The sequence below is a fragment of the Panicum virgatum genome, chromosome 1N (assembly GCF_016808335.1).
Source record: "Panicum virgatum strain AP13 chromosome 1N, P.virgatum_v5, whole genome shotgun sequence".
NCBI lineage: Eukaryota > Viridiplantae > Streptophyta > Magnoliopsida > Poales > Poaceae > Panicum > Panicum virgatum.
Window position 1 is genome coordinate 38469990 of NC_053145.1, and position 71898 is coordinate 38541887.

The 71898-nt window shown below is 46.2% G+C and overlaps 2 protein-coding genes, 2 long non-coding RNA genes and 1 pseudogene across 5 annotated transcripts; 4 read left to right on the forward strand and 1 right to left on the reverse strand.

Annotated features, from left to right (window-relative positions):
• Window positions 1-9622: 9622 nt before the first annotated feature.
• Window positions 9623-13208, forward strand: LOC120655776. The gene is made up of 3 exons (XR_005667727.1): window positions 9623-10194; window positions 10275-10467; window positions 12777-13208. It is a non-coding gene; the product is annotated as an uncharacterized LOC120655776 (long non-coding RNA).
• Window positions 13209-13932: 724 nt separating this feature from the next.
• Window positions 13933-41190, forward strand: LOC120655777 (annotated as a pseudogene). Its single transcript, XR_005667728.1, has 18 exons — window positions 13933-14145; window positions 14496-15527; window positions 16277-16367; window positions 16485-16989; window positions 17034-17090; window positions 21522-21604; window positions 27827-27911; window positions 27979-28067; window positions 28142-28210; window positions 28312-28333; window positions 28431-28512; window positions 38711-39175; window positions 39252-39288; window positions 39392-39481; window positions 40079-40144; window positions 40233-40347; window positions 40431-40469; window positions 40704-41190. The product of XR_005667728.1 is annotated as a protein ROS1A-like (transcript).
• Window positions 41191-42946: 1756 nt separating this feature from the next.
• Window positions 42947-43739, forward strand: LOC120654077. Its single transcript, XM_039931664.1, has one exon. The coding sequence runs from the start codon at window positions 43047-43049 to the stop codon at window positions 43503-43505; it is 459 nt and encodes a 152-aa protein (XP_039787598.1). The 5' UTR covers window positions 42947-43046; the 3' UTR covers window positions 43506-43739.
• Window positions 43740-55344: 11605 nt separating this feature from the next.
• Window positions 55345-57512, forward strand: LOC120654078. The gene is made up of 5 exons (XR_005666975.1): window positions 55345-55487; window positions 55912-56025; window positions 56170-56239; window positions 56328-56420; window positions 57121-57512. It is a non-coding gene; the product is annotated as an uncharacterized LOC120654078 (long non-coding RNA).
• A 382-nt stretch (window positions 57513-57894) lies between these two features.
• LOC120653505 (L-type lectin-domain containing receptor kinase SIT2-like) lies at window positions 57895-59064 on the reverse strand (the record flags this gene model as incomplete). Its single annotated transcript, XM_039931233.1, has 1 exon — window positions 57895-59064. A coding segment is annotated over one exon (1170 nt), but the record flags the coding sequence as incomplete, so codon positions are not given.
• Window positions 59065-71898: the final 12834 nt, after the last annotated feature.

The following is a 71898-nucleotide window of genomic DNA, read 5'->3' on the forward strand; positions in this document are numbered from 1 at the left end:
ACGTTCAGCACTTGGCTGGAACCTCGAGGGACAATGTGCACATTTAATCATGCCATTTCCTCTCGTAAATGGTCATTCTTGGGCCTGTAGGATTTCCGACTTAGGGCATCGGCTACCACATTGGCTTTACCTGGGTGATAATGAATTTCCAAATTATAATCTTTGACTAATTCCAGCCATCTTCTCTGCCTCAGGTTTAGGTCTGGTTGGGTGAAGATATACTTCAGACTTTTATGATCGGTAAAGATTTCGCACTTATTTCCAATCAAATAGTGCCTCCAGATCTTAAGTGCGTGCACTACGGCTGCAAGCTCCAAATCATGAGTCGGGTAATTTTGCTCATGAGTCCTGAGCTGACGGGAAGCATATGCAACGACTTTCCCATCTTGCATCAGCACACAACCCAATCCTTGTCGGGACGCATCACAATAGATGACAAAATCCCGATGAATATCCGGCAGGGTTAGCACTGGGGCTGTCGTCAATCTTCGCTTCAACTCCTGGAAACTTCTTTCACACGACTCCGTCCAGGTGAATTTCTTCTCTTTCTTGAGCAGCTCTGTCATGGGCCGGGCTATCTTAGAGAATCCCTCAATAAATCTCCGATAGTACCCAGCTAATCCGAGGAAACTCCTGATCTCACTGACATTGGTTGGTTGCTGCCAGTTGGATACTGCTTCGACCTTCTCGGGGTCTACTGCCACTCCTTCTGCGGTCAAAATATGACCAAGGAAGGCTACTTTCTCCAGCCAGAACTCGCACTTGCTGAATTTGGCGTATAACCTATGCATTCTCAGCTTCTCTAGAACTACCCTCAGGTGTTGCTCGTGCTCCTGAATACTCTTTGAGTAGATAAGTATGTCGTCAATGAAGACTACGACAAACTTATCTAGCTCGTCCATAAACACTTTGTTCATGAGGTTCATGAAATAGGCCGGTGCATTTGTCAGTCCGAAAGACATCACTGTGAACTCAAACTGTCCGTATCGGGTGACAAAGGCTGTCTTCGGGATGTCGCTTTCCCTAATCTTGAGCTGAAAATATCCGGACCTTAGGTCAATCTTGGAAAAGTACTTGGCTCCTTTTAACTGATCAAAGAGATCATCGATCCTGGGAAGGGGGTACTTATTTTTGATAGTGACTTCGTTTAGTGCCCGGTAGTCTACACACAACCTCATACTTCCGTCCTTCTTCTTGACGAATAGAACCGGGGCTCCCCAAGGAGACGAACTTGGCCTGATGAAGCCAATCCGTTGTAACTCCTCTAGTTGTTTCTTTAACTCTGCCAACTCAGAGGCTGCCATCCTATAGGGTCTTTTGGCTATGGGGGCGGTTCCAGGAACAAGATCAATGATAAATTCTATGTCCCTATCTGGTGGCATACCGGGAAGTTCTTCGGGAAAGACATCGGGGTACTCATTCACTACTGGGACTTCTTCCAAGGACTTGGCTTCCATGCTAAACACCATCGGGTTTGCTCCACTTTCCCGGGTATGGCAGGTCACTCGGACTCCCTCTGAGTTTGTTAAATGTACTACCTTATCCGTACAACCTATGAGGCCATTGTGTTTGCTCAGCCAATCCATTCCAAGGATCACATCTATCCCTTCTGACTTAAGTACTACTAGATCTGCTAGAAACTCTACCCCACTTAAATTGATCCTTACCCGTAGACAACCCAGTTGACACCTGATGTCTCCTCCGGGCGTCCGGGTTAATAGGGGTGTTTTTAGTAGTACCGTAGGTATTTTATGTTTCCCCACAAAGCTCGAGGATATGAATGAGTGTGATGCTCCAGAATCAAACAGTACTGTTGCAAGAGTTGAGCTGACTAGGTACTCACCGAGTACTATGCCCTGGGCTCCTTGAGCTTCCTGTGCGTCGATATGGTTGACACGGGCTCGTCCAAAAGACTGCTGGGATTGCCTCTGCTGGTTGTTGTTGTTGTTGCTGTTGCCACGGAGGGGCACTCGGTTGGCACCGGTCAGCACTGGCTTGGGTCCATTCAATGTGATGGAAAAGGCTGAAGTAGCCGGCTTGTTCTTGGCATAGGGGCAGTCGGCAATGAAGTGACCCGTCTCACGGCAGTTGAAGCAGGCTCTCACGTTGCTGTTGTTGTTGGTGACCTGACTCGCATTATTCTGTGAGGCCCTCATGGTGTTCTGGCTTCTGGGCTGTGTGTTAGGGGCCCGTGGTCCTGTCACTTGAGACTGAGTTTTGTACTGCATTGGGGCTTGGGACCTTGGTGCGTTGTAGCTGAGACTTTTGGTCTTCTGAAAACGATCCTGCTGGCGAGACTTACTCTCCAGAAACTTGCGTTTGTTCTCTTTCCTTTCATCAATCTTAGCCTTCTCGGTGAGGATTGCCTTGTTCATCAAGGTGTTGAAATCAGGATAGATCTGAGGAGTGAGCAGGGTCCTGAGTTCTGGGTTTAGTCCCTTCTTGAACATGTCCTGCTTCTTCTCGTCGTCGTTCACTTCATCTGGCGCATATCGAGACAGCTCCATAAACTGGTGAGTATATTCTTCCACCGTCATACTCCCCTGCTGAAGTGCGCGGAACTCATCTGCCTTGCGCTTCATGGTGGCCGAGGGGATGTGATAACGGCGGAACTCCCTCACGAATTCATTCCAGGTGATGGTGGAGGCATCTCTGGCAGCAGCGCAGTAATTCTCCCACCAGGCTAAGGCAGTCCCGGTGAGTTGATGTGCAGCCAGAAGAACTTTATCTCGATCCTGGCACCCAAATGGCTCGAGCTTCCTCTGGATCACGCGGAGCCAGTCATCTGCATCCAATGGGTTGCTGGATCCGGCAAAAGTGGGTGGCTTGGTCCTCAGAAAAGCTGTCAGCTTGTCATTAAAGGTCTGCTCTCGTGGCTGCCTGTTCACTAGAGCATTGGCCAGCGTCTCCAGTATGAGAGTCTGGTTATGGATTACTTGTGCCAGGTCCACGAAAGGTGGTGGTGGTGGTGGTGGCAGCTGTGCACCATGATTTTCTCCTCTGCCCTGACTCACTTCTTGTTCTTCCTGAGGATGGTTTTGCCCGTCAGGGTGTACTCCTGCATCAGCAGCTGCAGGGTCCCTGACGCGGGAGGCCCTTGTGAAGCTCCGGGAAACCATCTGCAGAACGAGTGGATTGGGACTAAGATTAGGTGATGTTTAAGTTGTTTAGGTCGCATCTTTGAAAAGGCAGTAACTAGTTGCTGCCGGCAAGCACACAATCGACAAGCAATCATCACAAACAACAAGCACAAGCAACTTTATTACAGCCAGGGTGGTACAACATGGGGCAAGGTCAAACGCGTACTACACGACCGGGTACACAACTACAAAAGAAAAGGGGCACTGATCTTCTTCGGACCACACGGCTTCATCCCTTGACGGTCGCTAGCACTTTAGGCTGACTCATCGGCTTGAGTGGGTTCCTCCCTCGGAAAGGAACTCACAACCTCCGGGGAAATGAGTGGTCCCGGTTCACCATCCTCTAGTCCTCCGTTTTCCCGGGGTTGCGTTGTGGCTTCTCTTGCGGCGGCGGCCGTAGACCTTCCAGGATTCTCGGGTGGGGCTAGTGGGTTTCCAACGAGTGGTCCCCATCCAAAGACGGGCGTCCCGAGTAGAACATGGTCTTCTCCTATTGCCGGGACTGGGGTTCCACTACTAGCCCATTCTTGCATACGCCGGTCTCGGGCTTGCCTGAGGCTCTCCTGAGCAACTGCTTCACTGCTGACCACTGCTGCGGCTCTTGCCTCAGCTTGGACTGCTCGGATCTGTTGCAGTCTTAGTGCGAGCTCTGCTTGCTCGGCTCGATGGGTCTGTTCCCTCAGCAAGTTGGCTTGCTCGTCAAAGAGCTGATCCAAGGAGGCTAGGTAGGTAGCTACTTGGTACAGGAGGACTTCTTCATGGCGGCGTCGTTCCAGGCTCCTCATTCGAGCTTCCCAAACTGGAGTCCTGATGGCTGGTGGGAAGAACCTCATTGGTGTGGGGGTGAGGTGTCCTTCGAAAATCCGGCACAGATAACGAAGTGCTTTCCTGACAGCTAGGGGATAGGTGTCATGGTGCCTAAACCCTGTAGCAGTCACTCGCCATGACAGGATGTCGGGGTAACGGTCGCTTCTGGCGACGACTAGGATCACCCTGCAGCGGAGAGTGCCATGATGCTCGTACTCTCTGCTGTAGTGCCTTGGGCGTTCCGTGACGCCAAGGCTCTCCAGGGCGTTGATCAAGAGGCTGGGGAAGCCAGGTGCAGCTTGGCAGTCGCCCTGGGTCCATCCTTCCTCAGCCATCTGAAAACAAGGATATGGTGAAAAACTTGCACAATTATTTAAGGTACACAAAGGGTAGATGATTTTTATTTATGGCGTCATGGGGGGGGGTACAACTCCATGGGTACACGATTATTATTAGTGCAAAGGTTCTAGCTTGGAGACAACTCCTATCATGGAGACTCTTCCTCGATCCTAAGAGGGCGCTTCTTCAGTGGGAGATACTGATCCATCATGTCATCCTCGGTCTGAGTTCCTTTATCCCAGTGGGTCTCTTCAGGTTCTTCTTCTTCAGTTTGAGTTCCAACATCCCAATGGGTCTCCATGGGCTCTTCCTCTTCGTCTTCTTCTATCCATCCGCCTATTCCCCAGCGAGCCTCGTACCTCCGCATACGAGCTTGGAGAGCGGCTAGCGAGTCCTCGGCGCGTGTGGCTCTTGCCCGCTGTTCTTCCAGTTCTTCCTCTTTTTCATCCATTTGGACTTGGAGGGCGGCTAGGGAATACTCGGCATGGAAAGTCCTCGACCGTTGTTCCTCCATCTCCTGGGTTGCTTTTTCTGCTCTGTGGACCTGCTGTTTCAGTTGTGCTGCTTGCTCGCGATAGAGCTCATCCAGGCCGGTGAGATAGATGGATAGGTGAGAGACCGTGTCTTCTAGGTCTTCTTCTTCTCTTCCAAGTCCTCTCATCCTGGCAATCCATGTGCGTCCTCTTCCTTCAGTCGGCGGGAAAAATCCCATAGGAGTCCGCTGGAGGTGATGCCTGTAGATCACACGTAGACGTCGTAGGGCTTTGCGGGCGGCTTTCCGATAGGTATCCGGGAAACGGAATCCAGTGGTGGAGATGAACCAAGGGTCCACATCAGGATAGCGGGTGCTCCTTGCTATGAAGATCATCAGGTCGCACCGAAGAGTGCCCTTGGAGTCATACTCTCGGTAAAGAAACTCTGGCGGATCCACAACTCCAATGCGTTTCAGGCTGAGTATCAACAACTTAGGAAGGCCGGGCTCTGCGAAACAGATTCCGCCGATCCATCCATTGTCAGCCATCTGGAACAGGGCAAGAACCAAGGGTAAGTATTTGTGTGAGGAAAGGATTAAGGATAGAAAAGCCCTAAGGTGAAAGGTCCTGAAAACGGGTTTCGCTCATAGGGTCACGTCCTACGGCCAACCTACGGCTCTGATACCACCTGAAGCGTCCCCTCATAAGAGAGGACTTAAATGTGATACAAAGCACCAGTCCCAGGAGGCTGATGCCACATTTATTACATCAGATGGTTCAAAACCGTACAAACCTTGGAGGACACTCGATACAGATGATGATAATAATTAACCAGGCTACGACATAACACCAGACCGCGAACCACATAGGGTCTACTACGGGCTCAGAGTACTGCGACAGCGGAGGCATCTCGACAGGGCCGGTTCCACAGGCAAGGTTGGGTGTAGAATGATAACCCTACTCGGCGTCGTCTGGTACGAAGTCCGGGTCTTCTTCTGTAAAAAGTAAGAGTGGGGTGAGTACAAACGTACTCAGCAAGTCCAACCACACCCACGGAGGGGGTTATAATAGAATAATATGCATAGGTAAATCAAGGAATAGGTTACGGTTTCATTTTGCAGAAAAACGATATTTTATGCAGGGGTTCATTTAATAGAAAACCTTTTTTTTTTGCATTAACACGGAGTTCAGGTTTTAAAACTGCTACCGGACTCCCCGTCTGTCGTAGCACACGGCACAACTGCCGGACATAATTCCAAAACAACTCACACCAGCCCATCCCAAGGAAACACTAGTTATGTGACCACACCGTAACTCGCCCAATACCGTGGGCACGGACTATTCGAATAGATTCTTAACTCTGCAGAGGTGTGCAACTTTACCCACAAGTAGGATACCACAACTCGAACACCGTCGTGTCGGTGTAGATCCCAACATAGCCATTACCCACCATAGCTAAGCCTGACTAGCCATCACGGGATGCACCAAGGGGTCATTGACCGTTCACTTAGGTATAACCGGGTATAAGTCACTCGGGGCTTATCCCTTTTCCTTAGTTACCCGTTGCTCTCAGCTCTCCTGATGGCTACCACACCAACTAGTGGGATTTATGCTACGCCGTTGCCCATTCAACGGTCGAGTGGTTTGCACGATAATGGAGTTAGGTGAGATGACACACCAACTCGGTCCTTAGACACGACAAGATGGATATCTCCCTTCTTTGCCTTGCCACACAGGCACAAGCACACCAATCGGCAAATCACACAGAAATGCCGTCCATCCCGTCCATACTCATCTTTCGAAAATCCACATTTTATCCCTTCCCACACACACACATTTTCTTATTCAAATAAATCATATTATGAGTAAAGTCCTAAGCGTTCTAATATCGATTAACGTCCAAGCAAAATCAGACATTAATCTAGGCGGTCAAGGAATGGTCATCACAAATCAAGGGGTGGCTATCCAACCGTGTTTTCATGCAAGTAAAACATATGCGACTTTATAAAACAGGCCATTGGCTGTGTTTATAAAAACTAGGACAGAAACATGCATCAAAGGATGGGATTGAACTTGCCGTCTTCAAAGCCTTCGGGGAAGTCCTGTCCTTCGGGCTCGGGGTCGCGGAACGGGTCCTCGTTCACCTGCTCACATCACTGCTCGTCAACGGGTTCTCCTTCGTTCCCTCCGTGGTCTACAGCGCACACAAACAAGCACACAATCAAAACAAAGATTTGTCGTCGAGCTCGAAACGGGAACACATGAAATATAGAGCATAGATTGTTATTTTTGAATGGTTCCTGGATAGTATGGCCACCACTGAGCTAGGAGAGGCGGGGAAAAATTTTAGGTTAAACCGGGGTCGTTAGGCACATAAAATGATAGGTCAGGGGAGCGTTTAGGCCCTAAACAGGGGTCCAGGGACCTAATTGTAATTAAGTTTAAGAAGGCAGGGGCTTGGTTTGTATTTTAGAAGATTCTTGGGTTAATCTAAAAGAGTCAGGGTTTTATTTGTAATTAAGTTTATATGGTGGGGGTTTGTTTTGGAAATATAACAAAAAGGGGGGGGGTTTAATTGTAAAAGGGCTTAAAGGGATTGGGTTTCTTTAATGAATAGAGGAAAGGGGAGGGGGCTCAAGGCAAAACTGCCTTTCCCCTTCCTCCCGCTACTGGAAATAGGGGAGAGGTGGGCGGCGCACGGCGGCGTCCGTCGCCGGCGAGCCAGGGCCCGGGAACGGCCGGGAAGGAGGGGAAAAGGAGGAGGAGGGTGAAGGGGTTCGATTCCCCACCTCGGCTCGAACTGGGGTGGAGCGAGAGGGCGGCTCCGCGGGGATCGATGGCGGCGGCGGGGGTGAGTGTGCGGCGGCGGCGCTGCAGGGCTGGGGAGGGAGTTGGGGGTGGCGGAGGAGGTCGCCTGGGTGACTGGGGTGCTCGGAGGGTGCCCCGCGGCCTCTTTTATAGACGGCCAAGGCGGTGGCGGTGGAAGTGGGGCGATGGCCGGCGGGGGCAAGCTTGCAGGCGGCTTAATGGCGTGGGGCGGCGAGGCGAGATGGGACTCGACGGGCGGGTCGCCGGTGGCGCTGTGCGGGTGTCAACGATGGCAGTGGGCGGGGCGAGTGCTGGTGACGCGACGCCTCGGCGCAGGCGGCACAGTGCGTGCGTCAACGGCGAGCAGGGGGGGGTGGCGTGCGCGTGCGCGCGCGCGCGGGTGAGCCCGGGGCGCCGGGGCGTGCGGAGCAGGGCTGGCCGGGGTGAGCGCGCGCGCGGGGAGGATGGGCGGTGTGGCGTGTGGGCGAGGCGGCGCACGGGCGGTCGTGGCACGGCGTCGCGGAGCGGGGCGCGGTGCGCGGCCGCGTTCGTGCGAGCGGCGATGCGCAGCAGCGGCTCGCGTGGTGAGCGGCGCGGCACGCGAGCGAGGGAGGGCGCGGTCGGGGGCGAGCCTGGTGCGTGAGCGGCGAGCGGCGCGCGGGGCGTGCTCGGGAACGGCCCGCGCAGAGAGGGGGGGCCAGTGCTCTGCCGCGTTCGGGAAGGAGGGAGGAGAGGGGAGGAAGGAGAGGGGAGAAGAAAATAAAGAAAAGGAGGAAAAGAAAAGAAAAGAGAAAGAAATTGGGAAAAGAAAAAGAAAAAGAAAAAGGAGGGGAAAGAGAAGGGAAAAAGAGAGGGGGAGAGAGGTCCGCGCCGGGATCACGGCGCTGATCGCGGAGCCGGTCGGCCACGCTTGGCGTCCGGGCGCGCGAGAGCGCGACGCGCAGGTCGAGGGGAAACAGGGTGCTAGATACGGGTGTCGGGTCTTTGGGGAATCGGGAGTCCCGGCGGAACAGGGAGGATTCCGAAAAACTGGGGTTAGGGTTTCAAGGAGGGATCTTGAGCTTAACGACGAAGCAAAATTTTAGCGCACGATTTATTTTTACGTAATTTTCGGGATGTTACATGCGACAACCCGAAGTAGGGGCGGAGCCGCGGCGCAGCGGGACGAGGAGGCCCATGCGGCATCCGGCGCGCCTGGCGGCGGGAGCGGCGGCCATCCTCTTCCTCCCCGACCACGCCTCCTCTCTCCTGTCGCACTCTGCTGCCGAGCTCGCCGGCCTCCGCGGCCGGGCGCGAGCACGGGAGGGCGCGCGAGCGGCCGGCGAGCTGTGGCGTGAACGACGGCCTGCACGCGCGCCGGCGAGCGGTGGTGTGAATGACGGCCTGCGCGCGGCGGCGGGAGCGGCGGTCGGGTGGCGAGCAGGGAATGGCTCGAGATCCCTCCTCCCTCGCCGGCTCATGCGGCGGCGGCAGCTTCGGCGCGGGGCCATGGCGCCGGGAGCAGGGGGCCGGTGGGGAGCCAGCGGCGGCGCCACCCTCTCCTCCCTCCCCGCGGGGAGCTTGTGCGGCGGCCTTCCTCCGGCTCCCTGCAGCGGCGGCAAGCACCAGCACAGGAGGTTGAAGAAGAACCTGATGAGTGGGGCCCGCACGTCATTGAGTGGAGGGAGTAAAGCAGCAGAGGTGTTTTCATCCATACGAAATATATGTACACATATATGGTCTAACAGTGGGCCTAGGCACTTAAAAGACATATAAAATGGCAAGATTAGGATGTATAAAGAATTATACACTGTTCGGCAGCTCCAGCAGCCTCCAGCCCAACAGTATTTTCCTCTCACACCGCTCCAGCACCAACTTCCAGCCACCAGCCAGCCAACAATATTTTTCTCTCACACCACTCCAGCCACCAGCTCCAGCTCCAACCCAGCGAACAAAGTAATAATGACAAATTTCAAAATAGCTGAATTGTAATGACATTTCTCCGAAGTTGAAGAATTGTAATGGCAGGAATAAAAAAAATCTTTCAACTTCCGCACACCACTCTCAGATCACCTTCCTGCGAGGAGGTGGTGGACAGCCGGCGCTAGGTGGCGGGAGGACGCGGCGTCGGCAAGGTGGCGCCGGCGTCGGCCCGTCGCCGGACCGGGCGCCAGCTCGCGGCACGCCCTCGTCGTGACCGCCTGCCAACTCGCCTCCTCTGCGCGCCTCCGCCTCTGCCTCTTCTCACCGTCCCTCGTGCGCCCGCGGCCTGCCCTCGTCGCGGCCGCCCGTCAGCTCGCCTCCTCCTCCACGCATCGTCTCCCCGTCCCCCCCATCCCACACCACACACGCACACACCAAACCATCTGGAGTCGTCCGGCTGCGGCGCGCACAAGGAGGCTAAGGCTCGCCTGCCCGACGTGCCCCTCACCACGCCGTTCACCATCACATCCTCGTGCCTCGAGACAATCTCCAACATCGCCGTACACGTCCAGATCTGCAGCGGCGTCGTCGGCCAAGGGGAGGTTGACCTCCACCTTCCACCCGGCTCCTGTGAGGACTGAAGGCACGCACCGGCTTGCGAGTGGCCAGCCACGGCCATGGCTGACCTTGGGAATTCCAACGCAATGTGAGCTAGCATCTTCCCGGTACGACCCTTGAGCACCACCTCCCCAATTCCCCCTCTCCCATTCTTGCTGCTGATGCCTCTCACTTCCGTCTTCTTCAGTGAGTAGTGAATGGCAGTTGTGATTCTACAGATACGTTGTCCTCCTGCACTCCTTATGTTTCAAGTGCATACACCTTGACATCAGCTTGCAAAGTGTTCGACAGAATGCTCATCAGGAGGTCAACATGAAGATAGTAGTTGTTTCATCTGCCCGTAGTGCTCTACCCACATCAACAACAGGCCTACCTGCCTGGTTAGAATTTTCCCTCTGCTTTGACTGGTTGTTGGTTTGATCTATACGATTTACAACTTTAATAATTTATTGTTTATGCTCTACTACTTCCACTGGACTGAAGTTAATAAATGAGAAATAATTTGTATTGCCACAAGTTCATTCATCTAGGGCACAAAATTCTTTTCTACTTCACCTCCTATTGACCTCTGCAATGAAACACGGATACGTGGGGGTGCCACCGTATCCCGTATCGGATACGGATACGCCATGGATACGCAGGGGATACGTATCCAAGCCATATCGGCGTATTGGGCCTAGAAACTCAAGATTGGATACGTATCTGTGTGTGATACGGCCCAGTAGCCCAACTAGCAGATGACAGAGGGGTGGGGAAGGAGCACCGCCGCATCCGCCCGCCCCACGCCCGCAGATGCACCCGCTTGTGCCGAGAGGGGTGGGGAAGGAGCTGCTGAGGAAGAAGGTTGAGGGAGATGGTCGCCGTCCGCGGGGAAGAATCCCGGCCGCCGCCCCTTCCGCCGCCGCGCGGTCGAGCCCGAGGCGGCCTTCCTGCCCTCGTGCTGCGCTCGATCCGCTGCGCTGGTTCGCCGGCGAGCTCGTCTTGCCCGACGCCGGCGAGCTCGTCCTGCTCGACGCCGCGCTCCGCCCCGAGCCGGATTCGACCGCCGGCGCGTGTGGGGAAGGAGTTGCCGGCGCGCGTGGAGAAGGAGCTACCGGTGCTGGCCTCGAGGCCGCGCGCTGCCGGAGAGGGAGGGGCCGGTGGCCGGCCGGGGAAGGGAGGCGCCGGCGGCCGGCCGGGAAAGGGTGGGATGGGAGACCGAGAGAGAAGAGAGAATGTGTGAGAGAGAGAGACGGGGAGACCGGGAGGGAGGGGGAGATAAGATAAGGTTTTGTTTTTTTATTTTGCCCCTTTCCTTTTTCAATAATTATATTTTTGTCCCTAAAACTTCTATTTTCTCACATTCTAATTCCTATAACTTTTATTTTCTCACATTTTAATCCCTATAAAGGTAATAAATGAATTTTTAAAGTAAAATGCTCACACTGTTTTTAGGTGTTTTAACTGCTTTTCGTTGTATCTGAGTGTGGCTATTTAATATGCATTATTATCTATTTTTTTTAGGTAAACGTATCCGCGTATCGGGTTTTTTTGGAAAAATGGCGTATCCGCGTATCCGTATCCTTTTGATACCGATACATGTATCCGTATCCGTGCTGCTTAGGACCTCTGTGCTTTAGTTTCCTTTTCCCTTTGTCTGGACATAAGATTGACCCAGTGTGGAGTGATCTGATTTGGGCGAGGAGCAATTCGATGGGAACAGGGCTGGCCAGTCCAGCAAGCCAGTAGCTCAATACTTGCATCCTGCAGTGTAGACACGGAAGCATTCCTCACAACTGAACAACAACATCCATGTTTGCATATTATTCAGATTTCTGACACATGCTTACACAACGTTCTGTTACTGCATTTAGACAGCTCAATATGTCATGAGATTTATGTACTTTAGCTACTCACCGTATATCCTTATATTTGCAACAAGAAATTTTTTGTTCTTTAACTTATACGGTCCTTCAACATTCCAAAGAACCTCAGTTTCTCTTTCTACTTTATTTTGTGCACTGCCTGAGTTCTTCATCTTTATTGCTTAGTAGATCAGAATGACAAAGATTCTAGAATCAAGTTATTTCCACCATTTATATCATAAGCGTGCTATGCCTTGCAACATCATTAAATCCATTTTCTTTGCATCGATCGCAGCAAAACAAGATGCCTAGGCGATAGATAAATGATCCTTCCAGGAACATGGGTTCCGAGCCTTCAATAAACAGCAAGTTTGCTACTAATAGTGTTGGCTTTACCAAGTTGTAAGGGACTGTTTAAAATTCTAAAATGGCTAGATCCCCTTTTAGTATTTTAAAAATTACATGTCAAATATTTTTAAATCATTGAAATCAAAAGATCAGTGTCTTGCTTTTCTTGGGCTGAGCCTAATTATTATTTCCCAACAGAATACAATGACAGACACATATTAGTACAGAGTTATTCGTTTTCTTTTTTTTTTCGGAAGACCAATGGAGTTATTGTTTTAGGATAATACTTTCAGGTTTAGTAATTGTAATAAATATTCTGATTTGGATAATATCAAGTCCAACAAGTATTTTTGGATAGTATTAAAAGTATAATAATTATTTGGATTGAACAGCTTACCAAATAAGCATGTGTCAGGTTCATGCTTCGAATATTCTAGACTATTTGAATTCATGCATTTGAATTCATGCTCTGAATAACTAGGATGTTTGGCTTGCAGACACAAGCAGCAGTGCCGGGGTGGCTATCGTAGATTCATAACCATAACGTCCAAAAGGTAAACAAATTCAGACCTACCTATTCAAATTGTCGCAGCATATTATATTATACAAAAGATCTATTTTTTATTCAATGCAGAGTATGGAAATCTTAAATTTTAAGTTCTAACAGAGCTACTAAATGCTAATTGTTTCTGATAATGACTGCAAGTCCCAATAACTACTACAGCAATAAAGGGATGGCAATCGAGCTGACAATTTATTTTTAATGTTCTTATTTTGAATTTTGATTTTCTTTTTCTTTTGCTTTCGTTCCTCTATTGTTTCTTCTTTTATTTACTTCTCAAAAAAGTTCTCCATTCAATTGTATTGTGTACTGTGGTGCTTACAACTGGGTATTATGGTTATACCTACTGCTCTTAACTTTCTCGTCATACACTACTTCCAAACAAAATCTCAGTTACAAGATCGCGCGCTTGCGCGCAAAGTACTCGTATGAAGATAAGCTCACCTCTCTCACGAATGCTACTCGAACTCTCCTTGTGCTCACTGCTTTTTTTTTATTTTCTAAAGTTTTTTCTTTTCATTATGTCTGAAATTAAAAACATAAAAATGATACACGGGTGGACTGCACCAATACAACACCTCTAACTGTTTACATGTTAACATCAAGTTTACAAAAGCGTATACAGGTTAAAAAACTCATGAGGGAACACCTCCTTCACATAAAGGGCAAAGATGTTTTTTTCCAACTCCGTTAGCCTCCGTTAGTGCTCATTCCGTCTAGAAGGGTATAGGAGTAAACAAAACTAAACGCGAGGGTATAGAGGTGCAAATTTCGTGTTCAGAAGTATGGAGGTAAGTGGTACTTAACATAAGAGTAACCAGGTAAAAAACTCTTCCAATAAACCCGGAGGCCTCTAGCCTCGAAAGATATCCATCCAACGGAAGAGCGCCGTGGACCCAAACCTCGGCGTGCTGAGTGCGGACGCCGGAGCCCGTGCCCGGCCCGGCCTCATGCGGTCATCCCAGACCCTAAGCCCTGCGCCAACGGCGCGTGGACCCCACCGGTCAGTGGCACGCAGCGCCACTTGTCCCCTTCTGCCAGCGAAGCGCACCTCCGTGTCATCCCCTGCTTTTACTATCTTCCTCCTCGCAAGTCGCAACGGACGGAGCAGTTAGAGAAAAAAACAGAGGGCCTCTTTACTCCGTCCGGCCATCCGCGCGGGATCAACGCCAAGTAGCCCCCCGCCCCAAGTCCGCTACCTCCTCCTCATCGGCTTCGTCTCCCGTGCCGAGCGGCCGCGGCCCGGGTTGTTGCCCCCTCCGCTGCGGCCATGGCGGCAGTTGCAGAGGCGGCGGCAGATCTTGGTGAGTGCGCAGAGCTCGGTTCTGCTCTTCCCCCAATCTGCTGTCTCATATACCCGCTTCCTTTTGCGCTTATTGCTGCAACCCGCTATTGGCTCATGGTTCAGTGAAATCTCGGTGTCTTGAGTGGAGAAATTGACAAAACCGTTTTTCCTTCCGCATGCTATTGTTTTTTTGTTCTTGTAGTTGTTTGTTCACTCGATTGTTCACTTTACTCTTCTTTTTCTGCAATCTGCTACTGGCCAATGATTCTGCGGGTTCTGAATCTGGGACTCGGGAAAAATCCTTTCTTTGTTTGGCGCGCGCATTGGTGGTTGCTGTAACCGATGGATATTACTTGTTTGATGGAACAGGGCCTCGGTTGGGGATATCGCCGGCGACCCCCGACATTGTTCGCAAGCCGGCTCAGCAGTCCCGGACGACATGCGCGGATGGCTCGTGCTGCACTGCTCTGTTCACCAGCGCAGCTCCGGCGCCAGCTGCTGGCCCTGGAAAGGCGGAGAGCGACGGCTTGGCCTCGGTGCCGTCGCCCTTACAAGAGCAGTCTCAGTCCGCAGCGGAGGATCTGGGCGAAGTGGACTGTGCTATGGTGAGCACGCAGGAGTCCAGCACCTTGCATCCACTGGTGGGCGAGTCCTCTGGCAAAGTCGCACAGCAAGAGCAGCAGCAGGAAGAAGGTGTTGCCAGTGGCAGTGATGCTGGTGGTGCGGCTCCTGTCCCTACTCCGGAGAAAATGGAGCCTACACCTAGGAGGTGGTGGAAGAAGTCGAAGAAGGGGGTTCTCCGGTTCAAGGTGGTGAAAGATAAAGTGATGAAGCCGAAGATGACCCCGAAGACCACCACACCCCGGAAAGTGAAGAAGGATAAGAAGAAGCGAACGCCAGAGGATGGTAGCCAACATGATGTTTCTGGTAGCTCTAATAGTGCGAGACGCAAGCTGGATATGGATTCAGATTCATCCCAAAGTAAAACTTGTTTCAGCAGAGCCAAATTGATAGATAATTTGGAGTGCCTTGCCAAAAGTCATGGTTTAAGGGTTCAACCGACTCGGCGCACGAGGAGCAAGAGAGGCAGGAAGCGGCAGCTGATGGTGCCTTACCAGGGGACTCCAACTGGTGCATCATACTCTGCACTCGTTCCACTTTGGGGCTCATCCCAACTTGATATCACATGCCACGGAAATCATGGGAAGAACTTATGGAATAAGGTGTTGGGCCTTACTGAGGAGACACTGCGGGTGTGTGATATTCTGGCAAAGTGGGATGGGAGTGATAGTGAGAGTTTTGAAGGGTTTGATATTGGCAGCGGACCTGAATGGGATCAAACACGACACATGTTCGAAAAATTAGTGGATATATTCATTGCTGCAATGCTTGATCTAATGGGTAATGATCCTGGCCCTTTTTATGCCTTCATGTGTGCAAATGCAAGAAAGTTGATCTCGTTACATTTAATAAAAAAGGGATAATCACAAAAGAAATGCTTTCCAATCTGATTTGTCTAAAAAGTTTAGGATATCTTGCACTAATATAGGTTACTCCATGTGCTCAGTTTTTCTCCTTTTTGTCAAAAGTCACTGAAATGCTACTATCCCATCTTGATTTTTCTTTTGGATTCAATAGGGAAGAAATTGAAAATGATTCCTTGAATGCTTTGTGGACTCGTAAATGAATTTCAGAGTTAGCCAATCTCATATTTGGCGAAAAGAAATGAAACTTGTAGATATTTGATGACTTCAACAAGAAGGAAATTCTTTCAGCAATAGCTTAATTTGTTGAAATACTTCAATGAGATGCCACTGCTCTGTTTCCCTTTCCTTCTTTTAGATTCAGCACTCCTTTTCAAATGCATTTTAGGTTCAAACTGTGATCAAATTACTAAGAATGAGTGTGTGTACAATGTTTCCGTGCAAACATGCAAGTCTATGCTAAAAACATGTGCATTGGGAGGTCATATTGAGAAGCAACTATGTGGTGCCTGGGTGACAACAGTGATGCCACAGTGTCACAATCTATGAACGGAAATTAAGTATTTCTTTAGTTACGGGGCATCAAATCAAGCCATAGGATCTTCTGCCTCTATGGAACACAAGAGTATGAATTGGGTTCTAATCCCTTTAATTGCGTTTTATCAGGGCCCAGAAAATTCTCTCCATGGGGAGGATCCGTAATTGATTCTGTGGTTGGTACATTCCTTACACAAAATGTTGCTGATAACTTATCAAGGTAAAAATAACAGAGGATCCATAAATATGATTTTAGCCTATTTATATTTTTTTCTTCTGGAACTAATTTCCTCTTTTCACTTTCCTACATTTTTCACACCTTATTCATGAAAAACAGCCATGCTTTTATGAACCTAGCAGCAAAGTTTCCTCCAAGGAAGAGATGCCATAAAGCTGAAGATTGTCCAAATACAGCTCCGTTAGTAGATGATGCTGATGAAAACTTCAACCAAAATGAAGCATCTGATACTTTTGATTCAGGGGACTCAGATTGTGATGAATACATTGATTCTGAAGAAGAAGATGGCCATGATACAGAGATTAAAGGGCATTATGGTGAAGAATACAATAGACTTATAGAGAGTTTCATTACTAATCTCAAAGAGAAAGGCATTTCTACTTGGGACAGTGACCTTATGAAATTAGTGAAGGATAAATCTGGAAATCCAATATGCACTGAAAGAACCTTAAGAAAGTTTATAGCTTCACTGCGACCAGTCCCATCATCTATCTGGAAAGAGTTACGGGAGGAAGCATTTGGAAAAGGATACAGTGACAGAAGTCGAGCTGGACCAAGTGATGCTGTAGATTGGGAATCCGTACTACACGCACCGATTGCTGAGGTCGCGAAATGCATTGAAGTTAGGGGACAGCACCGATTGCTGAGGTCGCGAAATGCATTGAAGTTAGGGGACAGCATTACATTTTGGCATTGCGGATACAGGTATGTTTTTGCAAGTCAAAACTTCCATCTACTTATGTCTAATTTTTTTTCCAATATTTTGTGGCTTGACTATATTTATAAATATCTTACACCCAAGAAAGGAAGGCACCCATCTTTGAAAAAGTTACATACACAGCATTGGTTGTCCTATTCAAAATGTGTGTAGACAAACCATATTTCTAAATTTATATGCAATATATCTGTTGCAGGAATAAGTTTCTAAAATTTTATCTGATATTTGTGTAGACGGAAATATCGAGATGAAAGATTTGTTTCATTTACAAGTGTATTTGGAATGAGCTTTGTGCATCAAGTGCCTGTTGTGTTACTAGAGATACTTCTAAGACCCAGATAGATGAAGTTTAGTCTTTTGTTCTGTTCTTTCTCAAGAGTGCCACCATCCTACGCGGCTGTGCTGCAACAGATTTTAATTTTCTTATCAGCAAAAGCAATATTGACATTTCCTCTTTACAATTGAAGCAAAACACTCTTATGTGCGTGCATCTATATTTTGTGAGAAAGCAGTTGACTGTAATTCCTAATAGCATACAAACATTTATGTGCTAAAATTATTTATTTCAACAAAACATGCTTCATCCATTTTTCAGGTCTCTTATGCCCACTTAAGCTGGTATTGAAATCATAAAAGAAAAAAAAGAGAACTCTAGCCTCTCTGATAAGCTGCTGAAGTGTTGGTAGAGCAATTTTATGCAGCAACAACAACAACAACAACAACATAGTTTTTTTTCCCAAGCAAGTTGGGGTAGGTTAGAGATGAAACCCGAAAGAAATAAGTTCAAGGTTCAGGCACATTGATAGCTAGTCTCCAAGCGCTCCTATCCAAAGCTATCTCTTTAGAGATATTCCAATCCTTAAGGTCTCTCTTAACCAACTCATCTCACGTCAGTTTAGGTCTACCTCTACCCCTCTTTACATTATCGACTAGCTCAAGGATCCCATTACGCACCGGTGCCTCAGGAGGCCTTCGTTGGACATGTCCAAACCATCTCAGCCGATGCTGAGTAAGTTTCTCCTCAATTGGTGCCACCCCGACTCTATCCCGAATAATTTCGTTCCGGACTCTATCCCTCCGTGTGTGCCCGCAAAATCACCGCAACATCCGCATCTCTGCTACACTCAGTTGCTGCACATGTCGTCTTTTTGTAGACCAACATTCAGCACCGTATAATATCGCCGGACGAATTGCTGTCCTATAGAATTTGCCTTTTAGCTTTTGTGGCACCCTCTTGTCACAAATGATGCCAGAAGCTTGCCGCCATTTCAACCAGCCAGCTGAAATTCTATGCCTAACATCTTCATCAATGTCGCCATCCTTTTGTAACACCGATCCTAAATACCGAAACGTATCCTTCTGGACCACCACTTGCCCATCTAGACTAACGTCTCCCCCCTCATGCCTAGTCACGTTGAAATCGCACATCATGTACTTGGTCTTGGTCCTACTAAGTCTGAACCCTTTCGACTCTAACGTGCGTCTCCACAGCTCTAACTTCCTATTAACCCCTGCCCTACTCTCGTCAACTAGCACCACATCATCAGCAAAGAGCATACACCAAGGGATCTCACCTTGTATATCCCTTGTGATCTCATCCATCACTAAAGCAAATAAATAAGGGCTCAATGCTGACCCCTGGTGTAGGCCTATGTTAATAGGAAAGTCAGTGGTGTTGCCATCACATGTCCGGACAAACGTCGTCGCATCTTTGTACATATCTTTAATGAGGGTAATGTACTTGGTTGGGACTTTGTGCTTCTCCAAAGCCCACCACATGACATTTCTCGGTACTTTGTCATATGCCTTCTCAAGGTCAATGAAGACCATGTGCAAGTCCTTCTTCTGCTCCCTATATCTCTCCATCAATTGTCGTATTAAGAAAATCGCCTCCATGGTTGACCTTCCAGGCATGAACCCAAATTGGTTTTGGGTCACACTTGTCCCTCTTCTTAGGCGATTCTCGATGACCCTCTCCCAAAACTTCATCATATGGCTCATCAGCTTAATCCCACGGTAGTTAGTACAACTTTGAACATCGCCCTTGTTTTTGAAGATAGGTACTAATATACTTCTCCTCCATTCTTCCGGCATCTTGTTTGACCGAAAAATGAGATTAAAAAGCTTAGTTAACCATACTATTTCTCTATCTCCTAGGCATCTCCACACCTCAATGGGAATACCATCAGGGCCCATCGCTTTACCTCTCTTCAACCTCTTCAAAGCCTCCCCGATCTCTACCTCCTAAATTCTCCTCACAAAACGTCTGTTGATATTGTCAAAAGAGTCATCTAACTCAAGGGTAGGGCTCTCACTCTTCCCATTAAACAACTTGTCGTAGTACTCTCTCCATCTATCCATGATCTCCTCATCCTTCACTAGCAGTCGATCTGTCCCATCCTTAATGCATTTGATTTGGTTGATGTCCCTTGTCTTCCGCTCGCGGATCCTAGCCATCCTATAAATGTCCTTTTCCCCTTCTTTCGTGCCTAACCGCTGATACAGGTCATCATACGCCTTACCCTTTGCTACACTCACAGCTCGCTTTGCAACTCTCTTCGCTAATTTATAGCCCTCGATGTTGGCTGCACTCTTGTCAAGGTGGAGGCGCTTGAAACACTCCTTCTCCTTAATAGCCCTTTGCACCTCGTCGTTCCACCACCAGGTGTCTTTGCCCTCATGTTTGCCTCCCTTACTCACGCCAAACACCTCTGAGGCCACCTTCCGAACACATGTTGCCATCTTTAGCCACATGTCATTTGCGTCTTCTCCTTCTTCCCAAGGCCCCTCACCTAGCATCTTTTCTTTAAACGCTTGTGCCGCTTCCCCTCTAAGCTTCCACCACTCTGTTCTCGCAATCTTGGCACATTTGTCCCGGTGGACACGTACCCGAAGACGAAAGTCCGCCACCACAAGCTTGTGTTGAGGGACAACACAATCCCCAGGTATCACCTTACAATCTAAGCAATCACGTCTATCCTCCCTCCTAGTAAGGATAAAGTCGATCTGGCTCAAGTGTTGTCCACTACGAAACGTCACAAGATGGGATTCCCTCTTCTTAAACACGGTATTCGCTATCAACAAGTCGTAGGCTAACGCGAAGTTTAACACATCCTCCCCCTCTTGACTCCTGCTACCATACCCAAAACCCCCGTGCACTCGCTCGAACCCTACATTAGTCGCACCCACATGGCCGTTGAGATCTCCTATGAAGAGTTTCTCGCTGGTAGGCACGGTACTAACCATGCTATCTAGATCTTCCCAGAACTGCATCTTGGTGCTCTCACTAAGGCCTACCGAGGGGCATAGGCACTGATCACATTCAAAACCGAATCTCTAACTACCAACCGGATTAGGATAATCCGGTCGTCTTGCCTTCTAACCTCTACGACTCCATCCTTAAGGCTCCTATCAATCAAGATGCCTAAACCATTCCTACCCGGAGTTGCTACCGTGTACCAAAGCTTGAAGCCAGTATCCTCAACCTCCTTCGACTTCTGGCCCTTCCATTTAGTCTCCTGAACGCATAAAATATTTACACGCCTCCTAATTGCTACATCAACTAGCTCTCGCAACTTACCCGTTAGGGACCCTACGTTCCAGCTACCTATACGAATCCTAGTTGGCTCGGCTAGCTTCTTTACCCTTCGCACCCGTCGAGGGAAGTGCGAAGACCCTTGCTCATTTTTCACTATACCCGGGCGTAGATGTAGCGCGCCATTCAGGTGACGGCCCGACCCTTACTCACTTATCATCATACCCAGGTCATGATACGACGCGCCCTTAGGGGGATGGCGACCCGGCCCTTGCCCATTTATCACTACACCCGGGTTCCGATGTAGCGCGTCGCTAAGAGGGTTACGCCCCAACGAGTTTCTTGTGGGTTTCAAATCCATTAGTGACATTTTTTATGCTGGTTTGCCAAAACCTAACGCAACCCTGCTCTTTTATCCGGGCTTGGGACCGGTTATGTTGAGACGACTCAGGAGAGAGAGTCTTCCAGTCAGCATAAGCGGAGTTGGTAGAGCAATTTTATGCCTCACTAAAAAATTTGATCGGATCAATAATTGGCATATAGTTACAAAACATAACTGTTGGAACACAAATTAGAGATTTTTTGGTGCTTGACATGCTACATGACTATAAATATTGGAATCGAGGTAGTAGTACCTGTTCGATATTCTGGGAATCCAAATAAAATGACTGAGGTATCCTGTATCATCTACACTAGGTTCCTTATTCAATAGTCAATTGTATTCCTCCATTTCACAACCAGACTAAATGTGTGTAGTTTGACCTTGGTGTGATTGAATATTAGCTTTCACTTACTAGGGTTTCTTATTCTTGGTGCTGTTGTCATACTTATCCTTTTTGTTCATTGGATGCAAGTGCTATGAGTATTATTTTTCCATTTTCAGGTTTTCCTGATGCATGTAAAGAATGCTCAGGATGGAAGCTTTGACCTGGATTGGCTAAGACATATATCACGTGAAAAAGCCAAGTATGGTTTTGCTCATAGAACATACACTGCATATTGCTTCAGTATTTTGTTCAATTCTTTGTTGTGACTGTTTTGGAATGCAAGAAAATATCTATAAAACTGTTGGTGTATATGTGAGCCCTTGTATAGAGGCCCATTTAGAGGCCCATGTATAGGATTTATATATCCCACCCTTCTAGGGTTTGGAGGAATACAAGCTATTATTCTCTCCATCATGATATCATTAGCCTAGGGTTAGTCTCTTTCTCTCTCCTCCCTCCCCTCCCAGCCGCCGCCGCCGCCGGCAGCCATGGCCGGCCGCCCGCCACCGGCGCCTCCTCCTCTCTCCTCCTTCCCCCCTCTTTCCTCTACCTCCCCTGCTACCGCCGCCTTGGTCCCGGCCGCCTGGGCGTGCCCTGCCGCCGCCGCCCTTGTTGCGCCGCCTGCCCCTGCTGCCGCGGCGGCGGCTGCGGGCGCGGGGGGCGCAGGGACCGCAGGTGCGGAGGGCGCGGGGGCCTCGGTCCAGGCCCCTGCTCCGGTCGCCCGGCCCGATCCGGCCGCTGCGGGCGCGGATGCTGCAGCCCGGCGGCTGCTGTGGGCATACCAGGATCTACAGGCACTCGATCCGGCCGCTGCCCTGCAGGATCCGCCCGCCCAGCCCCTGTTGCAGGCGCCCGATCCGGCCGCCCTGCCCCTGCTGCAGGCGCCTGCCGTCGACCCCGCCACCGCCGCTGCCGCACACCGCGCTGTGCAGGGCCCCCTGGCCGTCGCCGCCGCTGTGGGCGCCGATCCGGCCGCCCTAGGGGCCGCGACGCAGCTGCTGCAGGCCGCGGGCGCTGCTCTAGGGGGTGCGGCCGCCGATCTCGCCGCCCTGCGGGCCCACCGCCGACGCCGCTCCCGATCCCGCGTGAACCGGGCTCGGGATGTCGCCCGCGGATGCGCTTCTCTCCGCCGCCGCCCTCCGCGGGCACCAGGCCGACGCCGTTCTCGCCGCGGCCCTCCTCGCCGCCAAGTCGGAGGCTTCGGCGGCCCAGGAGCGGGTCCGCGTGGCTGCCCTTGACTGGGAGCGCGAGCGCGCCGCGGCCGAAGCCTCCGCTCTCCGGGTTGCCGAGGCGGAGCACTTCCTCCGCGCCTCCTCCGGCCGGCCCGTCGTCCCCGAGCCCGGCGCCTCTTCCTCCCACTAGGCCCCGCCCGCTGGATCTGGAGCTCGGTACGATCCGACCAACCCCATGGTCGCCCAGCTCCACCTCCAGGCCGCCGGTGTCTAGAACATCAGGGCCCTGGTCATCGTCCTCCTCGACCCGACGTCCTCCTCCTACGGACGCTGACGGGACCAGGTCCTGCTCTCCCTCCGCCGCTACGCCCTCGACGACCACGTCTTCCTCGACACGCCGATCGAGGCGCAGGACGTGGCGTGGCTGCGCCTCGACAGCGTCGCCGTGTCCTGGATCTTCGGTACCATCTCCCTAGATCTTCAAGACCTCGTCAGAACCCACGGAGGCATCGCGCGGCAGGCCTGGGTGGCGCTCGAGGGGCAGTTCCTCGGCAACGCCGAGTACCACGCCCTCCAGCTCGACGCCACCTTCCGCACCTTCGTGCAGGGGACCTCTCCGTTGGTGAGTACTGCCGGCGGATGAAGGGTATGGTCGATGCTCTTCACGAGCTCGGGGATCCGGTGTCCGATCGGGTCTTGGTGCTCAATGTCCTACGAGGCCTGAGCAGCACTTATGACCACCTGAAGAGCTGGATCGCCCGCCAGAGGCCCTTCCGCTCCTTCCTGCAGGTCCGGGATGACCTCGCCCTCGAGGAGATCACTAGGGGTCTCGCGCCCGGATCGTCCTCGTCCACCTCCACCGCGCTCGTCGCTGCTCCACCGGCTTCCTCCGCCGCCCCTGCCACCTTTCTCCATGGTGCTTGCTCCCGCCGGGCAGACCGGAGGTAGGGGGCCGTGGATGTTGTCAGCGGGGGGTACGTGGTGGTGGTGGTGGCACTGGTGGCCCTGCTTCTGGGGGTACCGGTACCGATCGGGGCCGTCGGGGCGCGCCGACTCCGCCATGGTCAGGGCGCATCTCGATGTGGCCGTTCCAAGGTCCGGGAGGGGGGCCTCGTCCTCAGATCTAGCCGGCGGCCATGTTCACCGGTGCTGCTCCCCTCTCCGCGCCGTACTGGACCCCGCCCGCTCAGCCTAGCCAGCAGCCGACCTGGCCTGGGGGGTGGGACCAGGCCGCTCTGGCGCAGTCCTTCAGCACCATGGGACTGACGCCGCTGATCAGCACCGAGTGGATCGCCGACTCGGGTGCCTCCTTCCAGACCACTCCTGATGCCGGTATCCTCTCTTCTGTCCGACCCCCACACTCCTCTTGTCCTTCTTCTATCATGGTTGGTGATGGATCTTGCCTTCCTATCACCGCCGTGGGTTCTGCTCCTTGTCTTTCTAATATTCTTGTTGCTCCTCAAATGGTTCACAACATTCTTTCCATTCGCCAGTTTACTGCTGACAACTCATGTTCTATCGAATTTGACTCTTCTGGTCTTACTGTGAAGGATTCGGCTTCCCGGCGTCCGCTCCTCCGATGTGACAGCCCGGGCCCCTTTTACACTCTTTGGCTTTCTGCTTCCGCTGCTCCGTCTTAGACTTCTTCTTCGTCTACTGCCTTTGCCGTGACGCCTTCTTCCACCACCTGGCACCGCCGGCTTGGTCACCCCGGCCGCGACGTTTTGGCTCAGCTCAGTCGTAGTACCGATGTTCCATGTACTAGGTCTCCCGCTGAGCACTTCTGTCATGCGTGCCAGTTAGCTCGTCATGTTAGACTTTCGTTTTCTTCTTCTTCTTCGCATGCTACGCATGCTTTTGATCTTATTCACCGTGACCTGTGGACATCTTCTATACTCAGCATGTCTGGCTATAAATATTATCTGGTCATTGTTGATGATTTTTTTCATTACTCTTGGACTTTCCCTTTGCGCGCCAAGTCTGTGACCTTCCCCACTCTCCTACACTTCTTTGCCTGGGTGTCCACTCAGTTCGGCCTAACCGTTAATGCCGTCCAGTGTGACAACGGGCGGGAGTTCGATAACTCCATCTTCCGTTCCTTCTTCCTCTCTCGGGGTGTTCAGCTGCGTATGTCTTGTCCGTATATCTCTCCTCAGAATGGCAAGGCCGAGCGGATGATTCACACGATGAACGACGTCATGCGCATCCTTCTAATCCAGGCCTCTCTGCTCCCGTGTTTTTGGGCTGAGAGTCTCCACACCGCCACCTACTTGCTCAACCGCTTTCCGTCCACTGCTTCTCCTGCTCCCACTCCACACCACGCTCTCTTCGGTACCGCTCCTTGCTACGACCACCTTCGGGTCTTCGGGTGTGCGTGTTACCATAACACCTCCGCCACTGCTCCTCACAATCTGGCGCCCCGCTCGACTCGTGTGTTCCTTGGTTACTCCCCTGACCATAAGGGGTACCGATGCTTTGACCTCACCTCTCGCCGCGTCCTGATCTCCCGACACGTGGTCTTTGACGAGTCGGATTTCCCCTACTCCACCTCCTCCACACCTTCTCCTGACCCTGAGCTGGAGTCTCTGTTTCTGTTTCCGACTGACCCGGTGGTTCAGCCACCTTTTCCTGTCTGTCCTTTACCTACAGGTTTTCCCGGCGCACCGGCACCGCTTTCGGTGATCCCTGCTGCGCCCAGCGCGGCCCCGGTACCCGCAGTCGCGCCACGCCGCGCCACGCGCGGCCCTCGGACCTCCGATCGTGCCGCGCGCATACCCGGTGTCTCCCGCTGCGCCACGCGCAGCCCCAGTGCCTTCCCCTGCACCTGCGCGGTACGCTCAGCCAGTGCAGGTGTACCGACGTCGTTCAGCGCCGACACCGGCGCCGCAGCGGTACGCTCAGCCGGTGCAGGTGTACCAGCGTCGGTTGGCGCCGACACCAGCGCCCCCTCCTGCTCCGGAGGCTCCTGCGACGCCTACACCGGAGCTGTCGCCGCCTCCGGCTCCCTCTCGAGCCGAGCCGGAGGTGTACCACCCGCCAGTCATTCATCGGGATCCTCGGCATATCCATCCCATGGTGACTCGGCAGATGGCGTCTCAGGCCGCGACTATTTCCGCCACCGAGGGAGAGCCGCAGGTCTCTCCGGTACCCTCCTCTGTCCGCGACGCCTTGGCGGATCCTCACTGGCGTTCGCGCGATGGAAGAGGAGTACGCGACTCTTCTTGCCAATCAGACGTGGGACCTCGTACAACGTCTGTCTGGTTGCAATGTGGTGACTGGCAAGTGGATCTGGATGCATAAGCGTCGGGCTGATGGCACACTGGAGCGCTACAAGGCTCGCTGGGTTCTCCGGGGGTTCACTTAGCGACCTGGTGTGGACTATGATAAGACCTTCAGTCCAGTCGTGAAGCCCGCTACAGTGCGCACGGTCCTCTCTCTTGCGCTCTCGCGCTCTTGGCCTGTGCACCAGCTGGACGTGAAGAATGCATTTCTTCACGGCACTCTGTCAGAGACTGTCTACTGCTCTCAGCCAGCGGGATTTGTGGACTCGAGTCGTCCGGATATGGTCTGCCGGCTCAATAAGTCTCTCTATGGTCTGAAGCAGTCTCCACGGGCTTGGTACTCTCGGTTCGCCACGTTCTTGCTGACATTGGGGTTCACCGAGGCCAAGTCTGACACGTCTCCCTTCATCTACCGCCGTGGGGATGAGACTGCCTATCTGCTGCTCTATGTCGATGACATTGTGCTCACAGCCTCCTGTCAGCGGTTGCTTCAGAGTGTCATCTCCTCTCTGCAGCAGGAGTTTGTTATGAAGGATCTTGGTCAGCTTCACCACTTCTTGGCCGTCACTATTGAGCCTCGCCTGTCTGGTCTTCTCCTTTCACCAGCGGCAGTACGCACTTTATATTCTGGAGCAGGCTGGGATGGCTGATTGCAAGTCCTGCTCCACTCCTGTCGATACTCAGGCGAAGCTGTCTGCTGATCTGGGTGATCCGGTGGCTGATCCTACTGCCTACCGGAGTCTGGCCGGCGCTTTGCAGTACCTCACCTTCAGCAGGCCGGACTTCACCTACGCGGTTCAGCAGGTCTGTCTCCACATGCATGATCCCCGGGAGTCACTCCTTGCTGCGCTGAAGCGTCTCCTCCGCTACGTCCGTGGAACTGTGGACCTCGGCCTTGTGCTTCACCGCTCGTCCTCTGCTGAGTTGGTTATCTACACCAACGCTGACTGGGCTGGCTGCCCGGACAATCGTCGCTCCACTTCCGGCTACGCCGTCTTCCTGGGCGGCAACCTGGTCTCCTGGTCGTCCAAGAGGCAGCCGGCCGTCTCCCGCTCCAGTGCTGAGGCGGAGTACCGGGCTGTCGCTAGCGGCATGGCAGCGGCGTCCTGGCTACGACAGCTCTTGGCGGAGCTTCACAGCCCGCTCGCCAAGAGCACGCTCATCTACTGCGATAACGTCAGCGCCGTGTATCTCTCCACCAACCCTATCCAGCACCAGCGGACGAAGCATGTGGAGATTGATCTGCATTTCGTGCGCGACAGAGTCGCCATCGGCGATGTTCGGGTACTCTATGTCCCGACTACCTCCCAGTTTGCTGAAATTTTCACTAAGGGACTACCCTCCTCGACCTTCTTGGAGTTTCGCTCCAGCCTCAACGTAGCAGGTGGCCAGTTGTGGCTGCGGAGGGGTATTTGCCCTTTGTACACTCTTTGCACTCTATTCTTGTCCAGTCTTGAATACCGCTGCGCCGGTTGCTCAGACTGCGCGGGGGTGTTGGCTTTCTTGTTGTCCAGTCTTGAACACCGCTGTGCCGGTAGTTCAGACTGCGGGGGGTGTTGGTGTATATGTGAGCCCATGTATAGAGGCCCATGTATAGGATCTATATATCCCACCCTTCTAGGGTTTGGAGGAATACAAGCCATTATTCTCTCCATAAAAAACAAACATTCCTTTTTATTGTATTTGTGCTTTTGAAAAATTGAGCAGCTTTGGTACATATGTCTTTTACAACCTAGAGTTTTATTAGGGGAACAGTAGCAGTGAACCTAGTAAAACTTAGCAATTGGCTGTCGAAAACTGTGTAAGTACTACTAGAGGAATGTCATGGGCTCATGGCATTTAGCAGGGAACTGCTACCAGGTTATGAACTAAGAAAATCAAACTTGTCCACAACTATGTATAATCTACTTGCATAATAAAATTCCATCTCACATAATTTACTTATTATTTTTATTTTTCTTGAATTAGAAATTTTCTGCTTAGTATATATGGGATTGGAGAGAAAAGTGCTGACTGCATTCGTCTTTTGTCTCTGAGGCATAAAGCATTCCCAGTAAGTTATATTTTCTGGAACTGTAGAAAATACTGTCAAGCACGAATGCTGACTCTGCATATTTCAGGTTGATGTCAATGTAGCTCGCATAGTCACAAGGCTAGGGTGGGTCAAACTTCAACCATTAAATGGTGCTGAGTTCCATTTAATTAACTCGTAAGATTAGTCTCAGCTGAATTTGTAAATACCATCACGACAATTTTTGGCTCATTATTTTTGCTATTATGAAGCTACCCAATCATGCGCGATGTTCAAAGATATTTATGGCCTCGGTTGTGCACCATTGATAAGGAAAAACTGTGAGTCCATCTTTTGAAGATTATTGACATTTCACTGTTACTCTTAGTCTCTTAGCAAATCCATCTGACTACCTGTAAAAAAAAATAGGTATGAACTGCAGTCATATGATAACTTTTGGAAAGGTATGTGCATATCCTTAAGTGGATAATAACTTAATAAGCTATGTTTATGTTTTAGCTATTAATAGCTTTCAATGCTGGTTGTGGTTGGTTGATGCAGGTAATGTGCACAAAAATAAATCCGAACTGCAGTGCCTGCCTTTCAGTGCAAATTGCAAATATTATAGTAGCTCACTTGCTAGGTATGTTTCATGCTTTACACTTTATTGATTCTCGTAAGTGTACTTTTACTTTACTTTTGTGGTTTGTAGATTCTGTAGTAACTAGTAAGTATTTGTATACCATCTAAATTAAGGAGCATCCATTTCATAGCTCTGTATTATTCAGATAAAATTAGTTTGGACTAGGTTCTCAAAAAGTAAGTACTACAACGGAAGAAGTCTACATAACCCCCAAACTATTAAATCGGGTGTTTAACCCCCTCAACTTTGCAAAACGGTTTACTTACAAGTTGGGGAAGGAAGGAGCAGCTAGCTCTGGACATGACTACTTACAAGTGGGCCCCACATGTTAGCCATGCACCTCAGCGTTTGTATCCACCTCAGCATGCCATGTGGCTAAAACCACTATGCAAACCAGGAGAGGAGGGGGCTAAGTAAGCAGTTTTGCAAAGTTGGGGGGGGGGGGGGTTAAATACCTGGTTTTATAGTTTGGGGGGTGGGTGAAGTAATCTAGTTGCAATAGGTTGGGTGGTTATGTTCATTCCTTTCTAACTAAAAACGTAACTAAACCCATTAAAAGAACTGATCAAATGATGATAAAACCCTAAGTTGTCACATTAACTACATGTAATAGATGGACTCTGAATTATCATAAGAAATGTCAGGTGCATGGGCCTCAAGGAGACCAGCCACCCAGTGAACAAAGGTAGTCACAACTTCCTGTATTCAAGAAAACAACTTGTCCATTAAGTTATGATAATTAGGAAGTTGTTTTCTAGAGTATTCAAGGTTGTAAGGTCTGGGTTCCATATATTTCATCCATATTAAGGTTACTTTGGGGGTCAAGTCATCCTCCTTGTAAAAGGATATACAATTTATCAATGTAGGCAAGAAAGAATTAAAGGGTATATGGTATATCCTTCAACTCTCCAGCTCCCACGATCCCGACATGGTCTGGTCTCCAGTTGCCACACCTTCTCTTGTTTCCCAGTGCTTTTCCTGATCCTCTCCAACAACATAGGTCAATGACAAGAAATTTATAACTTCTTTAGGGAAAAAAAATCCTGCATAACAGGTTTTGTTTTTTTGCTTTAGATTATTTAAATTTAGTAAAAAAGGTCCACCTTTCCCTCTGCTGTTTACATTGTTTTCAGTGTATACCCTTAATTTTGAAGCCGTTCAATTTCTGTCCCACAAATATCGAAATCAGTGCATGTTAAAACTATTGGATCGACTAGGGTGTAGATCGAGAGGTTACTTTCTTAATCCAGAGCCACCGTAGGTTCGTCGGTGAAGTTCTGTACTAGAGCAGCGACGCGCAGTGCTGTAGCTGGTGCCGGTGGCGCTTCCCGTCGCTTCAGCCCCTCACTGATCGGTTCGTGACTAGGGTTTCGGTGGGGAAAACTGGTCGGCGGCGAACCTCGTTCGTTGTGCCGCTGGTCCTCACCTCCCTTTTATGGGGCTGCGCGACGGGGGCCCACCAGCCTTCCATGGGCTGGGCGCCCCCGATCAGGGCGCGAGTCAAGGTCCATTTGGTCCGTTGGGCCCAAATGGAGGAGATCAATACTAACATTCTCCCCCTTGATCTCATCTTGTCTTTTAACTTATCTCAATCTTTACTTTCTTCATTCTTGATTCTTTATCTACCTACTCCATTACGGATTAGTGCATATGAGCATGCCTCATCGTCACGGTCAATAGCCGATGGACTTAACAGCTACAACACACCTCTCGGTTCTGAAATAGATACTTTAACTTTGGGCCCTTTATCGTCCGAAAAACATAGGCTATACCATAAACCCATGTCGACTGTGTGTTCTCTGTACACACTGGGCGGCAAGCCTTTAGCAAGCGGATCCGCAGACACTTTCTGTCATTTATACTCACAATGCATTTCATCATGATTCCGGACTTTCTCCTTTACAACGTATAACTTTGTGTCAATGTGTTTGGCACCACACTTGACTCGTTGTCATAGGAGCAAACTACTTTAATGGTTATTGCTGTTGTCAACCATTATCAACTCCGGGTACATGTTCCCTTAACCATTTTACCTGTTCCTCGGCCTCGTATCATGCTATACTATATCTTTGCATCACATTGATCATAATTGCTTTATTTTGGAGCTTTTCCACACAAAACCTCCAAGTGTGAAAGTTAGCGATAATTGTGGATTTCGCTACACATTTCACAAGTTCTATTTTTGTACTCACAATCTTTTGAGAGTACTTGATCTTTCCAACCTAGCATGAGGCCGACATTCTCAAATTTATTCCAGTGATCTATATCTGGATTGAACTTTTGCCAAAATAACACAGATACACAAAATATGTCAGGGTAAGTTCTTTACTTGCGCGCCTATAAAGCTTTCAGCAGCTGAAGCATTTGGAACTATTTCCATTTCACATTGGTTCCTGGAACACTAAGGTTCCCAAAACTATTACCCTTGACGATAGGAACAGGCATAAATTTATTCATATGCATACTTCATTTCTTTAGAATCTTTTTCAAGTATGCCTTTGTTGTAACCATAATACCCCTTCCTTTTATCTCGATGAGTCTCAATTCGTAGAATGAAAAACTCATTACCGAGATCAAAACTTGAGGACAAGAATTCTTTATCTGTAACAGTACATTAACACCACCACTAGAAAGTAGGATGTTATCTTCATTTAAGGTGTGGAAATAAGATTCCCCATTATTTAACTTTTCCTTAAAGGCTATTGTCCTCCTCAATCTTTGGAAAACCCAAAATTTCATATTGTTTCATTTAAACTTCAGACAGCACCGTCTCGTGGCTTTCTTTAATCCATAAATGAATTTACTATTGTGGTATCCCGTATGTTCTTTCTTCTCTTTGACTAAAACTTTTGTCACAAATTTTGCTATATATTTTTCAACATTCCCTCTGGAGTCACATTGAAATTTTGTAGGTCCATTATAACCTACTGTGATGACTCTTTCAGAAATCACACCTTTTTCCATGAACTACCCAGGGAATTCTTGTGACTTCTTCAAATGGGTGGAATCAACATCTATTTGATTTTCTTTACTTTGTATAAGGCTGTTGCTGCTCCCTTTTGCCAAATGGCAATGGACTAATGAGATCTTGCATAACAAGATCCTTCTTTCAACAACAACAACAACAACATAGCCTTTTTTCCCAAGCAAGTTGGGGTAGGCTAGAGATGAAACCCGAAAGAAATAAGTTCAAGGTTCAGGCACATTGATAGCTAGTCTCCAAGCGCTCCTATCCAAAACTATCTCTTTAGAGATGTTCCAATCCTTAAGATCTCTCTTAACCGACTCATCCCACGTCAGTTTAGGTCTACCTCTACCCCTCTTTACATTATCGACTAGCTCAAGGATCCCATTACGCACCGGCGCCTCAGGAGGCTTTCGTTGGACATGTCCAAACCATCTCAGCCGATGCTGAGTAAGTTTCTCCTCAATTGGTGCCACCCCGACCCTATTCCGAATAACTTCGTTCCGGACTCTATCCCTCCATGTGTGCCCGCAAAACCACCGCAACATCCGCATCTCTGCTACACTCAGTTGCTGCACATGTCGTCTTTTTGTAGACCAACATTCAGCACCGTATAATATCGCCGGACGAATTGCTGTCCTATAGAATTTGCCTTTTAGCTTTTGTGGCACCCTCTTGTCACAAAGGATGCCAGAAGCTTGCCGCCATTTCAACCAGCCAGCTGAAATTCTATGCCTAACATCTTCATCAATGTCGCCATCCTTTTGTAACACCGATCCTAAATACCGAAACGTATCCTTCTGGACCACCACTTGCCCATCTAGACTAACTTCTCCCCCCTCATGCCTAGTCGCGTTGAAATCGCACATCATGTACTCGGTCTTGGTCCTACTAAGTCTGAACCCTTTCGACTCTAACGTGCGTCTCCACAGCTCTAACTTCCTATTAACCCCTGCTCTACTCTCGTCAACTAGCACCACATCATCAGCAAAGAGCATACACCAAGGGATCTCACCTTGTATATCCCTTGTGATCTCATTCATCACTAAAGCAAATAAATAAGGGCTCAATGCTGACCCCTGGTGTAGGCCTATGTTAATAGGAAAGTCAGTGGTATTGCCATCACATGTCCGGACAAATATCGTCGCATCTTTGTACATATCCTTAATGAGGGTAATGTACTTGGTTGGGACTTTGTGCTTCTCCAAAGCCCACCACATGACATTTCTCGGTACTTTGTCATATGCCTTCTCAAGGTCAATGAAGACCATGTGCAAGTCCTTCTTCTGCTCCCTATATCTCTCCATCAATTGTCGTATTAAGAAAATCGCCTCCATGGTTGACCTTCCAGGCATGAACCCAAATTGGTTTTGGGTCACACTTGTCCCTCTTCTTAGGCGATGCTCGATGACCCTCTCCCAAAGCTTCATCGTATGGCTCATCAGCTTAATCCCACGGTAGTTAGTACAACTTTGAACATCGCCCTTGTTTTTGAAGATAGGTACTAATATACTTCTCCTCCATTCTTCCGGCATCTTGTTTGACCGAAAAATGAGATTAAAAAGCTTAGTTAACCAAACTATTGCTCTATCTCCTAGGCATCTCCACACCTCAATGGGAATACCATCAGGACCCAACGCTTTACCTCTCTTCATCCTCTTCAAAGCCTCCCCGATCTCTACCTCCTGAATTCTCCTCATAAAACGTCTGTTGGTATCGTCAAAAGAGTCATCTAACTCAAGGGTAGGGCTCTCACTCTCCCCATTAAACAACTTGTCGAAGTACTCTCTCCATCTATCCATGATCTCATCATCCTTCACTAGCAGTCGATCTGTCCCATCCTTAATGCATTTGATTTGGTTGATGTCCCTTGTCTTCCGCTCGCGGATCCTAGCCATCCTATAAATGTCCTTTTCCCCTTCTTTCGTGCCTAGCCGCTGATACAGGTCATCATACGCCTTACCTTTTGCTACACTCACAGCTCGCTTTGCAACCCTCTTCGCTAATTTATAGCCCTCGATGTTGGCTGCACTCTTGTCAAGATGGAGACGCTTGAAACACTCCTTCTCCTTAATAGCCCTTTGCACCTCGTCGTTCCACCACCAGGTGTCTTTCCCCTCCTGTTTGCCTCCCTTACTCACGCCAAACACCTTTGAGGCCACCTTCCGAACACACGTTGCCATCTTTAGCCACATGTCATCTGCGTCTTCTCCTTCTTCCCAAGGCCCCTCACCTAGCATCCTTTCCTTAAACGCTTGTGCCGCTTCCCCTCTAAGCTTCCACCACTTTGTTCTCGCAATCTTGGTACATTTGTCCCGATGGACACGTACCCGAAGACGAAAGTCCGCCACCACAAGCTTGTGTTGAGGGACCACACACTCCCCAGGTATCACCTTACAATCTAAGCAATCACGTCTATCCTCCCTCCTAGTAAGGATAAAGTCGATTTGGCTCGAGTGTTGTCCACTACGAAACGTCACAAGATGGGATTCCCTCTTCTTAAACACGGTATTCGCTATCAACAAGTCGTAGGCTAACGCGAAGTTCAACACATCCTCCCCCTCTTGACTCCTGCTACCATACCCAAAACCCCCGTGCACTCGCTCGAACCTTACATTAGTCGCACCCACATGACCGTTGAGATCTCCTCCTATGAAGAGTTTCTCGCTGGTAGGCACGGTACTAACCATATTATCTAGATCTTCCCAGAACTGCATCTTGGTGCTCTCACTAAGGCCTACCTGAGGGGCATATGCACTGATCACATTCAAAACCGAATCTCCAACTACCAACCGGATTAGGATAATCCGGTCGCCTTGCCTTCTAACCTCTACGACTCCATCCTTAAGACTCCTATCAATTAAGATGCCTACACCATTCCTACCCGGAGTTGCTACCGTGTACCAAAGCTTGAAGCCAGTATCCTCAACCTCCTTCGCCTTCTGGCCCTTCCATTTAGTCTCTTGAACGCATAGAATATTTACACGCCTCCTAATTGCTACATCAACTAGCTCTCGCAACTTACCCGTTAGGGACCCTACGTTCCAGCTACCTATACGAAACCTAGTTGGCTCGGCTAGCTTCCTTACCCTTCGCACCCGTCGAGGGAAGTGCGAAGACCCTTGCTCATTTTTCACTACACCCGAGCGTAAATGTAGCGTGCCATTCAGGTGACGACCCGACCCTTACTCACTTATCATCGTACCCAGGTCATGATACGACGCGCCCTTGGGGGGATGGCGACTCGGCCCTTGCCCATTTATCACCACACCCGGGTTCCGATGTAGCGCGTCGCTAAGAGGGTTATGCCCCAACGAGTTTCTTGTAGGTTTCATATCCATTAGAGTGGCATTGTTTAGGCTGGTTTGTCAAAACCTAACGCAACCCTCCTCCTTTACCCGGGCTTGGGACCGGCTATGTTGAGACGACTCAGGAGAGAGAGTCTTCCAGTCAGCATAGGCGGAGTTAACAAGATCCTTCTTTACTTTATTTATTTTCTTTGAGAGCTAACAACAGGTGTTGTATACAACATCAGCTTGCATGAGAACCTTGTTGCTCTTGAATCATCGAAGTGCACATGCATTCCTACTTCTCTTCAAGTTTTAGGTCTCTATATACCATGCTCCCCCAGATTTTGCCATCTTTTGTAAATATGGCGTATCAGTAAATCTCTTTATTTGGGTTATCTGTTAAAAACTTTATATGTGCTCTGTAAGCACCATATTATTATCTTTGAGGGTCGTCCAGCATAAATACTGGAATTTAGCTATTTCTTTACATAGGGGTATCAATATAGTGATCGTTGTACTCTCCCTGACTGTCACATTCGTTCTTTAATAGATCATCTCTTACTTTTCAATACACATTACAGGGGAGTGTCTTTCTTAACTGTCTCATATTTCTCCCCCTCGAAATGTGGCTTGAACTTTTCTGCCACAATTTCGAAAACTATTCACAACTTTTGTAAATGAGGAAACTTTAATTACTTACTTCATCCACATGATTACGTCATGCAGAAAAAAGTAATTCTTAATTCGTATGGGAGTACCTTTTACTCATTTCACTTTAAGAACTCAACAGAGTCCTTTATTTCATATGACAGTTTTTTTTTCTCATTTCACTTTAAGGACTCAATATAGTCCTTTATTTAAGACCTTTTGCAAGTAACGCTCGCATATCATTCTTATTTTGAGGTTTGTATGTAACTTTTCATTATTCTTAAACTCATTGAGTGCTTAATCACTGTGACACAATAGAAGTGCCCGATCAATTCTAGAATAGCAAAGCTACTCCAAACTTTTCTCCCATTGTGGGATAAACCAGCACTTTAGTCATCACAACTTTTCTCCCGCCATGTAGGATTAGCACTATGCCAACTTTACCTCGTCATGCGGGTATTGTTTCATATTTTTTCCAGACATAAATGTCAGGATTGGCTCATATCAAATTCAGATATAAATCTGAATATTCCATGACACACATGCTTAATTCGACGTTGGTCAAATTAAACATGTATGATTTATCACAATTTTAAATGAACTCAAAATGAATTCTTCTTGATAAAGAGTACATAAGAGACATTTCTCAAAACTATCTCTTATTGCTCTATCTTCTTTTGTTGGATCAACATCCATAAGTACTTTTCTTTTCAAGCCATTCTTTAAAGAGAATACACTTTCTCATGCGATGGTCTTCTTTCTTTCTGAGTCATAGGTACTCAGTTCATTTTCTTTTGTTCCTTCAAGAAGGACTACATGCAAATCTTAGTCTCAAAAGACAATAGTCAATACTTTAAATTCTATATTCTATATCACCGTTGGGCAGAAATAGAATAAAACATCTTTCTTTTACATTAATTCCATATCACCGTTGGGCAGAAACGAAATTAACGTGTGAAAAACTCAATTAACTTTAAACCATATATATTTGCTCCTCAAAATTAAATCCTCCCATTGGTTCGAATTTAATTAGAGGATAATCAACTTTATTGCAGCGCAAACTAGAAAATACATTTCTCTAGTTTGAGAGCAGTTCTTTAGCTATTCTCTGAAATGGTCACTTTGATGCAACATTTACCAGAGACCTTAAACTTCAAGGTATGATTCATGAAAAAATTATAATAATGTTATCATCAACGTTGGTCAGAAAATAACAATACCATAATTAACTTTAAATTTCTCTTCCATGAGAAATATCTTTGTGATTCCAGTAATGCTCAACTTTGAGACTTCAAATGGCAGAATAATGCCAAAACTCAACTTTTACTTTAAACAGCGGAAGCTCTTTTTTTAATCTTTTACCCACAGGGAAAAACTCTTTTGAGACTTTTTGATTGTTCTTCCAATTAAATCTTCTCGTTCGTTCCGACTTAATTGAAAGATAGAAACAATATGACAGCGGAAATCATTTCCTTTCTTTTAGAGCAGCAGAGAACTTTTCTTTCTTTTCCGAAACAGTACTTTGTACACATTTTCTCTCCAAACAATTTATCTCGTTGGTTCAAAATTGAATAGAGATAAAAACTGTACAAAACTTACTCAAAGTAAGCTCTTTAATCATGCTCTTAAAAATAATTCTCCCGTTGGTTTGAATTAAAATTAAGAGTAACAACTTTAAAACTTTGCAGCGGAAACATGTAAAATTCTATGTCCAGAGGCAATACTGTACTCTTTTATTCTCCTAATCAATATACACGTTGGTGCAAAGTTGAATGGAGAACAAACTGGGAGCAAAACCATCTAAAAATCATTCAAAATGCCTCTAGAAAAATAGAAAATACAAAATTTTCGTTCACTGTGTATTCGGCCCGGCTTCCCAGCTCGGCCCAAGGCCTACTACGCTCGGCGCTCGGCCCGGCAGTCTCTCGCGCGCGGTCCACTTCTGCGCCCGCCTGGGCCTGAACGCAGTCCGGTAGCGCCGGGCGCTGCTGCCCGTCCATCATGATGGACGGCTGTCCGCCGATCTCGCGGGAACAAACCCCGCCGGCCGGCTCCTTCCCCCTGGAAACCTAATCCCATTTTGTCGGGCCCGACCGGCGGCGCCGCCATCGGCGGCTCTCTCGCCGTCGCGGTCGAGCGCCGCTGAGCTCGGCTCGGCGCCATGGCGCCGCCTTGCGTAGGCCGGCGACTCTTTCTTCTCTCCTCCCCCTTTCCGTCCGCAGCGCACAGAGGCGAGCACGGAGCGGCGTCCGCCCGTAGCGGCCAGAGGAAGGCATCGGTGCCGCCGCGGTGCCTCTCGCCGGTGCGTGCGTTCGCCCGTGAGTGAGCGCGCCGCCGTCGAGCGGCCGTGCGGTGGTGCTTGAGCCCGAGCTCGAGCTCGCGCGCTTGTGGAGCGGCGACGGCGGTCATGCACCGGTGAGCCCGACGCCTCTGGTGCTCTTCCGCCCGGCCTTGACCGGCGGCGGCGGCGGCGGTGTGACCCAGGTGAGTCCCGCCGCAGCTCTTTCTTTTCCTAGGGTTAGGGTTTGACTTCTATTCTTCGATTTGCATCGGAATCTCTCTGTTTTCTTTCGATTCGGGGTCGAATCCAACTTCCCCATCTCGATCCCGTTAGGGTTATAGATTGCTTTCAATATCAACTTCGATTCGAGATCGAGTTGCATCTTGTTCTGTCTCTTTTTCTGTCGATTCACAAACGAATCCTTCCCTATGTCAATCTGCACACTAGATTGGCTCTTGATGCCATTGTTAAAACTATTGGATCGACTAGGGTGTAGATCGAGAGGTTACTTTCTTAATCCAGAGCCACCGTAGGTTCGTCGGTGAAGTTCTGCACTAGAGCAGCGACGCGCAGTGCTGTAGCTGGTGCCGGTGGCGCTTCCCGTCGCTTCAGCCCCTCACTGATCGGTTCGTGACTTGGGTTTCGGTGGGGAAAACTGGTCGGCGGCGAACCTCGTTCGTTGTGCCGCTGGTCCTCACCTCCCTTTTATGGGGCTGCGCGACGGGGGCCCACCAGCCTTCCATGGGCTGGGCGCCCCCGATCAAGGCGCGAGTCAAGGTCCATTTGGTCCGTTGGGCCCAAATGGAGGAGATCAATACTAACAGTGCAAATAACCCATTCACCCAATTCAAACCAGTATTAGTAACGGGTTGTTGCTGAATTACAAAGGTAATTTAAAAACAAAGAACATTGTCTTGCTCATCCTCTCTCTATCCTTAAGGTCCAGTTTTAGGATGTAAAATAGATTTTTTTTTCTGAAATGAAATACTGAGTGATGATATTTGTTGTTAGCAGAAAGTCGCTTCTTCCTCCAGAGAAGCATGAACATGAACATGAACACAGAGAACAGCAAGCAAGCATGGTTTCTTCTGGGAGATTTCTTTTATCAAATGATAATTGCATGCCAAGTTCTCACTATATGTATCAACATCAAATTGAAATAAGCAGGACTGCTGAAACACCACCTATTCATAACTGTGAGCCAATTGTTGAGATGCCACAAAGCCCAGAATATGAGTACGAAGAAGCACCTAATGTGCAAGAAGATTCCTACGAAGATTATCCAGATATTGAAGATATTGTACCAGGAGGACTACAGTATGACGGTGAGATAGATCTTCGTTCAAGCAAGCATGTGCTAAACAACAGATCTTGGACACCAAACTGCGGAAAGGACTTGGTCATGATTAATCCAAATTCCAGCTTCAGACCAAATAAAAAACTGAAAAATATTGGCCGTCTTAGTACGGAACACAACGCGTGAGTAAATCTGTCATTGTATGGTTTTCTCAGAAATTAGCAGTACCTCACTGAGTTTGTTCAATTGCTACTGTAGATATGTCCTCCCAGATGACCATTTAATCTTGGAAGAGGTGTGCTATATTCTGTGATTCTTAACTTTTCCAACAATTATGAATTATATTTACTTTTACAGTGACATTGATTAATTTAGTGTCGTACATGCTTGTGTACCAGTTCGAAGAGAGAGTTCCAGAAGATATATGTCCTTACCTCCTGGTCGTTATTTCGTTTCCTGATGACTACACAGTGACAGGCACTGTTCTGGTGAGCAACTAATCTTTTTGAAGCTCTAAATTTATGTGAAACGTGGATGTGACGTACAAGATATAATAGTTATAAAGGAACATGACTTTTATAAAACAAACTCATGACTCTAACGCTTAGAAATGTCTGAGTTGTGCAGTTCTGTATCTAAACGAAATTGATAGCCGTAGCCAAAAGTTATATACAGTCCCCAACATCCAGTTGCTCTACTGATCTTTGATGGACCAGTCGTGGGAATGGATTTGACCCAATCCCTTGGGGTTGGAAGGTACATTAGTTTATCTGTAATTCCAATCCAAGGGGATTGGATCTTGTTCCTTCTGTCCAAACATGCCCTTCAAATCTGTAGAATCATTATGCTGACCTAAAATAAAATTATTGGAAATTTTTGACACATCCCTATCATATTTTATTGCCATTTTAGATGAAATTAGTCAGAAATGATGAAAATGCTTAGATAGTTCTAATGACAACAGTGTTCTATCTAAGCTCACCATCAAGATATTTTTTCCTCGATGTTGCTGATATGAAGATATGATTGAAGTTATTACACCCCCTTTTTTGTTCCTAACTGTTTGCATACTTGAATATATACAGATACCCTGCCGGACAGCAAATCGTGGGAAGTTTCCACTGAATGGTACCTACTTCCAACCACATGAGGTACCCAACCTTTGATCCAACTATCGAAGCTAATGCCATACCAGATTAGCCAAACACTGGTCCATAACAAAAATACCCTTTTTTGTAGGTTTTTGCAGATCACTCATCTAGTCGTCACCCAATAACTATACCTAGGGAATGCATCGGGATGCTGGATAGAAGCATAGTATACTTTGGTTCATCTATACACTCGATCACAAGAGGTATTGTTTTAGTGCATTGTAAGCATGAAAGCATTGAAAAGTTTTAAATGGTTGCTCATGAACTGAAATTCTTATCAACTTAGGTCAAACAAGACATGGTATCGAAGAGTGCTTCAAGAAAGGTAGGCTGAGCCGTTGGGCTTTTTGTTAATTTGCTAACGTAGTCATCTTAAGGCTGTTAGCCCACAAGGTCATGCTTTGCCACTTACAAATTGCACGCTGAGCTGGCATGCCGCACTTAGAAATAAAAGCAAGGAATCACCATTCACCAACCGGTTACCACCTTGGATTTGTATGACACAGTGCAATTCCTTTTCTGATCTTACATGGCAGAACTCCATGGTGATTTTTCGCAGGATATGTCTGTGTACGAGGATTTCATCGAACAACAAGAAGACCAATGCGCCTATGTGGCACATTGCATGCTGCCAACACTGCAAAGAAAGAAGCTTTGAAGAAAGAAGTTGTGAAGAAAGAAGGCGAGGAGAAGCTTGCAAAGCGGGTCAGGACTCAGGACGTCACCGGAGGGGAAGAGTAAGGAGAAATAGATAGGCACCTTCGGTGAGCTAGGACCTGATAGTCGCTTGACATAGCTGCGCACAAATTGTAGCTGATGAGAATAATGCTTAACTAGTTCTGTAACCCTGTGTTAGGAGGACAGTACGTATTTTAGTTGTCAGTCCTTGCTAGTTATGATTCCTTGGGTGGGAGCAAATAAATGGTGGAGGTCTCTTTACGGCTACTCTATTTCTGCCTCTTTATGCCCTGTACAGCTGAGACTCTGTTTACCTTCATGTTGCTGTTGGATTATTCGCCTTTGAAATAAGTACCGAGTCTGAAATATCTACAGAGCCAGTGAAGAGAAAGAGGCAGGAGATGTGGACATGTATAGTCTGTAATTCTAATCTTCCCGCAGTAACGCGACGTACTAATTGACTGACACGGCTTGCTAGACAAAGAGACCACGTACGTAGAATTTTATTTGGTTCAACCTGATGACATGTGCTGTAGAAAAGACGAGCAGTTGGGCATAAACCGTGTGGAATTTTCGGTTAATCAAACATTTATGACGATTCTTTTTCTTCGCCTCAAGATGCGAGCAAATATCCTGTCGAATCCATGCGATTTGAACGTGATGACTTGGGACGATTCCCGCATATGGCACTATGTTTCTGAAGGTTTTTTCAGCCATTCATGATTCATGTAGCTTGCTCCAATGGTAGGGGCGGAGCTAGGAAAAGTCAAGCAAGCCAAGCCTCAGGCTGAATAGCTAACCCATGTCTAAGTTCGTACTAGACTAGCTTTACATGTGACCTGTTTTTTTCAATCTGATGTACCATCTGTTGTGTTTTAAGCTTAGGACCCGGGCTGCAGAATGGGGCCTGGCTCTACCACTGTTCAATGGAGAAGTTTACTAGATAACCCATGTTGAGACGTGGTAATGTGCTTTCTACCACAACAGAACCAATATTGTGTTGCAAAAATATGAAAATTGACTAGATAACCCATGTTGGGCTATATGGTGTGCTAACTAGGAGCTAATATAGTGAAACAGACCAAACTATAAACCATGCAACATCTTAAAAACATGAGTAAAATACACCGCCGGACTTTAAATTTGGCTCCAGGTGTCGTCTAGGTCCCCAAACTTAAAAATGCACATTGGGATTCTTAAACTTGCGAATCATATCACGTAAGGTCCAAATCATAGTTGTTTAAGTTAAATTGAAAGTTATATAATTTGTTCAAATACAAAATTATATACATAACAAATTTACTGTACAATTATGTTCAAATATAAAAGATCTGTATAAAAGCATAGGAAAGTAAAACTGATACGCCGAAATTTATAAATAGAAAATAAAAGAGAATAAATTTTGAAGGAATTATTGAAAAAATATATTCATAAATAAAGTTTGAAATAAAATTTTGAAGAAAATTTGAAAAAATATAAGAGTTGAGTGAAAAAAAATTAGAAATAAAATTTGGGGCACGTGTAAGCTCCACATTAGCATAAATACTCGCTTTATAACTTAAAAATGGTAATTTGACATAGTTAATAAGTTTGTAGGGCTGAATGTGCATTTTGGAAGTTTGGAGATCTAGATGATATACTACAAGTCAAGTTCGAAGACGGGCCCTGCATTTTACTCTTAAAACATTACTGGGTCGTCTATTTTGTCTTCTAATCGCTATCACGGACACACATCATTTAACTTTGACCGTACCCTCTCACTGGCTCATGCACCCAGTAGTTCCTACAAAAATGTCGAGGGATGTCTATGTCTTGTGCTCTGCATGCATCAGTACATATATTATTATGTATAGACTCAGAATTTTTAGTGCAAATAGTTTGAGAGACTGATATAAAATATTATTCAACATAAGCAACTTCCAAGCGTCTCCCTGCATAATCAAAGTAAACCTTAGAAGCAACGACTTGCGTACTTGTTCAACCCACAGAAAACCTTACAAGGAACAACCTCGACTCCTTCTCCCTCCTTGCACTCCAAGCAACACCCATTCTCTCTCTCTCTCTCTCTCTCTCTCTCTCTCTCTCTCTCTCTCTCTCTCTCTCTCTCTCTCTCTCTCTCTCTCTCTCTCTCTCTCTCTCTCTCTCTCTCTCTCTCCATATTTGTATGATCACGAAACCTCACTAGTTACTATAGAAGCATTATTAGCATACTAGATATCATATCATGGCACTTGGTGCACTGGTGAATCTAGCGCTATGCCTCGTATGCTCGTCGGTGGAGCTCGTCGCCGTGCTCCTCCTCCGCGCGCTCGCCCTCCTCGCCGTCTCCGTCGTGCAGCTCCTAAGGCTCCCCGGTCAGGCGGGGGGCGCGGCGCTCGAAGCGGCCAAGGGCGCCATCGACGCGGCGGTGGAGCTCGTCCTAGGCGTGGCCTGGGACGTGCTCGCGGCCGTCGCCTCGGCGTTCCTGGACCTCCTGTGGAGCGCGGCCACGGGCGCCGCGGAGCTCGCGACGGGCGCGGCGACGGAGCTCCTGGAGGCCGCGCGGGACGGCAGCGAGGAGGCCGCCAGGGTCCTCGCGGCGGCGCTGGAGGGCGCGGTGGACGCCGCGGTGGCGGTGGCGACCAGGCTCGTGGAGAGCTACGTGGGCGCGCTTGGGCAAGTCGTGGACAGCCTCGACTCATGAAGCGTCGACGCGGCGCGGTAGGTGCATGTGCAGGCGACGCATGCGTACAAGTGTCAGTAGTGGCCACACATAGACATAGGTACACGATGCCTTCTGTTCTGACTAGGTACGTATTGCCATTTTCAAGAACATTTCAGGTAGTTTCAGGCGGTGTTAACTATTTGGACCTCCGCCGATCCAGGCGATGGGTATATAGATATATAGCCAAATCCGAAGGATTTAATTGGAGCTCAATCACAATGCGTTGATCAAAATAAACGTGCCTTTGGGGCGAAGTACGGGGGTTACCCCATTGCTGTTTCCTTAGTTATGCATGTCCGGGATCGAGTGGCTTATGATAAACATTTACAAGTAATAATCTTTTTCCAAACAAAATGGCAGTTAATCTGTTGTGTCTTGCATCGAGTTAGTATATAGAAACGGAGTAGAATTGTATTACGAATGTCCATAATTGAATTGTCAGTACAGAATTCAAATGGCAATTGTACGTATTGAAGAATCTCTGCTCCGGGAATTTTTTTCAAAATAATATTATTTTAATAGATAATCGCAGAAATAAATGGCAGATAAGAATAATCGCATAATTAGGTACCGGACGGCTCTTGGACAGATAACAAGAGTCTTGTGTAAGTGCATCTAGGTCCCTAATGGGTTTTGGTGAATTGATTGACAACGTGATTAAAGGACTAACGATATTGTTGAAGTTGTCATGAGCAGAGATTTATTTACAAATCAATTATTGTCATTGTCTCATGTGATAAAGGATCAAACAAAGAGCAAATATTGGTGAAAGTCAAGCATAATGTGAAGGAAAATAAAAACAAGTGTTTATGCAATAACAACAAATGGTTTCCATCTATGGCTTGGCATAAATTGAGAAGTATTTTATTGAAAGTATGATTGCGAAGCAAGACATGTGTATGAGCATATTCTTATTCAGGTCATTGATCTTGTTGGGAGCTTGTGATATGGGATATTACTTAAAGATCAAGCTCAAGCAATCAAAGAAAAAGTTCAAATGGAATTCATTGTTAATGTGCAAAACTTAACTCAATGTGGCAAGGGTAAGCGGTAAAGAAACTAACTGAGATGACTAGTGCGAGGGACTAAGCAAGCTTTGGTGAAGCGACGGCTTACCATGTGCGAATTGCTAGGGTGAAGTTGCTAGTATCCGCGGAGATTTTTGAAGTATCATATCTAAGCCATGTTGGGAGAAGCAGTGCAATGCATCAAATACATTATGGATTGACTTGGATTCAAGGACATACTTTCCTGAGTGATGGAATTCCTAAGTCACTAGCTCAAGTATGGATTTGCTCAAGAAAAGAAGATACAATGTTGAAATCCCAAAAGATGACAAAGTCAAAGTATGGCAAGACCGAAGTGATTCAAGGCTCAAGAGATTCACCGGTGTTTTATGTTTAATCTGGAGTATAGGTATGCCGTACTATCAAGGGGGATGCAACATTGATGATTTGACTCGGTCAAAAGTGCTCATAGGTCATCCAAGTGAGGATCCTGAGAGAAAATCTCTGAGAAATAATTTAGTACCTCTTGGATGATCAAGTCATGACTTGATGAACCAAAAGAAGCCTTTTAACAGTGGTTCGGGATTCTCTGGCCCAGACCAGTCTGATCGGTCTGGGAGACTGGTCTGACAGGTCCAAGGCATAATGGCTAGTTTCTGGCCAGACCGGTCTGACCGGTCTGGGGGACCGGTCTGATCGGTCGGTCAGACCGGTCTGCTCTGATAGTTACAACGGCTAGTTTTTAGAAGTTGGGTATTTATACCTCTTGGCCCTCTCTTGCGTGGGCTGCTTGTTCCCTGACTATTCTTGAGTTCCTTGAAGTATTTTCTTGACCAGCTAGATCTTTGTGAGTTGTGCTAATTAGATTGCATATTTTTTGATTGGGTTGAGAGATTGAGTGAGCAAAGTGACCATTGTGAGAGCTCTATTTCGAGCAGCTGAGAGAAAATATAGCTTGAGAACTCTTGGTTCCGTCAAAGATCTTGATTTGCATTTGTTACTCTTGTTGGCGAGCCTCCTAGACGGCTAGGCATCGCCGGCTAGCTCCCGACGGTGTGGTGAGCAGCGACAAGTCTGTGCGGGCGTGATCTTGCCCCCTTGGTAGAAGGAATCAAGATAGTGGAAAGGAGGAGTGGTTGAAAGAGAACCAACTCAAGGGATCGAGTTGAAAGAGACTCATGCCCAACGAGTTCCTCAGCGGAGACGTAGGATTCACTTTGGTGAATCTGAACTTTTAAAAACAAATCCTTGTGTCTCCATTTTGGTTTGCCTCACTACTCATTTCTCTAGCTTTACTTTGTGCTTCTGCGTCGATCTACTTGGTTGTGTTGTTTATATGTGTGCAGTGACTAGAAATACATTTCTTATCACCTGCAGAGGCACTACATCAAGTTGTGTTTGTACTAGAGTTATAAGAGGGGAGAAATTCTGATTTCGTGCAGGTTTTGCATATGACCGGCCTGACCGGTTGCCTGTTATTTTTTCTGCAGCTAAGTCTTAGACCGGTCTGCCTTACCGGTCTGACCGGTCTGTGTGCTAACTTCAGTTTTAAGCGTTGTATTTTGCATAAATTTAAGAACACCTATTCACCCCCCTTTAGGCGACATCCAAAGATCCTTTCAGCTTGTCGGCTCATCCGACCTGGCTATGTTGACCGTGGTCGACGTAACCATGACGGATGTAGTCCCTCATCTCGTATTGTTCCCACCATCAACCGTGCTCATGCTGCCTTAGAACTAGACCACTAACTTTGATCCTCCAGTGCCTTGGATCCACTCGCAAAAAATTATGCATCCAACCTAAGAGATCCACTTGTGGCATGTGTTATTGATTGCTCACAGTTGTATCTACATACTAAAACTGACTTAAATTTACCCCAGAGTCACAATAACTGATGAATCCATTGCCATGATGAACTATGATATTTACTAGTTTCGAACTCATCCCTGCTAATGCATCACATGATCTTCCCTGCTAATGCATCACATGATCTTCCATTAGATACCACATCCAAGTACTTTTTTTTTAACTAAAAACATTGTTGTCTGCTGCAATTCGGGTCTTAAATTCAAATCCCTTTGCTACTATTTTTATTTAATTTAAGCTGACACTAAATATTCTGATACTAAACTATTCAACTAAATTAACTAAAACATGTAAACATGTGCAATAATAATCTATTCTTGCAATCTAATAGTACTCTAATCTAACCACAATTAAAAAAAGACTGTCATTGAAAAAAGACTTAGCTAAAAAAATTTCACCTGTGGTCTGATCGAAGCAAGCGCTTTATGGGATGTCAAGATTGAGGTAGCGCAGATCCGGGGCCCCACATGCCCTACGCGCTGCTGCCGATCGTTGCTGCACCGGCCGCCAACACCTCGGCGCTGTCAGACCCCTCAAACCGCACAACGAAAGGAGGGGCGGCAGCGAGGCGCGGGCCAGTGGAGGGAGGGGCGGCGGCGAGGCACGGGCGCAACAGAGGGGCGGCAGCGAGGCGCGGGGCCAGCGGAGGGAGGGGCGTCGGCGGCATGCGAGGGGCGGCGGCGAGGCACGATCACAATGGAGGGGCGGCGTGGCGTTCGCAGGATGCGATGGGTGGCGCAACATCGCCGGCTGTGGCTGGGCAACGGTAGAGGTGGGGCGGCGGTAAAAGCGAGGGGGCGGGGTGGTGAATGGCCGCGGGGTGGGTAAATGGGCCGATAGGCCTATCGGCCACTAAGTTGCCGACAAGTGACCATATCGGTTTGACAAGTCCAATCGGCCGTCCAAGGGCCGACTGGACCCTAACTCACCGACAAGCCATGCTGGCCGCTGGTCCCGCGAAAAGTGCCAATGTGGCAAGAGCTAGTCGGCTTCTCAGAGGTCGATAGGTACCTATCGGCTATCCAGGGACCGATTTGATTCCTATCGGCCACCCAGGAGCCGACAGAAACCTAAAACTGCAATTCTTTTTATCTGCCATTTATTTCTGTAATTATCTTTCAAAATAATATTATTTAAAAAAGGTCCTTCTCTAGTACATATGCCAATAACATGGTTATACTGGGTCAAGCAATGCAAATTCCAGCCAATTTCTACCTTGCCATGGCTGACAACATAACCCGTAAAAGGACCATGACACCCTAAGAGGGGGGGGGGGGGGGTTGAATTAGGTGTTCCAAAAAAATCTAAGGCACCAAGCACATACAAAATCTATTCTAATTTCTATCTAAATGTTAACCATGTGTTGCTATCTCTACCGTGAAAGAGTTTTGCACCCTAGGTTCCAATCCTATAAACTACACATGGTAATCTAGGAAAGATAAATGCGGAATGTAGGCGCAAGTAAATGTGAAAGTAAACGAGATAGAGAAAGCAAACTCCCGAGACGACAAGGCGATTTTTACTAAGGTATCGGAAAGCAACGCTTTCCACTGGTCCTCGTTGTTGGAGCCTCTCTTAAAGAGAATGCTTGTGCAAGGGCATTGTTGGTATATGTTAACGCAAACAGATAAATCTACAAGCGCACGGATACCGCTGTAGCTTTCACCCGGAGTATTCCTAGGTATCGATTTCCATAGGGAACGAGAAGTGAACTAGAGAGAGAGCCAAAGTCATCCAAAGAGAAGGTAGAAAGAATGTTTTTGTAGGAAGAGAGGGTCTCCTAAGGTACTCCTAAGATTACCAGAAGCTAAAGGGTCAGGCTCACTAAACTTCACATACTTCGGAGCGACGGTACCTTTCCGATCCTCGAAAAGACTGGAAAACAGTGATCGGGGTCAGGCCGCCAGCAGCCCTACGAAAACACCAACCCGAACGTGGTGGAATACAAAGGCCTGGTCGGAGCTGTCACCTCCGGGGCTACCACAACTATTCATGGGGTTGGGCGCAAACTCAGGTAATCACAAGCCTAGACACCACATCTATGCTAATGATTACTACTCTAATCCGGTACCTGGACTAGAGCACTCGGTCGAGCGGAATTCCCGTAAGTGAAATAAAGCAAGAACAAAATTTAGACAAATAATAAGCTCAGAAATACCAAATGATAACCTAGATGCAACTCGAGTTGAAGCAGATCCGTAGAGGTACAAAAGTTGGGGAGGTTCCGACTAACCCGGCTCCTCCTCCTCTCTTCTTCTCTCACTCTCCTCCTCTTTTCTAAATATTCAACTAGGTGGAGAACACCTAGAGGGACACTACTACAAGGATAGGATGAAGAAGTTGAAGCTCAAGTGTAGGTGTGTGTTGTGAAGGGTGAGGGAGGCCCCTTTTATAGTTCTAATAGGTCGGTTTCCGGGTGAGATAAGGGCGGTAACGTTGATAACCGCCTTCTAGTGGATAAGAACAATCTTCCCGCCAAAGATGAGCCTGAACCACCTCAGTAGGGGTTCGGCCCATCCATGGTTCGGCAAAACCCCGTTTGAGGTGGTTTGGGCCCATCTTTGGCCGGTGCACTCTTTGTGGGCCTCTTGCTCAGGATTCACGGTGCCCGGCCTTGGTTGGTCCGTTTGCTTTGTCAAATAGGCCTCTTTTGGATGTGTAACGCAGGCAGCAATGTTCTGTGTATTTCTGTTGTGTCTTCTGCGTTCTTTCATATTATTCCCGACTTGTGTCCCTCCAATCAACAATTCACCAAACCTCGTGGAACTTGTTAGAATTGAGCCCTACTACTAAGTTTGGTGATTAAATATTACAAAAAGATACAGGAGTTGACGGTTCTATTTCTGACTTAAGGACTGTCAACAACACCCCCACACTTAGCCTTTGCTCGTCCTCGAGTAAAGATGCAAATACTAAGGTGGATGCAACTCCTTTGAAGAAACCTGCATACAAGTTATTCCAAGCTTCTTCCAATCCTTGTGAAACTTTTTGAGTGGTTACCATGATTTCTTGGGTAATTGAAGAATGGAACGAAGCAGATTTCAGGTTCCTAGCTTTTCCTGCTCAGAAACTTGGGTTTTTATTTTTGAAAAGAAAGAATAGACTTGCTCCTTAAATTAAACTCTCGAATCACTCTCTTTTCTTTGTGTAGTTCCTTACCATGGCAAAGTCGTTGCCTTCTTTTCTCCTATCATTTAATCAGGCTTATGTGAAGCTCAGGGTAGGAGTAAAGAGGCATGCTTGCTTTGCTTATGTTGCTAAGTCAAAGACTAGATCCAAGAAGAAACAAATCATAAATCTTGATCATATATATATATGATATAACTATTCCATACCCGACCCAGCCACCCCGACGCGCCCAGTCCCCGACGCCCGCCCATCCTGCGGCAAGCCTCTGGCCTTGTTTGTTTCATAATACAAAACTAGCACGCACATTTTTTGAAAAAATAAATCTCGCATGCATGAAGTACTAAATGAAGTCTATTTGCAAAACCTTTTTAGGGATGTGTGTAACTTTTCGTGATGAATCTAATGATGGTAATTAATTGATGATTTGCTACAGTGATATTACAATAACCATCCTCTAATCGTGTGGTCAAAGGTCTTATTAGATTCTTCAGGGTCACTAGCGCGGGGATTCTGAAGTTGGTTTTGTAAACTGGATTTGTTTGACACCGTAATTAGCGGTCAAAGTGTCACTATTCACTAGCACGCTACAAAACTAGCGCGATCCAAACACGGCCTCTGTCCCACCCTGGTTTTTAACCGGCCCACTTTCCCCACCGGTCAAAGTGTCACTATCTGATGATGAGAGTAGATACATGCGAGTGTAGAAAAAACTCGTATATATATATATATATATATATATATATATATATATATATATATATATATAGTGGATGGTGTATGAACTTCTTTTCATGAACCATCCCTTCTCCTTTATTTTTCTTGGATGTGGGCTATCTATTTCTCTCTTTTTTTTTTTGACATGCCTTGTGGGCTTGTGGCATACCTTTTTTTGGGTATGCATCTTTTTTTTGAACATGCTCTTGGGAGCATGTGGCATATCTTCTTTAGGTATGCATCTTTTATTTCTTTTTATATAGCCCACATCCCTGATGGTAACTTTGGAGAGAGAGGGGGTCATGGTATGATTTGGAGTTTTATTTTATGGTGGATGGAAATGCTTGCTATCTTCCAGTATAGAAGCATAGTGTGAGAGTGGGTGTGTACGTGATCTTGATCATGGGAGTATGAAAAGTTTCTAATATGGGTCATAGAATTTGACAAAGCTCAAAGCAATAGACAAGCTGCATCGGCATAAGATTTTGAAAGAAGCTCAAACTTTGGCTCTGGTAGGAATTTATATTAATTTGAGGAGACAAGCTATTGCATTTTTTATGAAAAGAAATCCCAAGTACTTTTGCAAGGAAGAGCATGGTTCCATTCATCTAATCATATAACATTAGTCAATTACTTAGAGAGCATGGGGTCCCTATGAGAATAGTTGGTCACAAGAACTAGAACGAGTGCAAGGAATAAAGAGTATGCAAGTTTATTCGTGGAAGTGCATGGAGTGCATAAGGTGATTGGGAAGGTTCGTTGAGTTTATTTTTAGTGATTAGCAAGAATTCATTTAAACTCAAGAACTTAGGGAGTATGAGGAGTGTGTTTTCACAAACCATCGTTTGGAGAGGAAGAAGAGGGAACTGAGGGAAATCAGAGTTGGTTTGATCGAACCAGAGGTTCGGCCATCCTTCTCTGGTTCCTATCAGTCCTATCTTCAGCATGTTGGGCCGTTGATGTTGTGCAACATGTTGGGGGAGAGATCTTCAAGTGAGTTTGCAGTTGGTGCCTTTGGAAGAACTCCCCCACACTTATTCTTGTACCTGCTTTTATTCAAAAGAAAAACAAAAAGTGGAAACAAGAGGGACTCTGCCGTGGTTGAATACCGGGGAGTTAAATTTTTATTGAGGCAAGGTGCATGAAATGTTTAAGTGCCTAAGTTTCTTTTTGTCATTATTTTCATTATATATTATTTTTTATTTTCTTTTTATTATGGCAAACTGGGCATAATGGGTAACTTTGCAGGGTGATGAAATGAACGAGGATGCATAAGGTATGTAGAATGTCCTGATGGAACTTACCAATCGTTGAACAAAGTTGCAAGAGTTAAGTTCTATATTCATAAAGCCAAACCTTGCATTTTGTTCTACTTGGCTCCTTGTGCGTCTATCTCCCTCTTAGACCAAGGAGGGCTGTATGAGTGTTATGGTGTTCACGCTACTTCTTGGTTGAATTCTTTTCATTCCCTGCAAAAGGTTAGTGGACAACAAATATTCGAGAAATGTCTAGTGATTTTTTTCTTTGAAAGTATTTCATCATCCCTTTTTTTTCTATTTGTTGTTCACATCCATGCTTAATTAGAAAATCATATTCTAAGGTTCAAATGTCATGGATCCTGAATTTCTTGCCATTATTTTATTTCATCATTTTTTTCAAGAGAGATATTTCCTCTTATTTGTTTATCAAAAGGTATTTATCTCTTTTTATTGTTACTCACCAAATTTGTATCTTTAAATAAGGCTGGGATAAAACTTGCACAACCATAAAGGATCATTTTGACAATATACTCACAGTGCACCTTGGAAAGGTGATCTGTGCTTCCCCTGCATGTTGTGCAATTTTTCCTAACGTGCCTCCCGTGCCTTTGTTAATCTCTAGCATGAACTTGAGGACTTACCCATCAATTTTGAAAATTTTCTACAGGGGTTAGTCCACAGAAAGATATGCACCCAAAGTTTGTGATAACATTAACTCAACGGTTCATTAACCAAACTCGACACCATGTCTAATTTGATTAAAGAAGACTATTTTAACCTAAGCACCATGCTTAATTTAAAAAAAGCCTATGGATGTACCAATTGAATACATCCAAACCAGAGCATACGAGCATAAGCAACGGAGGCCTGAATTTCAAAGATCAAGCTATGTTCAAATGGAGACCGGTGAACTTGGGGTTACATACCTAAATGCACTTACCACCTGCATGTATGATGGATGTCTTGCTATTATTGCAGTGGTGGTATGGTCATATTTGATTGTCGACGACTCCTCCATTTTTTTATGCGAGCTGAAGCAAAGGAGGACACATAGACCATGCTGACTCAGGTGACTGCAAGGCTGGATCACACACACGGCTAGTGTGCAGGAACCCTGGGCACGGTGATTGGAGGCGCAAAATAAGTCTCCTTTCATGTGTGCGAGTGAGAGCCAAATGAACTGGAGTAGCAAAACCCCAGACCAGAAAAGGAATATTCCTCTGGTATGTGAGCTCGGGCTGCTAGAGTGGCGATTTGCAAAGCTAGAAGCGGAGGAGGCGAGGCTTTGCAAGCGCGCACGAGAGCAAGGATGGATGGAGCTAGGCAGCAGAATGTTTTTTCTGCTGATGTGTAAGGCCACAGCTTGAAGGCATGCACACATGGCGGCCTTTTGACTCTGTAGATCTTGCTAGCTCCTGCTTACTCCCTTTCTTTGCTCACTTTCTTTTTGTTTTCTTTTATCTTTTTTTTTGCTCCTCTCTTTTTTTTCGCGCTCTCTTTTTCTTTCTTTTTTTATAAGTAAGCCAGAGGTGATTCTTCTGTAAACTAGGATACTCTTCGAATAGAACTTGTAGTGATTTGCTCACCAACTTCCCCCACACTTAGACTTTTGTGTGTCGGGACACCAACAGTCAAGTGCGTGGTGTTGGTGTTTTCTTCAGAGTGTGTTCTATAACCAGTGAATACCCAGTGTACAACTGGAACAGTTCCCATGTTCCTGGGCATCGCATGTCCTTCGTTCTTTTTAATCTTAATCTGAAAGGGTTAGCCATAAAAAATACCCGAAGGTACATACTATCCTAGAAACATGATCTTATTATTATTATTATTATTATTATTATTATTATTATTATTATTATTATTATTATTATCAAGAGAATGATTTTTTTTATAATCGGGTTATCTCCCAGTAGTGCTTTATTTAAGATAAAAAAAGCTCGACCCTGGGGGCTTCTTCCTGCAGCTATCAAGTGGTGATGTAGCCTCCACCTTCACCACTATTCATCGATTGTGTGTTGACATTTTTTAGCGCAATCACTAGGAACGGGGGTGTTAAGCTCATCCCGGCAACGCCACCAGAAATGCCTCCCAGCTGCTCTTCGTCCCTGGAGGTAACACGCTACATCCCTCCTCGTCTCGCTTGCCTGTTGCGCGATTCCTCTGATGTCCCTGGAGGTAACACGCTGGGCTTGGCTTGGCTTCGGGGTGGATCGACGCTTACGCTTTTGGAATCGTCGAGGAGGGGGCGGAATTTTGAATGCTCGCCGTATCATGTGTGGGCGAGGATCCTGTGCACCCGGTTTTATGGCTGCCTCCCTTGCTGTGTGCTTCCTACTGCTCATCCCAACACCACGCCCCTAGTACTAGTACTCTGCTCTGTTGGCCTGCTCAATTTTGTTAGCTGTTTTCTGGGGAGCTAATTAAGAGAAAATCCGTTTCGTTTTGCTCTACTGTTGCTAGTATTGCATGAAATCCGCTTTAATTGGCATGCATTAATTATGTACTAGAGGGTTACTTTATAGTTTAATATATCACACTAATTGTTTGATAAATGTAGTATATGTATAGTAGTATATAACATTCTTGAACTACTAGTACTAGATGGAAGTACCTCTTTTAGATTCTCCGCGTACCTCTGGTTTAAATTAAACTTGGTTACCCCATTGATTTCTGTCTCTCTTAAATAGTGTTTGCACAGATATGTTGATTGCAGTCAATAGGAGATAATATTTTCTTTGATCATTGATTCCTCTGATGTGTTGTTTCTTGTCTTGGGTTCGGAGTTGCCTTATGTTAGTGCACATGTTAATTCATTCTTAGAACGATGCTCCATCACCAGAACCTTAGTGGCACTAATATGTTTGTGATTTGGCTATAAATGATCTGGGCTTTAGCTTGTGCAGCAATTTATTCCATTACTTGACGATGTCCCTGAAATGATTATTTCTTTTATTTGTTTACATGCGCATTGCCTCAAATCACTGTGGAAAAAGAAGCAAGGCAGGCAAGTTGGTTACTGTTCGTCTAGTTCTTACGAATCAAAATGGTAAGCTACCACTGAGATTTGGATACTACAGATTTTAGATTTATTGTTTGGATAGTCTATTGGACAACAGCCTGTTTGCTTACCTGTTTGCTTACTAGTAGTTGCTAGGTTTGATTTAAACTTCAGTTCAGATGCAACAAAATAATATTGTAGAGTTGATGTAAGTTATTTGCAAGATATAAACTAGGCTGTGCAATAACTATAGATTATGTGCTAATTACTGCTCAGCACCATGTATTGTGCTGCTTAATCCACTATTAAGTATAAGTTTTTTGAGTTCTTTTCCTGTTCTATTCTGATTCAGTTTGCTCATACTATTTGTTGTTGTTATGAGTCTCAGCTGAAAATGGTTTATATTTATTTTGTGGCTAGGTGATGTCCTGCAATGAAACTTCATCGGATAGTGAAGACCAGGAATTTCAAGAGCATTCTGAAGAAGGAGAAGAAGAAGAAGAAGAAGAAGAACACCTGTGGTTTTTACACAGCCAAAGGATGCTAGCTCAGTTGGTTAGTCACTCCGGCGGCACCCCTCAGGTCCTGAGTTCGACTCCCCGTGGGAGCGAATTTCAGGCTGAGGGTAAAAAAATCCCCTCGCTGGCCCTGTGTGCCAAAGCACTGGTTGTGAGCCGGCCCCAGGTCGGCCTGAGGACCCTTACATGGCCCAGGCAGGTAGTCCCCAGGGGTTACGTCTCCCAGTGTCAGGGTGGGGCCAGGGTTCGGGGATTTTCTCGGTCGGGGAAGCCGAGTCTTCTCTTAGATAATACCGGTGGGGCGGTCTTTCCCCACCCGGCCGAGTTTTTTTACACAGCCTAAACTACATGTTTCTTCTTGTATCTCATTTTTGCAGTGCCACCAGCAACCTCCTGGCAACACCTGTGGTTTTTACACAGCCTATCACATGATGATAGCTATGGATTTTACTAATTTGCAAGATCATGAGGTATGACTATTAATTTCATTTTCTACAGCCTATCACCTGCTTTGTTGTGTTAATTAAAAATATAGTAGCCATGCCCATGAATATGCAGATAACTAGCCAACTTGAGCCTTCTAATAATGTTAATTTTGGCCCTCGATGATAGTGCTTAATTGAATAATATTATGAATATAAATTAGCACAGTTTTGTCCAATTAGTTGTCGCTCAACTGATCTGTCTCCATCCTACATGATGGTAGCATGACTTTTTTATGTAGCATGGAGCAAAAATAGTTCTGTTCCAGAAGTTCATGAATTCTATTTCAGTGCTTACTTGAGTTTATACCATGAGACTGGTTCAAATAGTTTATCTTGTACTGTGTTCATTGTTTGGATTTAGCACTGAAAGATTAAAGGATACTCAGATTTTGCTTATGTTACTATCCAGGCAGCCCAACAAGAAAGATCGACTTTCATAGATTTGTTGCTGCCTCTTCTGTCTGAATACGACAATCTCCAGCCTTCTGTTTTTGATGCCCAATCAATTGTCGGTAATCTAAAGGTAAGATCTGTTTTCTTTTATTTAACTGATCATAAACTTTGCAGGTTCTGTTTTCTTAAAGCTAAGTTATTATTGCAGGTTCTGAAATAAACTTTCCACTATTATTAACTGATCATAACCATTGCTTATGCTACATGCTTGTAGGGCTTATTTAAAATACTTCAAAAGCAAGAGGATAGCCTATAAGAAGTTGGTACATGCTACAAAGTTCCGAGTAAGTGCATGTCAAGTAAATTCTTGTATACATAAATATGTTGACTGCCACTAAACTACATGTTTCTTCTTGTATCTTATTTTTGCAGTGCCACCAACAACCTCCTGGCAACACCTGTGGTTTTTACACAGCCTATCACATGATGATAGCTATGGATTTTACTAATTTGCAAGATCCTGAGGTATGACTATTAATTTCATTTTCTACAACCTATCACCTTCTTTGTTGTGTTAATTAAAAATATAGTAGCCATGCCCATGAATCTGCAGATAACTAGCCAACTTGAGCCTTCTAATAATGTTAATTTTGGCACTCAAACTGAAAGGGTTTTACAAGTTCTAAAAAAAAACTATATGCAGGTTACTATGTTGCTCCTACCATGTGGTTTTATCTGATATAGCACAGATTAAGTCTTACTATTTGCTTGCAATGGGAATTTCTGCTATGATCAGTCATACTTCACATGCTTTGCTTGCCCTTTGTTGCTATTTTTACAGTCTTATCTTACTACTATTTTAAAAGGTACTTTTGTTGATATTGTTTCTCCGTAATCTCCTGCAAACTTCTTTAACTGTGAGATAATTTTGTTTCTCTCTTTAATTGAATAGCCATAGAAACTGAACATTAGATCCCGAGGGATATTTTTCACCTGTAAATATTGTCATCAGCTAAACTTTTATGGTTACACTGGCGAAGGATAGTGAGGGCCAACGGGGGCGATGGCCCCCCTGGATTTCTAATTTTTTCTTATGACCATCTAATTTTACTAGCTAATCTGATCTACCAGTCTAATACGGGGGCGATGGCCCCCCCCCCCTAAGCTAAACTCTGACAGTCTGGCCCCCTGAGATTTTGCTCAAGCTCCGCCACTGTATGGTTAGGTTGTTGTTCATTTCATCACTGGTCAGCTAGGGTGAGCAGCTCCCTCCAAGTAGTCACCCCCAGGTCCTCGAGCTCCAGCACGCAAGAAGCTGCCTCCTTTTGCTTGCCATGACCATGAATAGTTTCAGTTCAGTTTACCTGAGAGAGCATGTGTCCCGTACAGCCACACATACTTATCTTATTTGGAGCCATATTTTTAGACCCTGATGTCCCTTGTAATTGCCATTTATTCTAGAGCAATCATCACATTTTGATTGGTTAGGTGGATGCTCTATGTAATTGCTTACAATTTAATAGACTGTAATCAAAATTTTTATGTACTGTGAACCATTTATCTTATGTATTTTGATCATGAAAAGTCTTACGTAAGGTCAATTTTCAGACTGTTTTATTGTTTTTTTAACATCATTGTGCAAAGTCTTTTTATGGTTGAAATGTACCATTTGTCAAATATGGGATTTAGAAATGTACATCGTGGATCTAGATTTCTTTTTTTTTTGTTTTTGCAAATTGTTATTAGAGACTTGTTTCAACTAGCTGCGTCTCTGATGTGGTTCATCAGAGACGCGTTTTAAATAGACACGTCTCTGATGAACCACATCAGAGACGCGTTTTAACAAGAAGAGTCTCTGATGTTGGTCATCAGAGACGCGTCATCCGCGTCTTTGATGTGGTCACATCACAGACGCAGAAATCCGCGTCTGTGATGCGTTGTTATCACAGACACAAATTTAGGGATTTTTTGTGTCTGTGATGAGGTTTAAGAAGAGTCTCTAATAAGGTGTTTTTACATAGTGGAGGAAACATATGACATTACATTCGTGGTCAACTCCGGGCTGTGCATCCACTCCAGCATGGTCGAACTGAGGTATGCCGACGAGGTACTGCATGACTTGCCGCATGGTTGGCCTTCTGTTGGGGAGTGGGTGCGAGCACAGAAGCCCAAGCTTGAGCACTAGAGAAACCTCGTCAAGATTAAGCCTGCCGTTTATTAGCATCCTGGTGTCGGCTGCCTTAGTGATGGAACCATTGCGCCAATGCTCGGCAACCCAATCCACGAGCATGACGCGGTTGTTCCCCTCGTCTTGCTCAATTGGTCTCCGGCCGCAGGTGACCTCCAGAACGAATGCCCCGAAGGCGAAGACGTCGGTCGAAGGGGTTGCCTTGCCGGTGTGCCCTAGTTCAGGGGCTAGGTATCCCATGGTGCCGACCACATGTGTGGTCCTCGCATCCGATCCATGGTCGTAAAGCCTCGCCAGGCCGAAGTCCCCTAACCTCCCGTTCATCTGGTCATCCAGGAGCACGTTGCTTGCCTTGACATCTCGATGGATGACGATTTGCTCCCAATCTTCATGGAGGTATGACAGCCCCGAAGCCACTCCCCGGATGATGTGGAGTCTCTGGGGCCAATCCAGTGTACCACTACCCTTGCTAGGGTCGTTGTGGAGGTACTTGTCCAGGCTACCATTTGACATGCAATCGTAGACCAGGAGAAGCTGCCCCTTGCGCCGGCAATAGCCGAGCAACTGCACGAGGTTGCGGTGGCGCAGCCGACGCATGCTCACGACCTCGGCGATGAACTCCTTCATCCCCTGCCTCGACTCGTTGGACACCCTCTTCACGGCGATCTCCATGGCGGGCTTGCGGAGCACGCCCTTGTAGACGCTCCCGAAGCCTCCTGCCCCAAGAAGGTTGGTGTCGCCGAACCCCTTGGTCGCCTGGAACAGGTCCTTGTAGGAGAAGCGGTGCGGCCCGAAGTCGGCCTCCCAGTCCTCGACGACCTCCGAGTACCGGAGATGCCGCCGCACCAAGGCGTAGGCAGCGGCGCCCACGGCGAGGACCACGGCCGCCGACGCTATGGGCAGCACGATCTCCAGCACCTTGGACCGTGGCTTGGGCCCGCTCGGCGGCAAGGCCGGCAGCGACGAGATGTTCAGCACCGGAGCCGTTGGTCAGCATGAGGAGGCCGTTCGGCGTGACCGTGGCCACGCCGTCGAGGGTGAGCCCCGCGCCCGCGAAGCCATTGTAGGCGAACTGCCGGCCGTCGTCGCCGCCGGCGGTGGCCGCGAGACAGCAGAGACCGGCGGCCACGAGCAGGAGAAGTGATGACGTAGTGACCAAGTGGAGACGCTCGAGAGGCATGATGTATTGATGGCTTCTGCGTGCATCAATTTGCAGCTGGGACGACGACGACGCTGCAGTTGGGCAAGCAATTAATGCCGTGTGTGAGGTGCTTGATGATTTGTGTTCTGTCATGGAGTGACGCGGTCAAGACCGAGAAAGCTCCCTTGCTTTTTCGTGTCTGCGGCGAAGAGGGAAGAAAATCTAGGGGAGCCGTACGTGGTCGATCTCATTATTCCACGAACACCTACCGACTGAAAGGCATGGATGGAAGAATCGGGCCAACAACGAGGACTTACTGTGCTCCAACTGCAGTCTGGACTTGACTGTTGAGTGGTGAGCTAGAATGCAATCAGTTGTCCTTGTCCGACTCCTACCCAATGTGCGTCCATCGGCGGATGAAGACTTGACTTATCTATCTATAAAACCTATAAAGTTAGTCCCCACTAAGAGTCATTAATTTTATTTCTCTCAACATGCAAGCTATCCACGTCATCATCCATTAGGACCTTCTATTTATATCTTCTACCGATTTTCTATGCATAACTACAAGTCACTATTGTAAGCCATCAATTCTAGCGCAAATAATTCCTCCACCACAACAAACACACCTGAAAGGAGCTGAAGAAAACCAAAGGCCGTCACTGCAATACGAAGAAACCCAAAGATCGTCCCTGCAATCGAGTTTAAATAACTACTCCACCTCCGGCATGCCCTGCCCTACTCGGCATAGCTGTAGCTAAGGGCACCGTCGACTTCATCTTCGGTAACGCGGCCGCCGTGCTGCAGGGCTGCAACCTCCATGCCCGCCGTCCGCTCCCCAACCAGAGTAGCATCTAGGAAAAAGGAGATGAAATGTCTTTGGTAGTGTTTACGCTCATCTTCAAAGTGTTTGGTTTTAAATCTCCTTTTTTATGGTTTTTTTATGGGGAGGAAAAGAGGTGGGCAAAGAATAATATAATAATAAGAATACAAAGATAAGGATTAAAGGGAGAAAAAGAAAAAGAAGAAGAAAAGAAAGGAGAAAAGGAAAAGGTAGAGAAAATAAACAGGAAAAAATGAGAGAGAAAAACAAAAAAGTATAAAGAAATAAAAAGAAAAAATTGTCTGATACTTTACGAGTGCTATTTTATCGTTAATTTTTTATTTAACTAAAATAATCTTCCTTCTATGTTTCAAGTCCCGCAGCAACGCGCGGGAAATCACCTAGTTATTAAGTGTAAAGCCGGGCATATTTACGTCAGTCTTCCCAACATGATTTGTTGTATTTTCGTTGTGTTAGCTAGCGGACAGACAGAAGGTAGAGAGGGGACTGCGCGCCTTAAATTAATTAAAGGTCTTAAATTTAGTCTAGATAATCTAAGAATCGAATTTTAAAAGAGTCGGTACTAATTTTATACAATTAAAAAGATTGGTATGGATAAGAAGTCATCCCTTATATGATTTATTGTATTTACTTGGCTTTACATCTTTGTTATCAAGATCAAGAGAGAAGGCTATTTTTTCCCGTTGTACTAGTAGATTCTTCTCTTCATCTCGCATTTTGTATTAAAAGCTTTCTTTTAAAAAGCATGCATGCATTAATTATTAGATATGGCACTAAGAGATTAACTTAGCTTTCCCCTTAACTTATCGTATCCATGGAGTGCCGAGTGCCAACGACTCAAAAAAAAAGAAAGAAAAGAAAAGCAAGTCTCCTCAAGCACTATTGTGATTAACAGCCGGGTCCGTTTGGTTCAGCTTTCGAGCTGCTTTGGCTTCCAAAAAAAAAGGTAGAAAACCCAACCAAAGGGATGGGTTTTCCTCAGTACGTTTTCCACCGCAAGTGTCGAGGATAAAAGCATCTCTAGCAGTCTCCTAATAAACAGATCCCAATTATATATTATTAGAATGTTCCAATACAACTTTCATAGGTTATTGGGAGACATGCTTTTGCAGTTCCCTAATAATCTCAACCCAATACAACAACATATTGGGAGAGCCAAAGTTCTCGGGAACCTCCCAATATCTCACCCCAACTCCCCTCAAATAAGGAACCTCCCAATATCTCACCCCAACTCCCCTCAAATAAAGGAAGAACTTTAGCACTCCCAATATATTGTTGTATTGGGTTGAGATTATTGGGAAACTGCAAAAGCATGTCTCCCAATAATCTACGAAAGTTGTATTGGGACATCCACAAATGATATATAGGACTTTTGTTCCAAAGATCAACGGTTTGTTTGATAAAAATCTCTGAACTTTATAGGAAAAACAGAGATCATTTTAAACCATCAGAAATAGTGTAAAGTTTGAAACAATATAAAGTTTACATATGAATTTATGAACAGCATAATGTTTTACGGTCATTTTCCATATAAACTATAAACGGTCTTTTGAGACTTTAGGGGTATTATAGATATTTCTTACCAAACCCACATAGTCACCGCTAATTCAACCAAACAGCTTTCGGTTTTTTGACAGCTCACTGTCCACGGCAACTTTTTTCACAGCTCACATTCCACAACAGCTTTTTTCACGGCTCACAGTCCTTAGCAGCTTTTTCCACAGCTACAGCTAAACCAAACAGAACTTTAGTAGTCGGTTGACAATAAGTGAAATGTTGTAGGAAAATCTTGGAGGCTGACACCGTGAATCAAAAGTTGCAGGAAAGTCTTGAAGGCTGACGCCACCATGAATTGAGATTTAAAGTCCTTCCAATTGTCTTCCAAGTTCAAAGTCACAACCTTTCGTCAGTAAAGCTTAACGTTTCAGACAAGCGAAATCAGCAACAAACAAGTTGTTGCCCTGTCTGAAACGTAAACTTTTTTCCTTGAAGTATAGCTAATAATTCAAATTCTATTGTGCTATCTCAACAGAATAATTCATATCGCTGTCTACTAGTTTATGCAATGTGTGAAACAGTGAATACATAAGTCAGTGGTGTGACCTGTTCTGCTTCATGATTCCATTGTGCGCTAACAGTGCAACCACCAGTCTAAAGCATCAGTGCGATCAACAGTCGTAGTCATTAGTCGCCGCAGAATGAAAGAAAGACTGTAGAAAAATATTGGAAGCTGACGTACACCATGATGAAAACTTGTAGGAAAATCTTGAATTTTGACACCATGAATGAAAAGTTCTACGCTCAACAGGATTTCTGTCTGTCTAGTAGGTGATGTGTGAATACATATATCAGTGTTGTGTATTTCATGACCTTTTCCATTTGGTGCCACCAGTCCAACAAGTCTTCTCAACATTATTGTGATCAACAGTTCAGCACTCAACAGTCTAATTGTCGCCTTGTTGGTCGTCCCAATAATATGAAAGATAGTAGGAAAATCTTGGAGGCCGACACCATGAAAGAAAATTGTAAAAAAAATCTTTCACTACCTGAATCGGGTTGTTTGCCATGTGCATGGGGCACACGGCAAAGCCCTTCTAGCACACGGCATAACCTTTGCCGTCTGCCACCCCCGGCAAAGCCAGCATGGCAGCCCGAGCGATGGCGAAGAGGATTGTGCCGTGTGGTTCTTATCGGGCACACAGGAAAGAAGTTTGCCTTGTGTTTTGTCAGCACACGGCAAAAAAAAGCAACAGACGGCACGGGGGGTGGTGACGGCACCGGAAGACAGCGAGGGGGGGGGGGCTTTGCCGTATGCCAGGCAGGAGACACATGGCAAAGTTTGAAACTTTGTTGTGTGCCAGACAGACGGGCACATGGCAAAGAGCGGCTGCTTTGCCGTGTGCCTTAGCACATAGCGAAGTTCTGTGTAGAATGGACAGAAATGGTCGCTTTTTGCCATGGCAGTGCCTTAGCACACGCCGAACTAACTAAACAATTGTTGTTTTTATTATTTTTTCACATGTAAAGATTTCCACTCAAACAAACATCACAGGCTCTTGATATAGATAAATCCACAAGTTCGACGACATATAAATCCGCAAGTTCACAAGTACATATCCACAAGTTCACAAGTACCACAAGTTCACAAATGCAAAGTGAAGTTTATCACTGAGGTGGGTCGAACGGAGGTGAGCGGATCTAAGGTGGGAACAACTGCTGTGCGGGGAACGTCGTGAGATGCCCAGTGACATTTCTAGTGTATTCAATGCCGCCGATTGATTCTGTAGAAATGAGAATAGATTGCTTGTGAGACAAGAATCAAGTTCTCTAAGTTAAAATCTAAAACATTCAAAATTTCATCGAAGTCTCTATGTGAGTCTAAGTCTCTACGTTCTCTAAGTCTCTAAGTGAGTCTAAGTCTCTACCTTCTCTAAGTCTCTAATAGTCTCTAAGTCTCTACGTTCACTAAGTCTATAATACTTGAAATGAAACTACAAGGTTGTCAAGTGGCTCACAGAAGGAGTTACAGGAGCCGGAGCCGGAACCGAGTTGCAGGAGCCGGAGCCGGAACCGAAGTGAACATCATCAGTGGTAGGGGTTGACCTATCTGAACAGAAAGACTTTGAATGTAATTGTACATCTAGGCCATCTGCTACTGAACCTCGGCCTGCTGGATCGTCGTATACTACTGCCGTATCCTCCTTTCTTCCGCTAACGCCGCATCGTATGCCGCCGTTTGCGCTGCCAGTTGGGCCTACAATTTTTCATCCCAATGTTACAATGCAAAGCAAACATATTTAGAAATTGAATGAATGATGAATAATTAAAAATAACCTGAAGTTCCTGCACTTGGAGTTGTGCCGCGAACTGCCCTGGGCGTATGGACGGGCTACTGCTCGTGCTCCTTGCTCGGACCTGGGCGAGAGTGGGAGTACTGGCCGTGTCTAGAGTGTGTCGCCAATAAAGTACCGGCCATGCTTCTTGCCTCCTCCCACCCTCATAATGATCTCTCCATCAAAAGGGTGGGCACTCGGATCCTACTGTGGCCCATGGACCCGCCTTCCCACCTCTGTGTACACATTGATGCGGGTGTGGATGGTGTACACTGAGGGCAAATCGTCCGGGTTGTATGTGACCTCGGACGCCTTGCCCTTGTGGGCCAAAACCAATCCCATGAACAGGGAGCACTCAGCGCCTGCATGTGTCTTGGACTGCGAAAAAACAACAAGTTGATTACAAGTTATGCAGAATTGAGCGTTAGAATAAAGAAATGAATATGCATACCCATCTAGCCCTGTATTCGCCGTTGCTAAGGATGCCTTGATGGTATGCTGGACCTGGCATCAGCAAACACCGCTCTCGGTCAGTGTTGTGCTTCTGCTCCCACTCGGGTGTGAACCACTTATCCACTATGTGTTCCCAACATGTGGAATCATTACGGCACCACCATGCAGGCACCTACACATGATCAAGTGAATGACATGTAAGAAGATCAAATTACGCGATGTACTTTATACGAGAATAAATCTTAATTTACGTGCAAATATTGCTACGGGTCAGCTTCCAATTTCTTGGAGCATCTATTTTGATCTTCTGCCCAAGGAACAAAGCGGCATAGTTTATGATGCACTGGACTTATGCCTCATAATGCATGTCCGCCACCGACTTAACGCATTGATTGTCAGCCACAACCACTGCCTGTTCCGCGTATCCATCCGCACACCTGTAGAAATCCAGTATAATTAATGCATGATTAGTGAATGATCACTATAGCAATTTGTGGTCAAATTATGTATTAATTAGGCTTAATAGATTCGTCTCGTGATTAAGTCACGATTTATGAAATTAGTTTTGTAATAAGTCTATATTTAGTACTCCTATGTTTAAACATGTGATGTGATGAGACTTATGACTTAAACTTATAAACCCAAACAAAGCCTAAAGCAACATCTTCCTTTAAAATGGCTCCAATTGAAGGGATCTGCGTTATTTGAACTCAACTTTTGTCAATTGAGTATAGGTTCAGTTACAGCTAACTTGCAAGTTGTGTGCTTGCAGTCCTTGTCCAACAATTTTTCAGTCAATTTGAAAGTTTTGGGATCAAGTTCTAGTCAGCTTGCATATAGTTTCACTCTAGAGTTTCAAAAGGCCTGTTCTCCAATCATGAATTGCTTTTGACATTCACACTAAATTCGAACATTTGAAGATTCAGAACTCAGCCGTCACTTTGTTATCTTGTTGAAGGTCCCTTATTATTCTAATTTGTATTTCAATCTACTTGTTGCCATTTCTGTTGCAAATTTTGAAGTGAACATCAGGATGTAATAATAGCAGTGAACTGTTTACTAAAATCCATATATGTTTTTTATAGACTTCGATGCCTCTCTTAGATGTGTAGCCTAGGCTTTAGTATATTTTGGCAGCAACTTATCTTATAGACTTCGATGCCTCTCTTAGATGTGTAGCCTAGGCTTTAGTATATTTTGGCAGCAACTTATCTTAATGCTGTTGCCATCAATAGTTGAATTTATAAATTTCTGAAATGCATGTAGCATATTATAATATTTTAGTGCTATCGTTTTGTTCATACATCTTCCATTTGGTTTTAGTTAATCACTAGCTTGTCTGTGCTTTTCCTTTTATTTTTGGCTAATTAGTTAAGGGCACAATATTAAGATAAGCAACGGTTGGATTTATTCCGTGAAGCAAACTCTATGTATAATTATGAAGGCAGGATTAATCGCAAAGCAATGTAAGCTACCCATGTAAACTGGTCAAACCGTCTGGACCAACCCAACTCAACGATTATTTAATCCAGCAGCAATTCGTAGAACCAATCCACTCCGGATTATTTCAAACCCGCAAGAAACCGGCCGGCAAAGCCGGACCATGAACAGGATGACCTTTTGCCCCGCACTCACGTGTCGCCGGACGCCGCTCTGACCTTCCGGCTTCCAAGACTCTCGATCTCGAGGCCGACGGCAGCCAAGGCAACACGCAAAGTCGTAGACGACGCAACGTGCGGCCGGGCCGACGGGGAGGCCACGCTGCACGCATGTTAGGCATGTACTGATGCACGCAAGCGGCAAGTCGTAAGTTCATCTGATATCTATTCATATTAGTTTTAACACTGTCTGTCAACTATGAATCAGAAAGGCATCACCAATCAACTGGTTACTTACATATCAATCTTGTCTTGTTATTTTTTTTTATTTTATCACGCAGCGCAGCAATCAGCGAATAGATAGGAACAGGGATCAACCAACGACTCAATTAATCCAAACTCTTGTGCGGGATTTATTAGCAAATCAGGACTTCCATCAGAACTCAGAAGCTACTAGGTATCAACCTGCTAATGGTTTAAAGACTGAACCGAAACCTCCCCACCCCCAAATAAATAATTGTCTCTCCATGAACCACGCTAATCCACTTTGTTAGCCGCGGGAACCAAACCAAGCCAAAAACTGCACGGCATTAACCTTAATCGAAACCAAACCGCCTTTTCAAAATGGTTTTTACCAATCCGCCGCGGTGAGCAAGGCTACAGCCCTACTAGCATGTGTGGGCAAAGACGTACACAACCCAGCTGCTGATGTCCAGTTCAGTTGATTACTTCTTGAGCATGGCGGTCCGTGAGACAGAACCATTCAAAGCCAATTCAAACTGGTCCAAACTGTTTTTTTCCTTCAAACCAAACTACTTTCTAATGCTAGCCCATTCCCACCAGACCAAAGACGAACTAGATGAAGCCCAAACCAGTAAAACCAGTTGCAAACCAGACCATTACCAGCTTGAACTAGGTATTATATATATTCATGGAGACATTAGTGTATATGTTCCGGTTTTATCCTAAATTATTGACATTCATGACTCAGAAGCTAAGAGAGTGTTGCACTAACTTTGCGAGCACTTTCCCTTTTCATGGTTCACCTAATGTTGATTTAAATTATCTAATTTTAGACTTACATTTTCTTCAGCTCACTTTAAGAGATAAACCAATAACTGCCATGAAGTTTTCTGAGTATGTCAGAGAAGTGGACTACTATCCTAATGATTCTATTGCTTATCGGTTCTTATTTGTTATGGAAGTCACTGTAGCATCGGCTGAAAGAACATTTTCAAAGTTGAAGCTGCTGAAGATATTTGTGGGCTCAATATCTCAAGAAAGGTTAAATGGTTTGGCAATTTTATGAATCTAGGAAGATATTATTGGATGAAACCGATATTAATACTATCATCATCAACTTAGCATATAAAAATGCAATATTGCTTGATATTGTGTTTAGTGGTACTTTTTGTTCATATACTATTTATTATTATTATTATTATTATTATTATTATTATTATTATTATTATTGTTGTTGTTATTGTTGTTGCCGCTGCTGCTGCTAAAGGGCACCTAGTTTAAATCTCGCTCCGGACCCCTGGAATCTTAGGACCGAGACACCAGTCAACTGACCGGGCTGCAGCACACCTGGTCCCCGTGCTTGACCCGATTCCAACCATGCCTTATAGTCAGCGAGGTATCTGGAATGAGCCACGACCGTCGCTTGGGCATGCAACTGTCACACACTAATTTCAACAATTGATCTACTACACTGCTGAGTCATGCCAGGTCAAGGGGACTTGACAAGTCTAGCCTTTTGCGGCTGGTCGATGCATTGGAGAAGCACATCAAACGATACTGATAAAATATACCGCGAGCTATAGGGATACGTTTTTTTTTAATATATAGTAAAGGCAACGAACAAATAGCTAGGTTTTATCAATTGCTCCGAACTTTGCATTTTATATTAACTCAAAATTTTAAAAAGTTAACCCAAACTTAATAAGAAAATAGAACTAATCTAAGCTTTTGTATATGGCTGTTTTATCAATTGCTCGTAGGGCTAATTTAATTCGATGCAGCCTGCCACCCAGCTGCAGCGCCATCTCCACCGCAGGCCGACGAAATCGTGTGCCTAGCTATAGGGGCGCTCCCTGCACTGGGCAGCTTTGCGAGGGGCAGCTGGAAGCAAACAAGCCCTACGGCTATGACCGTTGATCGTAATAATGCTCGAGGAAACCTGTTAATTTGACGGTTGGGACACGATAGACCATTAACTAGTTACGAGTCTTGTGGTGGGAAACTAGCTAGCTTAGACACATCTCATCAGTCCGGCGTAATACACACGACGATATTGATCTTGATTGTTATGCCTCCTGTTGGATTTCTTTCTACAGGTAAATTCTACTGAATTGTTGGACCCGTTACACGACGCTCGTTTATAGTCAGATTCTGAGTCTTGCATGCCCAAAGGAGTGCACTTTTTCTTTTAACCTTTTCTAATAAATTGAAGTTATTATCACTGGTATCTACAGGATTTAATTTCGCATCCCCCATGGAGGAACTATGGTCCCTACTTAAGTGGAATAAGAATATACAAACTTTTCAGTCTCAAAAGGCTTATTAATAAGATTGGTAAAAAGGCCCAAAAACTGGAATGCGGTAAGACATCTAACCCACGTAATGCAGATCTAATAACAGGTACGGAGTAGTCTCTGATGTAAAAGTATTTGTTTATTCCTATTGTGTTTCTGATAGCAAATATACCCGTGCGTTGCTATGGTCGAAGGCTCTGTATAGGTCGTGGTTGATTTATTTTCAACGATGGTTTTTCTTTGGCATAGATTTTGTTGTGCTTTCACATTCTCATTATATTCCAATCCATTCATGTTACAATACGGTGTTGACATTCGATTGGGCAATCACTTCTTGACCAAAAGAATGGCAAAAATCTATCATGCATTCCTCATCTTCAAAGTATTCACTCACTAGACAATTATTGTTGGAAAAACAGTTATACAACCTCGGGAAAGTTAGTTTCATAGGAATATACCCTAATCAAACATCTTCCCAGAGAAGGACATTGTTACCATGACTCACTTTAAAAACGACCCCCTACTTGAATTTGTCTCGGATTTTCTGGAGTCCTCTCAACAATTGAGAACCCCCCCCCCCCTGCCCCTCTTTACCATTCGACAGAGTAAAACTGCCATTTCTCAAGTATTTAGCTCTCAACAATTATCAACATTGCTCCTCTGTTCCACTGTTACATAGCCTCCCTACTCTTTTAAGTAATAAAGACTCATTCAAGAATCTTGTGTTTAGGATGCCTAGGCCCCTAAATTCTTAGGGAGGGAAATAGTTTCCCACTTGACCATGTGTTAGGGCGCGTTTAGTTCCCCATCCAAAAATTTTTGGATGTCAAATCAGCACTTTGACCGGATGTCGGGAGGACTTTTCGGACACTAATTAAAAACTAATTTCAGAACTCACTTGGAAACCACGAGACGAATTTTTTGAGGCCTTTGACCGCGTCATTAGCACATGTGGGTTACTGTAGCACTTATGGCTAATCATGCACTAATTAGGCTTAAAAGATTCGTCTCGTCATGTACATCCAAACTGTGTAATTAATTTTGTTATTTAATTACATTTAGTGCTTCATACATGTGTTTAAAGGGGAGGTGAAAATTTTTGGGTGAAAATTTTTGGGAACTAAACGCGCCCTTATGTGAACTTCTCAGTCTCCTCGCTAGAAAAATTATGATCTTATAACATCCATTTGGTGATGGACCCCTCCTGTAGGAGGTATATACCTAGTGCTTATGGGCATACTACATAGTGAAGAATTTGTCAAGACCAACCTCAGTTGAAGACAGGTCGCCCCCCCCCCCCCCCCCACCACCACCACACACACACACCTCCTCTCTATTTTCTTTCTTTTTCTTCTTGTTTACTCCTCTAGCAATCCCTTGTTCCGGTTTATACTGCAGCCAGTAGGGTGGACTGCAGCCCCCCCCCCCCCTTCCACTCAAATGAGGATGGAGGCTATTTATCCACTGAATCAATGAACTTGGCAGCATAGGTAGATTGAGCTCTGTAATCACCATGCATATGCATTCAGTCTACAAGTTAGCTGGTCGAAAGTGCCCTTAATTAAGGAATCACTACTAGAAAACATGCTATTGGTCCACCTTAAAAGTAATGGTAGGAAGATAACTCTATAGGATCTAAACATGACTTCAAACTTAGAACTTAAACTTATAGGATCTACATCTACTCAAGTAAGCACAACCCATAACAAAATACATGAGAGAGTTAGATCTAGACCAGCGAGAAGAGGCATCGGGTTTGTAGCGGATGCACTGGCCATCTTGGTTGGCGGAGTGGTCGGCGCAGGTGTACTCGCTGGAGTCAAAGTAGTCGTAGTCGCTGAGAAAGGCCGCGGCAGGTACCAGCGTCCTTCCGGCCTCCAATGGCACTGTCCCCTCTGCGAAGGGAGGACGGCGGCGGCGCGGCGATAACCTTCAGGTAACTCCAGCTCCGCCGTAGATCGGGCGGCTGTAGAGGTTAGGGTTTTGGCCTTAGACTAGGTTTTCACTGTGTCAAAAGAGCCAGCCCCCACCCCTATTTTACATGGCGCTGGGTGACCTGGGGTCACAACCATGGGCTGGTTGGGCCCCCGATCAGGGCGCTTAATGGGTTTCTTTTGGACTTCTTCTTCTTTCCCATTTCTTTTTCTTATCGGCATATTCTGACCACGAAAGTTCCATCATTCTTCCCTTTGGTCTAAAGGCCGATAACTAAAGCCATACTTAAAGTAGAGTTGTGTAAAGAGACAGTGTGTCACAATAGTGAATTAATCCCATTGTTACACAGTTATCCACAGTACACAAACTACTCATCCTAATGGGAGATGGTTGTCTCATGACCCTCTTCTTCCAAGATCATAGGCTATCCAATAATCCCATGCTGGCAATAAGTTTATGAAAATTGTTGGGAGGTAAGCCTTTCGTTGGTGGATCCGCGAGAATTTCCTTAGTACTTATATGCTTTAACTCAATAGTATGATCTTGGATTCTATCCTTTACAACAAAATACTTAATATCGATGTGCTTGGCAGCGCCACTCGATTTGTTGTTGTTAGCATAGAAAACTGCAGCTTTATTATCGCAGTATAAGCTTAGTGGTTTGCTTATGCTGTCTACCACTTTTAGTCTAGGAATAAAACCCTTAAGCTACACAGCTTGCCCGACGGCCTCATAACATGCCACAAACTCAGCTTGCATCGTAGATGCTGCTGTAAGCGATTGCTTAGAGCTTTTCCATGAGATCGCTCCATTTGCAAGCATGAAGACATAACCTGATGTCGACTTCTTAGTGTCAACACAACCTGCAAAGTCGGCGTCTGAATAGCCAACTACTTTTAAATTCTCAGTTTTCTTATATGTGAGCATGTATTCCTTAGTGCTCTGCAAATAACGCAGAACTTTCTTAACCGCCTTCTAGTGGTCCATTCCTGGATTAGATTGAAATCTGCCAAGCATCCCGGTGATAAATGCTAAGTCAGGGCGTGTGCACACTTGTGCATACATAAGGCTTCCGACAGCTGAAACATATGGAATCGTTCTCATTTGATCAATTTCTAGTTGATTCCTGGGACTTTGAAATTGCCCAAAGTTATCACCCTTAATAACTAGAGTAGCTGTGCTGAACATTTGTGCATATTATATCTTTTAAGAACTTTCTCTATATAAGCCTTTTGAGATAGTCCTAATGCACCCTTGGACCTATCTTGGTGTATCTCAATGCCTAGAACATAAGAGGCATCACCAACATCCTTCATGTCAATGTTTGATGAGAGAAATTCTTTTGTCTCATACAAGAAGTTCTTATCAGTGCTGGCTAATAGGATGTCATCCACGTAAAGTACGAGGATAATAAAAGAGCTCCCCTTGATCTTAATATATATGCAGTTGTCCACTACATTTTCGACGAAGCCTG

Bases quoted from the DNA above. Each gene is read 5' to 3' on its own strand.
- LOC120654077 (XM_039931664.1), top strand. From the start codon at position 43,047: ATGGCACTTGGTGCACTGGTGAATCTAGCGCTATGCCTCGTATGCTCG.